The sequence below is a fragment of the Cajanus cajan genome, chromosome 7 (assembly GCF_000230855.2).
Source record: "Cajanus cajan strain Asha chromosome 7, NIPB_CcT2T_4, whole genome shotgun sequence".
Classification (NCBI taxonomy): domain Eukaryota; kingdom Viridiplantae; phylum Streptophyta; class Magnoliopsida; order Fabales; family Fabaceae; genus Cajanus; species Cajanus cajan.
This window is the reverse complement of record NC_138523.1, coordinates 28,194,761-28,266,849: the sequence shown is the minus strand read 5'-3', so window position 1 is coordinate 28,266,849 and position 72,089 is coordinate 28,194,761. Positions and strand designations below refer to the sequence as shown.

Sequence of the window (72,089 nt, the reverse complement as noted above, 5' to 3'; positions counted from 1 at the left end):
CATGCCCCCGGGTGTAGGGGGAACTATTGTGTGCAAAGGATTGTGTACAATTTTTATTTCAAACAAATGCTGAATTTAAACAGGAAAACAAATATTAAAGCCAAACAAATAAAGCAAACAAAGTAAAGGGGAAAAATATTTAAATTATTATTTTTATTTTATTAACTTCATCAATTAAATGGGTCTGACCCTCTTAAAACGTCCCTAGTGGAGTCGCCATCTGTCGCAACCCGAATTTTTCCGAACTTGCGACGTATGATTTAGACATCCTTTTAAAAGTCTCATCAATTAAGGAATGTCCAGACACCAAACTAATCCTTAATTAATGGTTTTTGAAAAATGTGTTCATGGAGTCGCCACCAATGTTTTACTCAAAAAAACATTGGAAAAAGAAAAGGATTTTAAAAATCCAATAATGGCCTTGATAACCAGAATTGGGTTCGGGGGTCGGTTACGTGTAGGGAAGGTATTAAGCACCCCTACAACGCCCTTAATTGGTACCCTATGATGAAGTTAGCATTATAAATGATAATAATATAAATATTAAATCCCCTTTTATTAATAATTATTTACATGCTTGAAATTTAAATTATACAATTAATCCTAAAATGTCTACATGATTATTTTTATTATAATAATATTTATTATAGAGAAGAAATAAATAAAAAAGGAGAAAGAGATTGACTGAAATACCTCTTGAATGAGCTCTATTGAATCTTCAAAACAGGAAGATTTTAGGTGCTTTGTGGCAACCTTTCACACTACAATGCCTCACAAAATCTCAAGAAATACAAGAGAGGGAAAAAGAGAGAAGAAGAGAGAAATTTCGTGCTCTAGGGAGTCTGGACGAAATTTTGGAGTCCCCTCAGAAATGTGCCCAAGCGGCCTATTTATAGGCTTCAGACAGGGTCCAGAACGGCCCGTTCCGAAATCGGAACGGCCCATTCTAGATCTGGCCGTTACATGTTAATTTAGTGTATTGGAACGGGCCGTTCTGAAATCGGAACGGCCCGTTCCAGAGGCGCGTTTAACACATAAATGCCATTCTGGAACGACCCGTTCCAAATTAAAAATTCAAGCCTTTTTTGTTATTTGGAACGGCCCGTTCCAATTTGGGAACGGCCCGTTCCAAATTTATGTTTTAGCCTTCTTTAAAGAGCCTGTAACGGCCTGTTCCAATTTTGGAACGGCCCGTTCCGATTTTGGAACGGCCCGTTCCAGTTTAGGGTTTTAGGCCCTTTTAGAAACTTGGAACGGCCCGTTCCAATCTTCTAAAAATCTTGTCCCGTTGTTTGCATGCCCCCCACACAAAATTGGGTGTCTACATTAATGTTAGTGATTTAAAACCTTTTGTAGGTGCTAGTGATGATGAGGAAGAGTCTTTAGATTCGAGGACGAATCCTTTTCAAGAGGGAGGGAATGATGGAAGAGCAATGACCAAGGGTCCAACCACTAGAGCAATGGCCAGAAAATTACTTGAAGACTTGACTGCTTCATAGCTTAGTGGGCCAAATGGGCTTAGTGGGCCTAGGGTGCTCCTCACTTGGGCTTTACTTGTTTGACACCACTTTTTATTGCATATTCATAAAATAGGAATTTACTTTGTTTTGGTCTTGTATTTTGGACCATAGAATAGGATTTGTAAGCTTTGGGCTTATAAGGCCTAGTTTTGGGCTTCATGGGCCTTTGGGCTTTTGGTACCCAATATTGGGCTCATTTTCATTCTTGTAATTTTTCCTATTCATTGTATATCATTGACCATTGTATTTAGGTCATTAGTATAGGTTTTTAAGGAGGAATACTTGTTTAAAAGGATTAGGCAAAAGTAGGTTTAATTTAGCTTGCATTTAAGTTGCATTTTGAGTCACATGGTTGGCGCCACCTTGGCTGAACATGTGTGACTCAAATTCAACCTTAAATGCAACTTAAATCAAACTTAGATGTACACTTAGCCCTTGGGATCCGGTGATGCACATGTGGGTTAAGATTTGAATTCAAAATTCAAATTTGAATTCAAATCTTGGCGCCACATGTGAAACCTCCACATTGGCACCAAGTGTCTCCTAATTCCGGTTTTATAAAAGGTTCCCTCCTAACACATTGTATTCACTTTTGATATATGAAATTTCTGAACATTTATTCAGCCAAATTTCTACAAGAGTCACCGAGAGAGAGTGCCTTCAAAACCCTAGGAAATTCCCTTAGTTTCCTACCTTTGAAGTGAGCATTCCTTTGAGCCTTAAAGCTAGGATACTTCCTTCTCTAGCCTAGGCTTTCTTGCTTTGTGTTCCTCAATCAATCAAGCTTCATCTATTCGGTTCAAGTCTCCAAGAAGAAGATCCTACACTTGGTGAAGTAAAGGAGGAGTTCATCCATCACTTTTCCTAGCTTCTCCATCAAAGAAAATTTGATATTTTGCTGATGATATGAATCATATGGTTGAGATATTGTGATTAAAGATCACTTGATGAATATGGAAAATTTTCTGATAAAATATTTTGGTATTAATTGATTGGAATAATGCCATGTTGCTTGTGGAATTGATTTTGAGCAAATGATTATTGTGCATAAGCTCATACATGTGTACTCTGGACATATATATATTAGTTTGTTTTTGATGATGTCCAAAGGGGGAGAAAGGTTTTTTTTTAGCTTGATTTGCAGGACTTAAAATGTGAAAATACTGGTTTGCAAAACAAAATGGCTTGTATGGTTTGTCATCATCAAAAAGGGGGAGATTTTTGAGATTCATGAAGTGGTGAATCATCTCAAACCTGGAGAATGAAGGTTTTGATGATAACAAAGTGTGGATTTTGAGAATCAAAGCTGACCAAGGACATCAACAAGTCAAAAACAAAGTCAAGAAGAAAATAGGGCTATTATGTTGTGTAATAGGAGTAGCTCATGAGTTGTATTGTTTTGTTGAGCTTATTTTGCATGTGTGTGTTTTGTGCATGGGTTAATCTTTATCTAATCTGACTAAGAGTGAGTATGATGATGAGTTAGAAACTTGAAAAGTTATTTTGAGACATAAAACAGAGTTTTTGAAAACTGACTCAAAATAATCGATTATCATTAAATATAATCGATTATTCCAGCAACAGGTAAAAAGGACGCCTTGCTGCAATAATCGATTATTTGTAAAATAATCGATTAAACTGTTCCTGGTTGATTTCCAGAAATCATGAAGAACAAAATAATCGATTATCCTTTAAAATAATCGATTATCTGGTTCTGAAAAACTTATAAATAGTTTGCACATTTTGAAACTTCAGAACAAGATAGAACAGATAATCGAAAAAAAAAACTTTATTGTGAAGTCTTTGTGACCTTCTTGGAGTGTTTTCTTTGTGAAACCAAGAAGAAAAACGTTTTTGAAATGTTTTGAGAAAAGATCATCATCATCATCACATTCTTGAAAAGAGAAAGATTAAGATTTGCTTCTGAATTCCAGGTGAATTCGTTCCTTTAATTCTTTGGGAATAATTGTAAATCTTGATTAGGTGTCTCAAGTGGTAAGGAATTCTTGTAGTAGGTTTCTACAAGGGGTGCTTTCTTGGGGTCAAGAAAGTGATTATCTTGAAAGTAGGAGTGTATGCATGTGTGGTATGCTTGTAAAACTTCTTCATTAAGATAGTGGAACAAATCTTGATCAGGTTATGATTGAGGACTGGATATAGGTCACATGTGGAGTGGCTGAACCAGGATAAAAGACTTGTGCAATCTTCTCTTACCCTTATCTTTTACTTTGTGTAATATCTTGGTTGTGTGTTAAAGAGATTATTCTTGATTAACATGTTTGTATGCACAACATTGTTTTAAACTGAATCAAAGTATTGCATATTGATTGTTCTTAACTTTGAAGTTTATCAAGGATTAATCAAGAAAGCATATAGGACTCATTTTTCATTAACAAGTCTTTAAGGAACTTCTTTGAAAATTCATATTAGAAAAGTTTGAATTGAAATAAAGATCCTAAGAACTCTGAAAATTTTTAAAGTGTCATAGAATCCAATTCACCCCCCCCCTCTTGGATTGAGCCATTCTTTTCTAACAGGAGATTGAGTTATTTGTGTGGTGATAGTATTTGGGCTAGATATAAGTGAGGAAGGTTGTTGCACATGGGTAGTAGGAAAGAAGGAAGTCAATTAAGTGGTTAGTGGAAATTTGTTTCGACAAACTGAACATGATGGGAGGTGTAGACCTTTTGTAAGGGTGGATGAAAACAGAGGTAGGCACTTTGTGTATTTTTATGTCCAATGAAGACACATGGTTCAGATTTTGGTTGAAGTTTATTTGTTGTGTATGGTGCAAGCCATGAAAAACACAAGCATCCAAAAACTCACCAACTTTGAGTAGTTTAGAGGTGCTCAAAATAAAGTTTCAAAGGGTTTTTTTCATTTTGAGGATAGGGGTCGACATATATTAAATAGGTTGAAGTTTGTAATGCATATGACCAAAAGGTAAGAGGTAGTGATGCATGATGAAGAAGGGTACGGGCAATTTCAACTAGGTGGCGATGTTTACGTTCAGACAAGCCATTATGTTGGGTAGTGTATGGAGGAGTGGTTAAGTGGAAAATGTCATATTTTTGTAGAAAAGATCTTAGTTTGATATATTCACCACCACTGTCACTATATAAGGTTTTAATCTTGCAATCAAATTGGTTTTCGACTAAGGACTTAAAAATAGGGAAGATGACTGATACATCAGATTTTAACTTAAGTGGATATAGCCATACATATTTAGAAAAGTGATCAATAAAAAGGACATACTAAAAATTTCCATTTATGGATTCAATGGAGGTGGGACCCTAAACATCAGAGAAAATTATTTCAAGAGGCCTAATACTAGATAAAGTTGACTTAAAAAATGGAATTTGATGACTTTTATTTGACAAACAATCTAAACATGTGAGAGACGCATGAGTAAATTTGAAGGGAAAAATGTGTTTGAGAACTTGAAGGTGAGGATGACTAAGAAGATTGTGCCATAATTGTATGGAAGGATGACTATGGACATGATGAAGTTTTGGAGAAGATGAAGGGAGTTGCAACCTGTACACGTCTTCTTCAGTCTTTCCTTGCAGAAGAACTGCTCTTGTTGTCAGGCTCTTTACCTCAAAGTGTCAAGGGAAAAATTCAACAGACACTGAGTTAGTCTTGCATAGTTGAGAAATAGAAATAAGATTTTGAGTGACGGATGGGACATGCAAGATATTGGAAAGACGAAGAGAGATGTTGGGTGTGACAAGATTAGTTAAGCCAGAATGTTTAATGGAAGACCCTTACCATTAGCAACATGTAGTTGATCTGAGCCAATGTAATTGCTAGAGATGGAGAGACAATTAATATCATTTGTCACATGGTGAGAGGCTCCAAAGTCAAGAAGCCATGAAGTATCATCCTGATCGCTGCAGTTGACAACATTGGCCCGATGATTAACTTGATGAAGAGGATGATCAATTGGGTAACCATGAAGACGATATCATGTTTTGGCTATGTGGCCTTTACGATCACAATACTAGAAAACAGGAATTGGACGTTTGGAGCCCTCACTATTGTCATTGAAATGATTTCGACTTGAAGAATTATCAGGATAAAAGTGGTTTTTCTTCTTTTTGCGAAAGGCATTTTGGGAGTGGGTCGTCTAATCGTGTTGTGGACACCAAAGTCTCATTGCTAAATAATGATTTAAACCCCAAAAAAACACCTTTTCATGATCCTGTGATAAATCAAACTTGGCCATGTAAGAAAAAAGCCATGTCCAATATTCATTCCTTTAAAGCTTCATGTTACTCTTCAAATGGCTATTGACTACCAATCTATCCCTCATTGAAGAAACTTAGATGCTTCCCCAACAGTTTCACGATTAACGTGTCTTTTCAAGGCTTCCACAGGTCTTGCAAGATCTTATCATTAATGAAACACTTAGGTTTCAAGCGATTGCCACCTTCAAGAACAATCTTGAACAAATATTTGGCTACCAAGTTAACTTTCTCCCATTAGTTTGTCGCGGAAGAAAATCTTTATTGTGCCTTGGTTTTCCTTACCATTAGGTGGTTTTGGAGGGATAGGGATATTGCTTCCTTTTTTTGTCATACAAATCCTCACTCATGCTCACCATTTTTAACATATATGATATTTTCCTTCGAATGGTTTACTACATAAAAGTTGATTTTTTTTTATCATATCCAAATTAAATTAAATATTTAAAAATTACTTTTTAGCTAATTTTTCCAAATAAAAATTCATTTTAATTATAAAAATAATCAATTATACACATAATTTGATTATTAAAATAATTTAATTTTCACAACTTAACCATACCCTAAATTTCATTCTTTAAATTTGAAAGGCAGAAGGAGCACTCATGTATTATATTAATATTATCTCACGTGTTGTTTTAAAAATTCTCAATTAAATTTTAGATGTGATACATAATTTGAATATAATATGTCACTTGGTATATATACTTTAGTAACTCACCAAACATTTTGTAAAATTTTATAGATGTTAATGAATGAGCATGATTAACGTGTTAAACATTCGACCGAAAATGTATTTGACAAGTTGATGGACCCAATACCATGTCCAAGATTGGGTTCTTCCCTTCTTTTTGGGCCAGCCGTTGTGCTATTCTTCCCAAGGTGCTAAATACACCTCCGTTAATTAACAGTACATCATTTTTTTTCTTTATTTATTTGTTCAATACTCTTTTTTGGAAAATACTTTCCTGAAGAAAAAAAAAAACATTTTTGAAAAGTATTTTACATAAGATAAATAAATGTACCGTTGTGAAAAGTATTTTTCATCTTTTACTTCCGAAAAATAACTTTCAAAAATATGTTTTAGCACATCCAAAATCCATGAATAAAAATTAGTTTCAAAAAATACTTTCTAAAAGACAAAAATACATATTTAAAAAGTACTTTCTGAAAGATAAATGAATTTATTCTTCTAAAAAACATACTTTTTAGAATTTTTTATTCTTCCAAAAAATATTTTTTAAAATATTTTAGCATCTCCAAAATTTATGGATAAAAAATAATTCTATAAAGTATTTTTGGGAAGAGTAAAGTACACGTCCGAAGAGTATAAACCTTCATGGTTAATGTGCAATATGCTCTTGATATATCTTCTTTGTTTTTCGCCAATAGTTAAAAAGTATACAAATTCTTTTCTAAAATTTAATGGGTACTCATACAGATGCTTCTTATTCTATTTTGTTGGCCAAAATAACTTCCTTTTCTCTTTATTCTTCTTCTGCAACAGAATATTTCAAGGCCCAATATGGCAACCTTAAGCAACCTACAATTCATGCTAATGTACAAAACATATCTGAACCCACATACATTAACCAAGCTTTTTGACTAATGTACATTCTTCTCAATTGTTTAACACTTTTTTAATTAACTCCTAACACTTTTTACTATCACCCTTTCAACTACCTAGATTCACTACCAAAATGCTCCTCAGCTACTAAACTTCTCAAAACAACTATCATGATTGATATGTATAGTTCTTGAGCTTATTGACTAGAGGCTTTATCGATTAAAGCATTAAACAGTTACTTTCTTAATTTTGGTTGATATTTATTGCATTAATAATTTCTAAGCTCATTTCAACTTAGCAATTAGTTCATTCTTCATCATCCACTTTGCTGTTGGATATTTCAACTCAACTCAATAGTAGTTTTAAGAAAGAAGTATAATAAACCTTTTTTTTTTGCATTAAGAAAAATCACGATTACTTCTCTTAATATTTAACAAAATTATATCTCACTCCTTATCTTTTACAAATCAAGAACTTCCAAAGGTATATATATATATATATATATATATATATATATATATATATATATATATATATATATATATATATATATATATATATATATATATATATATATATATATATATATATATATATATATATATATTTTGAGGGATGTTTATATAGAGTCAAGAAAAGAGAAAGAGTGTACTATGACCGGGAGCCTTAGAGACTTATAACTCATTCGCCGTCATATAAGAACTTGCTTACTTTTTCGACATCTCTCACCTACTCTTTTCAGCCTCTGTCTTATATCCGGCAAGCTTATCATAAGTCCTAAGGACCGGAAATACTGGACCAAGGTTTCATAGCGTTCTGATGTACAAGATCCTCTTAAAGAGGCGAGTACAGAGCATACTTGCTTCAAGCATAATACTGAGATCATAATACTATCATAGTATCAAGAGCTTTCGAAAGAGAGAAAGAAGAGTGATTTAGAAATTCATGAGTAAAGAAACACAAGAGGTTTTATTGAATTCCACTTATTTACAAACTGAGAGAGTGCCTCCTTATATAGACTCGGAGGAGCTCTCAAGTGACCGACATCTTTTACACATGGGCCAATTCTCATTGGCTGATTAAAAGATAAGCATCAAAAAGGACCCTCGTGGGGTGTGACTCATATAAACCGACAAGCTAGTCTGACTAAGACAATAAGAACGAATACAAAGAGAAGGACCTACATGGTCATGACTCACATAAAATACAAACTATCGTACACACTTATTATACAACATGTGGCAGACAACGGGTGGCACACAGCTCATAAAGCAGATTCCCATTATCATTTTCCTTTGATGATAGGTTCGTGACTAGGAGAGAGATTCGGATCTGAGGTGGCTAAATCAGAATAGTTGTTCATCATTAAATCAGCATAGTAGAGGTCCTCGTCGTTTTCTCCTAGATCATTAGCTGTCTGGAACTGTTCATCAGGAACGTAGTATTCAGTTCTGCTCATGAAAGCGTTGATACCTTGTTGGCTTGTCTGAGAAGGGATTAGATGACTGTGTGATGAACTGGCTTCATCTTGGCTCTTCTGGTGGATCCTTGTTTCTTTGAGATGGTTGATCAGCTGTGTCCTGTAACTTTGATCTGGAGGGTATGTCTCAAAGGTTCCCCAAAAATAAGCTTCATTTTTGGACCATAGTTGTCCAGTAAGCTTATGAAAATAAGGGCGACTGATGATGGCAATGGAGGTTAAGGACTCACATTGTTCCCTAGTCTTTCCCTTTTGGTTTCTTTGAAAATTGAGGATCTTTTTTAACTCCCGTCTCCACCATGTGAGAGGCGAAAACCATTCTAATAAAGTCCAGAATAAATAATCAGCCTTATCTGGATTTATCAAAATATCATAAGCTAACTGTGTTCTTAAGGTAATTGGGATTGGATTTTGGACTGTTTTACACCATATAGCCCAAAGAGTTGGTTCAGCTAAATCCCACCTAATTTCACAGAATAATTCAAAGATTCTGGGATGTTCTTCTGTAGGATCGAACATGGACGGAGGAACTGTTTTAAACCTTAAAGTTTCATGAAGATAATAAAAATAATGAGCTTAGGAAAATTAGATAATTTCTTCAGGACTTTTTGGTTCAAAACTAGGAGGATATAGCTTTCTGGTTTTTGCTGTATCGGGCAATGGTTTCACCATGAAAATTAATGGAAAGCTATGGGAGGATGATATGACTAAAACTAGGTTTTGAGGTCTTGAAAGGAAGTCAGGAATGAGGTTGTGTTTTCCTTTAATGTGTTTAACTGTGAAATCATACCTGGAAAACCAATCTTTCAATCTCAAGATCTGAGGTTCAGGTGGTAGCTTATTCTTGAAATCCTGAATTTTGGGAAATGAGGAATTATCCATTTGGACTTCAAAATGGTGTCCTCGCAAGTGGAAATCAAACTTCTTGATTCCATTTTTTACTGCCAGTGCTTCCTTGTAGGTGGTGTGATAATGCTTTTCTGCTTCTTTGAATTGTCCACTAGCATGTCCACAATAGAATTTATTTCCTTGCATTTCCTCAATGAAGACTGCTCCCCAATAATGATCACTTGCATCAGTCTGAAGAATCCTTTTCCCATCCCCTGGGATTTTTAGTGCAGGATGATTCTGTGCTATCTACTTTATTTCTTTAACAGCTTGAGATTGTTCTGGTCCCCATGGAGGGGAATCCTTCTTCAACATTTTTTAGAGAGGGCTGGTATATCTAGCAACTTTGGGAATGAAATCTCGGATGTAGTTTATGATTCCTAAGAATTGTTGAATCTGCTTGATAGTTAGAATTTCTTCGGGAAAGTTAAATAGCTCTTGGGCAATATGGGGTTGAGGTTGATAAGTCCCCCGAGAGAACTTCATCCCCAAGAAGTCAATTTCCTGTTGGGCTAATTGTATCTTCTTCTCTAAGAACATGATTCCATGCAGATTTGCTCTGTCCAAGAATTGGTTCAAAAGCTTCTTGTGGCTCTCCATATCTTTGGAAAACAAGAGGATATCATCGATGTAGATGATAGCATTATCTAGGAGAGGTTCAAATATCTTGGTTATTGCCCTTTGGAATAGTGAAGGTGCTACCTTCAAGACGAAGGGTAAGACAATCCACTGGTACTGTGCATTGGGTATGCCAAAAACTATCTTGTGTCTTTCACTGGGTTTAATTCCTAACTGCTAGAATCCAGATTTGAGATCAAATTTGGAGAAGATGTTGGATTCTTTTAGCAAAATAGGCAAGGAAGATGTCTTTGGAAGAGGAAACTTATCATCCCTCAAGAAATGGTTGAGGGGTTTGTAGTCAATGACTAATCTTTTTTTTCCTCTGAGTCTTTCTGATCTTTTTTCTACATAGAAAGCTTGACATGCCCAATTTGATTCTGTATGCTCGATGAGACCTTGTCTGAGCAATTCCTGGCATTCTTGCCTAGCTAGCTTAAGATTAGATGGAGACATGCCTAGATGAGTTGCCTTTGTAGGATTTACATCCTCATTTAGCTTGAATGGAAATTGTATAAAGAAATCATAATTTTTCCAGAGTGGGTTTGGATGGGTGAAATCCTCATGACTATTAGAGCATAAGGATTTTAGCTTTTTCTTGATTTCTTCTAATTCTGGTGGAGCTTCTGAGAGAGAATATAGCATGTTGGTTGGTACGAAAGGCTTGAATTCTCCTTTGAATTTGAGTCCAGTAGGATGGATGAATAATCTGTGTGCTAGACTGAAAACATCCATTCCAATCAAAATATCCTTGTTGGGTAACTTACTTCCAATGACTTTGGACCAAATAATGCATTCTTTGAAGAGTCGGATACCTACTGATGTTCTGGAAATAACCTCTGTTTTAAAGGTTTTTCCGTCAGCGACTATGAAGTACGTAGTTTCTTTTTTCCAGAAATGAGGTGGCAAGATTTCTGGATTCATCATAGTTTTCTGTGCTCCAGTGTCAAGGAAACCTATCACCTTGATAGGCTTCTCATATTTAGATGGTAGTATCTCAATCTCCACATTGGGATGTGGAGGAGCAATAGTTGTCATATGATTGACTTGATCAACAGCAAAGATTGGAACCGGTTCTTCCTCTTGGCTAGAATCATCCGTATCACTATCAGAATCTTCTGAGAAAGAGTCTTGTAGGGCAAACATAGTGTCTTCATCTGCAAAACTTTGCTCTGAGTAGAGAGATTCTACTTCATCTCGGTCATTCAAGTGTAAAGATGTGATCATCTTTATGGCTTTCTGAGCCTTGTTTGGACAGGACTTAGCAAAGTGTCCTGCTTTGCCACAAACGTAACACCTTTGACCTGGGCTTTTTCCACGAGTATCTTTCTTCTTAAAAAACCTGTAAGGCTTTTTATGCTTCCTCTTCTTGAAGTGAGATTTGAATTTTTTGCCTTTGAATTTTTTCGTTGAACAGTGTGATGGAATAGCACTAAGGCCAAGAAGTCCAAGAGGTGATGTATTGAAGGAAGCAAAAGGAATGGGTTAGTGTTGAAAAACCATAGGAGGAGTGAGGCCTCTTTTGGACCTTAGCTCCTAAGTTTTTATTAGCATAGCATTTATTTTTATTCCTATTTTGCCCTTGTCTTTGATTTTCCATTTTTACCCTTTTATTTTGGGGTATCTTAGACATAGGATCTATTTTACTTGTATTTCCAATTTTACCCTTGTATTTTGGGGTATTTTAGTCATAGGATTTATTTTCTTTTGTATTTCCCATTTTACCCTTGTATTATGGGGTGCTTTAGATCATAGGATTTTATTTTTGGGCTAAGGTATTTGATTAGGGTGGGAACAAAACCTAGACATATTTTTTGTGGCTCTTGGACCTATTTTTGGTGTTAGAAAGGCTTAGGCCCAAGTAGAGGGCAAAGGTTGTATGGTCTTATCATGTACCTAGATATAGCCTAACTAATCCCAAAGATTCCATCCTTGGCCACCAAGTTGCATCTAAGGTTCATTTGCATTTCATTTGGTGTGCATTTGGCTTATGAATTTCGTCCATGCACTCTCCAAATGCAACCCTAGATGCCTCCCACTCCTATAAATACCCTAGGCTATGCATCATGTAAATACTTTGGATTATATGAATTTGAGTGAGCATTTTTGCCTCAAATCCTCTCCTTAGTCACTAGGTCAATTCGGCCTACCTCTCTTATCTCCTCCTTAGAGTGAGTTTAGGGATACCTTGAATGGCCTTCACATCCACTTAGTGAAGAAAGCCAACTAGAACACCCAAAACACCATTCTCCCAACCTTTCTCCTATTTGCCCAAGACTCCACCTTTCACGCCCACCATCACTTAGCCTCACCCTTGAAGGAACGTCCACCCTCTAAGGTCACTATCTTGGCCTTGGCAAGGAGCTCCTCTTCACCATTGACGTTTGTTCATCCCCTTGGTGGAAGGAGTCCATCACAGTGGCATCTGTCTTTATCTTTGCATTTAATCTAAAACTTAGGTGGATTCAAAAATCAAAAGCATGTTCATATGAGACTCAACCTATAAAAATAGAAAAGCATGGCAACACCTAACAATGGAAACCTATAATATTCAAGGAAGGTTCACAAGGAACAAGAATATGAACCCAAAGCATTCGGTCATACAAAGAAACACAATAAAGGAGACAATGACCGAATGACAAGAAAATGATAAAATGTTACCCTTGATGAACCTTGGCTCTAGATACCACTTGATGGCATCCTCACTTGCATGAACTTGAGATGATCAACAAAGAATAGGACACCTTCTCCAACGATCAAGTTCTTCAAAGGTGGCACAAGGTTTTAGGGTGGATAATAATAGAATGGATGAAAATGGAGGTTGGGTAGAAGGTGTTTGAGGAAATGTTTGAGAAGGGTACTCTAGGGTTGGCTCACTTCATGATGATGAAGGTCACTTCTAAGGTTGTTTCTCTCAAGGTGGAGATGGGAGGGAGGTGGCCGAATTAGCCAAGGGTGACTAAGGAAGGATATAAAGGCACAAAAGGCTCTCTTAATACAATATCCAAAGTATTTACAAGGTGTGGTGCCTAGGGTATTTATAGGAGTGGGAGACATCTAGGGTTGCATTGGCCAAAATTTACAATGCTAAATGCACACCAAATGAAACCCAAATTAACCCTAGATGCCACTTGGTGGCCAAGGATGGAATCTTTTGGTTTAGTTAGGCTACATCTAGGTGCATGATAAGACCATGCAACCTTTGCCCTCCACTTGGGCCTAAGCCTTTCTAAGTCCAAAAATAGGTCCAAACACCACCAAAAATACGTCTAGTTCCCTAATTAAATACCTTAGCCCAAAATCAAAAACCTATGATCTAAACTATTCACTACCAAAATGCTCCTCAGCTACTAAACTTCTCAAAACAACTATCATGATTGATATGTATAGTTCTTGAGCTTATTGACTAGAGGCTTTATCGATTAAAGCATTAAACAGTTACTTTGTTAATTTTGGTTGATATTTATTGCATTAATAATTTCTAAGCTCATTTCAACTTAGCAATTTGTTCTTTCTTCATCATCCACTTTGCTGTTGGATATTTCAACTCAACTCAATAGTAGTTTTAAAAAAGAAGTATAATAAACCTTTTTTTTTTTTTTGCATTAAGACAAATCACGATTACTTCTCTTAATATTTAACAAAATTATATATCACTCCTTATCTTTTACAAATCAAGAACTTCCAAAGGTATATTATATATATATATATTGAGGGATGTTTATATAGAGTCAAGAAAAGAGAAAGAGTGTAAAATATTATTATACTAAAATATAAGAAGTGAGTATAATTTATCTTAAACATCCTGTTCATGTAACTTGTTTAAGTTTATAAAAAAATTACTTTATTTTTACATGTAAAAATAAATATATAATATAGAACTAGTTTAACATCATGGATGGATATAGTGATTAGAGATCATGTCTCATATGTTGTAAAAGACAATCTATTTAATAAAAAATTTATATTTGATCTTTGCTATGTGCGTAAATTTATTAAGCTAATTAATAGCAGTTAGTCAGTTACTGTATCTCAATCGGAATTAATCTTTAATAGTCCTATATCTTGACAAAAAAAAAAGTATAGAACTAGTTTAATTTAGCGAATGAGAAAACTCATTATTAAATAACAAATAATACTTAAGTTAAATAATAACAAATGCTTAATAAAATAAATTGTTTTTTAATGCACTATTGGAATGAAATTTGTAACACTTCGAATACTGCATTATTAATCACGTCGTCAAAAGTATGTCGCTTGAAATAGTAGTTGTAAAAATTAAAATTATCAATATATACGAAAGAGTAAATGCTCAATTTCATTTTTGCCAAGTTATTTAAAATATTTTGACATGTTAAAATATACATCAAAAGACTAAATCAATGTCTAAAATCCTTAAACGAAACAAACCTTACATCTCACACACATAAATAATATATATAGAGAGAGAGAAAGAGAGAGGAGGGTTCAAACGACACCGGTGTAACTTTTACTAAGTGTTACACCGCTCAATAACTTTATATTAAATGTGAATTTTGAAAATTCAACCGTTAGATTGAAAGTTCATTACTGTTAGATCATATATATCAAATTTTATATAAATCTAAGATGATTTGATACTTCATTCTCATAAAATAAAATTGACGTAATATATACATTTCAAAATATACTAAAATATGAACACTTTGATTACCTTCAAGTTGTTGTTCAATTTTAATAAAATTTGATATATATGATCTAAGAGTAATGAACTTTCAATCTAACGATTAGATTTTTAAAATTCACATTTAATATAAAGTTATTGAGCGGTGTAACACTTAATAAAAGTTACACCAGTGTCATTTGAACCATCCTCGTATATATATATATATATATATATATATATATATATATATATATATATATATATATATATATATATATATATATATGAGGAGGGATCCTTTTACTCTAGGAATAAGTCTACCTAGACTTACTCCGTTGAATAACTCATGTTTTACATTAAATTTCAACGATCCAACCGTTCAATTTCAAGTTTTTAATGCATAGATCAAATTTGTAAATTTTTAAAAAATTTGAAAATCATTTGATACTTCGTTGTATTAATTTGAATCAATGTATAAAATGATTTTATGATTATCCGTCAATTTGAATTAATGAAATGAAATATCAAATAATTTTCAAATTTTCTAAAAATTTACAGATTTGATCTATGCATTAAGAACTTGAAATTAAACGGTTGGATCGTTGAAATTTGATGTAGAACATGAGTTATTAAATGAAGTAAGTCTAGGTAGCTTCTAGAGTAAACGGATCCATTTACTTCAAGAGTAAGTCTATCTAGACTTACTCCATTCAATAGTTCATGCTCTACATTAAATTTTAATGATCCAACCATTAAATTTACAGTTCTTAATGCATATATCAAATTTATAAATTTTAAAAAAAAATAAGAATTATTTGATATTTCATTTCGTTAATTCAAATTAATATAAAAATTAATTTTATGATTATCCATCAATTTGAATTAATGAAACGAAATATCAAATAGTTTTCAAATTTTTTAAAAATTTGCAAGCTTAATCTGTGTATTAAGAACTTTAAATTCAATAGTTTGATCGTTTAAATTTGATGTATCACATAAATTATTAAACGGAGTTAAATCTAGGTAAACTTACTCTAGAGTAAATGGATCCTTCCTATATATATATATATAGGCTTTACTACCGGGAACACCAACAAGAGTGTATATATATATATATATATATATATATATATATATATATATATATATGTTCTTACCGGGAATCCGAGGTAGGGATGATCCGCTAGGTAAGATCGGTGAGCCTCCTTCGCTGGTACGCTTGCTGCTCCAAGATGGGGGTGGTACCTGCAAAAGAGACTCTGATGCTAAAGTTAGTGTTTGTGGGTGTATGAGTCTCGTATAAGTAATGCACGTACCTTTGTGTGTATTAGGGTTTTGTTGGGCCTTGGGCCCGAGATCAGTTTATGACCTAATTGGATAGCGAGCCGATGTCGCCTAGCGCGTGTCCGAGGTCACTCCGCGCTGTGATGTCGAGCTCGAGCTCGGCATAGCAGTACGGATAGTACACTAGCCCCCTGAGCTCTAAAGACCGTAGGTCGAGGAGTTAAGACCGAGCTCGACAAGGGGTCGTGACTTTTCGCGTACGCCTATTTGTCATGACGCCATGTGTCATAACCGTCACCTCGTTCCCATAACGCGTGGGTGGCGCGGTGACAAGATTGTATTTTTATTTGTTTGATGACGTGGCCTCTTTGGGCCGATGTGGTGTTCCGATGTCCATGTTTCATGGTCGGGCTGAGGAGCTCGACAATAATGAGCTTACTACTTGGTTAGGCTGGTAAACCTTTGACCGAGTCAGCAGATTGGTGAGGGACAAGTCAGCAACTCGGCTGGCTAGTACACTTGCCCCCCAAGCACCGAGTGATGTAAGAGCAAAGGGGCTTCTGAGGAGTTCCCAAATTTGTTGTTTGAAGGTTCAAATTCGACCTTGTTAAGTAGATGTGATCTCAAGGTTCGGACTCGACCTTGGTTAAGAAAATGTGATCTTAAGGTTCGGACTCGACCTTGGCATATCAAGGTTCGAACTCGACCTTGGTTAAGAAAATGTGATCTCAGGGTTCAGACTCGACCTTGGCATATCAAGGTTCGAACTCGACCTTGGTTAAAAAAATGTGATCTCAAGGTTCAGACTCGACCTTGGCATATCAAGGTTCGAACTCGACCTTGGTTAAGAAAATGTGATCTCTAGGTTCGAACTCGACCTTGGCATCAAGGTTCGGATTCGACCTTGGCATCAAGGTTCGGATTCGACCTTGGTTAAGAAATTGTGATCTCAAGGTTCGGACTCGACCTTGGCATATCAAGGTTCGAACTCAACCTTGGTTAAGAAAACGTGATCTCAAGGTTCGAACTTGACCTTAGCATCAAGGTTCGGATTCGACCTTGGAAACGTAATTTGTATTTGAAGGTTCGAACCCGACTTTAACATCAATGTTCGAACTCGACCCTAGCAAGTCGTCATGGTTAATGTGCCAATACCGAAAGTGTATGGGAATGGAGTTTCTTTGTTGATTTATTTCTGAGGTGTGCCTCGTTAAAACCTTCCTTGGCCAAAAACCCTTTTCTTTAGTGGGAAAAAAGGCTGAGGAGGAAAATGTAATACCCATTTTTATATTATTATTAATTATCAATGGCATTTTCGTAAATTTTATAAAGGTATAGGGGTATTCTTGTAATTTTATTACTGATGGCATTTTCGCAATTTTAAAAAAATTTAAGGGGTGTTTTGGTAACTTGGAACGGGCCGTTCCAAAAGCAAAACGGGCCGTTCCAAGCTTAAAAATTATACTAAATTTTTTTAGTGAGAACGGGCCCAGAACGGGCCGTTCCAAAAGGAGAACAGGCCGTTCTGGTTTTGGAACGAGCCGTTCTGGAGGGAGAACGGGCCGTTCCGGAGGGAGAACGGGCCGTTCTGGATGAGTATCGGAACGGGCCGTTCTGATTTTAGAACGGGCCGTTCTGCTTTTTGGGAACGGGCCGTTCCGATTTTGGAACGGGCCGTTCCAGTTTAAAAATTTGCGTACATTTGAAAGATTCGGAACGGGCCGTTCCGAATTCAATACGGGTCGTTCCGGGTGACTCTGGTTGCCTATAAATAGGGGCCAGGGGGGGTGAAAAAAAATATACTGAGGGAAGTGAAAATCTTAGAGAGAGAGAAAGAGAAGAGAGAGAGAGAGAAAGAGAAGGGAGAGAGAGAGAGAAAGAAAAGAAAAGAGGAGAGAGAAAGAGGAATCAAGTAGAGGAGGTTCTGCCCGAGTTTCAGTTCAGGTTTATCCAAGTAAGGGTAGTGCTTATGAAATTAATCTAGTGCGTATGAGCATGATAGGAATAGTATAATTTTAATATGCTATTTTATGTGGAGATTTTCATTTCATATAGTATAATTTGGATCAATTGATGGTTGTTTTGGATATTTATATTATTATTATATTGACAAATTGGCATGGTTATGGTTATGTTTAATTATGGAATATATTATGTGTATGTGGTTTGGAAAAGTAAATAGGACTTAAAGGAGTAAGGTTATGGTATGGATTAGATCTCTTGGTGAGATCAGGATATAATCTTTGGAAAAATATGAAATTTGGGAATCCCATGGTGAGGATTCCAATGTGAAACTTTTCCAAAGGTTATATAATAAACCACTTCAAATGTTAGGTGGATTCTGAAGTACTCCTTTAAGTATTCTATTTGCTACCGGTATGGGGGCAAGGCCGAGTCATACCGATGGATGAAGTGGCCATGATCACCAGGGTTACGTGACGACGCAATCTAACTGTATATTTTCCATGAGAGGTTAGGCGTGGGACATGGGTTGATGACATGTTTCACCGTATCAACACTTGGTTTGGATGGTGTTGAGGCCAACATTTGGTTTGGATGTGTTGGTTACATCATGGATTATACAGTGGTGTGACTTTGTTTTGGATATGGAATATGTATACATATGGTATGGATTGTATACATTGGTTATGGATTATTTTATTATCATAAAATATGTATACATTGGCATGGACGTGTATACATTATATTTTGGGTTGGTCTATATTTAGCTTGAAAATGACTTGTTGGTCTGGATAAATACTGTGGATAAATATTTGTTTAATGATATTTTATTATGATGTACTATGATTGGTTTTATATGTGCTAACCCTTATATTTCCATGATGTGGACTGTGATGATCTCACTATGTGGGGGAGCAGATCAGGTATGAGGCTTTGGGATAACAAGGAGTCTTTTGGATAGCTACTTTGAGAAGTGGCTAGGTTTAGAGCTTGACCAGCACCTAGGGTGTCTTATTTTGATGTTTTCATGACATTGTAATTATATTATCTTTTTGGATTACTGTATAACTTTACTAAGGATGATGACTCTGCTATAGAAGATTATATTATATATTTTGGAAACAATTTATATGTTATTGTATAATTACACTCTAGCGTAGCTGGCTTTTGCTCTATTTTCTTTATTTTATATTATTTTATTTTGGTTGGTTATTGATGTGACGGCCTAGGGTGGGTCGTTACAGAAAAAGAGTACATCACCTGAATTTACAAGTTAAGAGAAATAAAATTTGAGGTGGGTGGAACTCCAAGTTCCAAATTTTCCTTTGGAGGGGTGATGGAGGACCATCCTTGGTACTTCATGTGAGACCCATCACATGATTCATGGCTAGGAGAATGGAGAGATACCATGTATGGATCCATCGTCTAGGCCCAATTTGAGTAGTATAGAATTTTATTGCTTTATTCCAATTTTACCCTTGTATTTTGGGGTGTTTAGGACTTAGAATTTATTTTCTCTTGTATTTCCCATTTTACCCTTGTATTATGGGGTGCTTTAGATGATTAGGGTTTTAATTTTGGGCTAGGGTGTTAAATTAGAAGGGTGACGCATTTTTTGGTGCTTTTGGATCTATTTTTGGTGTTAGAAAGGCTTAGGCCCAGGTGGAGGGCAAAGGTTGCATGATCTTATCATGCACCTAGATATAGCCAATCTAAACCCAAAGATTCCATTCTTGGCCACCAAGTTGCATCTAGGGTTAATGTGCATTTCATTTGGAGTGCATTTTCCTTGTGAATTTCGGCCATGCATACTCCAAATGAAACCCTAGATGCCTCCCCTCCTATAAATACCCAATGCATCATACCTTGTAAATACTTTGGATTATATGATATTGAGTGAGCATTTTATGCCTCAAAATCCCATCCTTAGTCACTAGGTTAATTCGGCTAGCCTACTTCATTCTCCACCCTTGGAGAGTGAAATCCTAGAATGGCCTCCACCTTTCACTTGGAGTGCACCAACCTTGAGCAACCATACACCAACCACTACAAGAAAAAGTTAAATTTCCGACGGCTTTTTAAATGATGGAATTTCCGACGGAATTTCTGACGGATTTAAATCCGTCTGAAATTTTCGACGAAATTTCCCACGGATTTAAATCCGTCTGAAATTTCTGAGAGAATTTCTCACGGATTTAAATCCGTCTGAAATTTCTGAACAGAATTTCCCACGGATTTAAATCCGTCTGAAATTCCTAAACAGAATTTCCCACGGATTTAAATCCGTCTGAAATTCCTGAATAGAGTTTCCCACGGATTTAAACCCGTCTGAAATTTCTGAACAGAGTTTCCCACGGATTTAAATCCGTCTGAAATTATTAAATAAAATTTAAGGCAATTAATTTTCAAATGCAACCAATCATAATCGCATCGATACACACAACAATGCACTATATAATATTTTCATTATTATATGGGTGTTTTCAAAATATAAATAAGATAAATATAAATCAAAGTGTGTGAGGTATGACTTATATTATATTACCTATTTATAATTATATGTTTAGGTTATTATAAATTATAAACTAATTAGCATAAATGTGTTTTTTTTTACTTAAAATACCAACACATGACGTCCAAATTTAATAATACCATATCTTTTCTTTAATTATTAAAAATCACTCATCTCTTTGAAAATAACGTTATTAATTAAATAAGGGGAAAAAAAGTTAAATTATGTTCTGCAAATATCATATATATGTATCTATCATTTATTTCTAAATTACATCCAATACTATGCATGTCATTTTCATGAAAACTTTCATTGATCTTCAATTTTGAAAATAAGATTTTTTTCAATTCATTTTCAAAATTATTACATAAATTTAATATATTTTTTAAATCACAGTGTGCATGATATTTAAAATATATTTCAAAAAAGTTGAAATAATGAAATAAGAGATCAAATCTTATTTAATTAATGATATTTGTATTAATAAATTATTTTCTCTTATTAGTATATAAATAGTATTATCTTTATGTGTCACTTAAATAAATAAATAAGAAAATTAATACTCACTTAAAAATTTGAGAAGAGATATACGTATGACGTTATTGAGAAAAACTTCAAGTAGGGGTTAATGGAATTTTTTCTAGATTAAATCTTCTTTATTTAAAACTTAAAACATTAAAGTTAAAATAATTACACTAAATAATTATTTTTGTTCCTAATAACAGATTAATTTAAAAATCTCTCTTTAAGTTGTAGTAATTTCTTAAATTTACATTTTATTGATTTCTGAATTTTATATTTAATTAAATCAGTAAAATACAAAGTAACGAGTATAAATATGAGTATTTAAAACTTCAATAAATCTATATATAGAAAGTAGAGATAAAGACAGAGAAAATGAATGGAAGAAAAATAATTAAATATATAGTTGTTTGATTATCTATAGTAATAGATAAAGGGAAATATACGTCATCTTGTAACTGATTTTGTCTAAAAAATAATAGATAATCATACCCTTAACTAAATTTTATTTTATATATTCTAATTTTATTTGTAATAATATGATTATATATTTGAATAGTTTAATTTTAATAATTTTTTAAGTATATTTTTGTCTTTTCACTTAAAATATTTGAATTTCTATATTTTAATTTGAATTATTTTTTAAGTATATTTTTGTCTTTTTGTCTTAAATTTTTGAATTTCTATATTTTAATTTTAATAATTTTTTATTTCTATTATTTATTAATTCTTTTCTTTTTTAATGTTTTATAACATTATTAAAATTTTATAATTTTATTTATAATTTTATCTTACTTTTTATTTTATAAATATAATTTGGATTATTCATTTTATAATTAAATTAATTTTTTTAAAATTTTTTATGAGTTTACATTCTAAGAATGTATTAAAATCCCTCAATCTTTGATTATTAGATAGCAAAAACATGGATATTCTGATTATTAGACATTATGTTATAATTGTACTGATCGTACTATATGTTATTTTTAAATTTGAACTCCTAAACTTTATTTGTTATGTATGAGATTTTATTTTGTATGAATGAACTTGTTTTGATTTACATAATTATAATTGATTTAATATCTTTAAATAGGATAATTATTTAATATAATTTTGAATTAAAAAAAATTTTCACAGAATTTTCCACGGATTTCCACGGACAAATCCGTGGGAAATTACCGATCTTAAAAGTGCCACTTTTAAGATCGGTTCTTTTATAACCAATCTTAAAAGTGCCGCTTTTAAGATCTGTTCTCTCATAACTGATCTTAAAAGTGCTTTTAAGATCGGTTCTTTTGTAACCGATCTTAAAAGTACCACTTTTAAGATCAGTTCTTTTATAACCGATCTTAAAAGTAATTTTAAGATCGGTTAAATTTTAACCGATCTTAAAAATGTTCATGTTATTTACAAAATTGTCACCGCGTCGCTTTTAAGATCGGTTACCTTATAACCGATCTTAAAACTCCGATTTTAAATCCAATTTTTGCACTAGTAGGATAGTATCCTAACCCCCCGAGCTCCGAAGACTGTAGGTCGAGGAGTTAAGACCGAGCTCGACAAGGGGTCGTGACTTTTCGCGTACGCCTATTTGTCATGACGCCATGTGTCATAACCGTCACTTCGTTCCCATAACGCGTGGGCAGCGCGGTGACAAGATTGTATTTTTATTTGTTTGATGACGTGGCCTCTTTGGGCCATGTGGTGTTCCGATGTCCATGTTTCATGGTCGAACTGAGGAGCTCGGCAATAATGAGCTTACTGCTTGGTTAGGCTGGTAAACCTTTGACCGAGTCAGCAGATTGGTGAGGGACAAGTCGACAACTCGACTGGCCAGTACAATATATATATATATATATATATATATATATATATATATATATATATATATTTTTAATTGATAATCTAATACCTTTTCACAATGTAGAGTGTACCGCTTTGCATTAAAGTACAATAATATTTTCATGTAAATGACATATATTTTACAATAACATAATATTTATTATTAAAAGTTATTTATATATATATATTGTAATATATTGTTAAAAATGTAAATATAAATTATAATGATTTATTAAATTTTATTTAAAATTAATATTAAATTTATATATAATTATATGTAAAATAGATTTATATTTAATGAGATTTTTAATATGTTGCTGAATGTAAGATTTATCCGATAGGAATTAATTAGATGAAAAGAAAGAAAAATAACTGGTAGAGAAGCAATGGCATAGAAGGAAGTGCAATCTCACGTGTGTGTGTTTGGCTCCACACAAACAGCACCTTTTGGCTTTATTAGTCTTGTACCTTTCAGGTCTCCACTTTATTTACACTTTCTGGATAACCTTTTTCTTTACTTATTTCACCAAACATGCACCGATACCACGGGACAATCCATTGGACCCCTATTCTCCAGTATTTATAACGTTTCTAATAGAATCACACAAACCCTAAGTGAAGAATATATGAATTCATTGTTTTGTTGTACCAAAAAAGTTTAGAATATTAAAAGCCACCTTCTCTTGCAAGGTTATAAAAATTCTCTATATCAAGGGAAATTTATAATCATTTATTAACAGAAAAATTCTAATAATCAAACTTAAATTACACCTTATATCAACTATAAGGGAAAAGTAAGATAAATGTATGAAGACTTAAATTTAATTTGATTGTTATAATTGTAATCTTTTTTTATAAGGTGGGTTGTTTTTATCAATAAAAGAAAATTATACTTGAAATAATGAAAGTCAAACATAAATTCTTGTTATGTATTTTAATTGATATTATTAATGATTAAAAAAGAAAAACTAATAGTTTAGTATAAAGAAGAGGTCACCTTTTAATTTGAGAAAGTTTGTATAAATTTAAAATGCTTGATAGATGGGATTAGATTCTTCTATCCAAAGTCGTCTTTCTGGGTCTATAATGAGATAATAATTATCGATATCCTTTAGCCTTTTACGTCATAGGGGAATCAAAGAGAAATGTTGCATAATTCTGTTCTATAATATTCTTAGTACTCTCTTAGACCGATTTTGTTCCATAATTGACACCATTGTACAATTATATATCATCATCGATATTCATGATCAGGTTGAGACAGATAGAGATTGAATTGAATCTATGCATGTTTCCTCTTTGTCACCTAAAGAAAAGAAAAGGAATATAAAAAGGGATTTTTGTTTCTTTTACACAATAAGGAAAATGTCATTATGTTTTTCTAACATAAAAATGTCTTAATGTGATTCACGTATATATATATTTGTGAAAATATTTACTTGGACTTTTAATATATGATAAGTTAGCGTTATTAATTAAAATGTAATATTCTCTGCTAGCTAGTTATGCTATTAGAAAAAATATTGTATACTTTCTCATGCACGAACACCGTGATATTATTTTTATCATTCTCATCGTAACTATTATCATTAAGACCGATAACGGCTCTAGATTTTTTAAGTTATATATGGAGGCAATATTTATATATATAAATGAGCATTTTAGTTATACATTATAAGGATGATTTGTTTTAGTTAGTTGTAAAAATAATGTATACACACATATTTAAAGAAAAGAAAACCTCTTCGTCTTAGGTGGTTGTAAAATCTGTCATAAGATATAGAGGATTAATCTAATATTTTCAAGTTTAATTTTTATTTTTGGTAAAATAATATTTGATCAATGTTAACGAACATTACTTCATATTTATTGAGATATTAAGTGTGTTTTTTTCCTACTAAGTATTAAGAATTTCTATTGAAAGAATGAAAATAATGAAACTAAAATAAATTAGAATTCACGTCATGTCACATATGTCACTACTATCATTTTTATCTCCACCACTATCATCACAATCGTTATTGTCATTTCTACCATTATTATCACCATCGCTGCTGTAATGACCATCACCACCAATGTCACCACCACCACGTGTAGGTGGTGATAGCAACGATGATAGTAGTGGTGGCAACTATGTTGATGGTGACGGTAGTGATAATAACAATAGTAGCGATGATGGTGATGATAGTGGTGACAATAATGGTGACAAGGGTTCCAATGATGATAGTAACATGAACAATGATGGAGACAATATGATGGTGGCATGGTAACACACACACACATAAAATATTTAAAAATTATTTAATACCTTATTTCATTAATTTAAATCAACGTATAAAAGACTTTTATGATTATTTGTCAATTTGTATTAATGAAACAAATACACACACACTCACACTTAAAACATTTGAAAACTATTTAATACCTCATTTCATTAATTCAAATCGACGTATAAAAGACTTTTATGATTATCTGTCAATTTGCATTAATAAAATAAAATATCAAATAGTTTTCAAATTTTTTAAAAATTTGTACACTTGACCTATATATTAAGAACTTTAAATTCAATAGTTGAATTGTTGAAATTTGATGTAGATCATGAGTTATTGAGTGGATATATATACACACACAGATCCATTTACTCCAAGAATAAGTCTACTTTAACTTATTCCACTCAATAACTCGTATTTTATATAAAAATTTCAACGATCCAATAATTGAATTAAAATTTCTTAATGCATAGATCAAATTAATTTTTCTTAATGCATAGATCAATTTGGTAAATTAAAAGAATTAAAAATTATTTTATACTTTAATTCATTAATTCAAATTAACGGATAATCGTAAAAATATTTTAAATGTTAATTTGAATATATATGTATATATATATATATATATACATACACACACATGAGAAAGGATCTGTTTACTCCAAAAGTTAGTCTACCTAAATTTATTTCACTCAATATATAATTCATGTTTTACATTTTATACATTGATTTGAATCAATGAAACGATGTATCAAATATTTTTCAAATTTTTTTAAAATTTGTAAACTTAATCTAAGCATTAAGAACTTTTAAATTAACGGTTTGGATTGTTGAAATTAAATGTAGAACATGCGTTATTGAACGAAATAAGTCTATCAAGACTTACTCCTAGAGTAAGTGGATCCCGCCCCCCCCCCCCCCTCCTCTCTCTCCTCTCTCTCTCTCTCCTCTCTCTCTCTCTCTCTTCTCCTCTCTCTCTTCTCTCTCTCTCTCTCTCTCTCCTCTCTCTCTCTCATCTCTCTCTCTCTCTCATCCTCTCTCTCTCTCCTCTCTCTCTCTCTCTCTCTCTCTCTCTCTCTCTCTCTCTCACTCACGAGTCAAAATCTTTTTATTTTATTTATTTATTATTTTTATGATTCAATCGTTAGTATACAATTCTGCAAATAGAAATCCATTGCCATTTTTCTTCGATTAAAAACATTTACAGAAAAGCTCTTTAAACACCACTTTTGTTGCGCACACAAAATGGTTACCCGTTTATAGATTAACGTACATATTTCACCAATTGATATAGTTGGTAAGAATTCTCAAATCTCCCTCATTTCTTCACTTTTGTCTCAATCTTTCTTCAATTGATGAATCATTCTTTACGACTTTGTTGTATTCTTGTTTATAACTCCCCTTTCTTTCGATAACTCTTCATATTATCACATGATTTACTTATTTTTTATATTTTACATTTTGTTTCATTATATATACACGCGTGTTTCTACACTTGTATCTAAAATCCAAAACAAAAAAAAATATGATAAATATAAAATTGAAAAAAATTATAGTTAAATTTCAAGTAATATCTACACCTATTATAAAAATGATATATTTTGGTAACTTTTTTATTTTCACTTTTTCATCGATCACTATTACTCCTTGATTCACACTACACAATTATAAAGGAGATAGATTTTGATAATTACCCTTTTTATTTTCATTTTTCTGTTGTATATTGTTATTCTTAGATTTAATAATCATTTTCTTTCAAAATTTTCTCAAAACTAAATATATAGAGATACAATCAAAAGAATTGAACAATCAAAAGAAATTTTATTATATTGTGAACATAATTGTTGCAACACTTTATTAGAAGGGTGGCCTAATCTACAATGTCACAACATTGAATCATCAGTAGTAGTTACATTGGAACTTTTATGTAAAATGTTACAAGAATTGCTAGAAGAATTCAAGTCACTGGAATCCATTAAGTAGAATAAGCCATGTCTCTTTTTAGCTACTCCAATCGTCTTGAAGTTGCATTTCTGTACAATCATACAAATATATTGACAAAAAATGACTAAGCGATTGATAGTATTAAGAAGCTTTAGGAATAGAAATAAGATGCACAGCAAAATCGGGAACATATAGAGCATTTTTCAAAGTTAAATCTCCTAATTGAATGTCACCAAAAAAAGAAGTAGTAATAGTAGTATGATTAGGGAGTTTAACATTTATAGGTTTTATGGGTTTAAGAAACAAGAAAAAAGACTTTGAGGGACATATGTGATCTGTGGCACCACTATCAAGGATCCAAATAGGAGAATTGGAAATACCTGAATGATTAACCATGGAATTTTGAACATGGTTGAAAGAAGACGAATGATCTTTGGATTGTTGGAGAAGTGCTAAAATGGCTTTATATTGTGCTTTTGAAAAAAAAAATTGATCTTGACTTGAACTTTCCTCCAAGTTGGCATTTTGTGAAGCTGTGTCTAGATCTACTTTAGCTAGGCTAGCAGATGGTTTGAAATTAAAATAATTTCCGTTACCCTTGGTATTATATCTGGCAGGAAATCCATGCTTGTAGAAGCATGTTTCAACAATATGGTTAGTTTTGCCCTTGGTATTATGTGCCTTCCGTCTCTAATGGATACAAGCTAATGTACTATCCTAGGAGATGCATGATATTTATTTTCTACCTAAATTTTATCATGTTTTTTTTTTTTTTACTAAAGGTTATGATGCATGACTTTTGCTATATATATATATATATATATATATATATATATATATATATATTTTGAAACAAACTATCCTATATGATGCCTTAGAGCTAGGGTATACAGAAGAGTGTTAGTTATTTTTTTTTATTGATATCTGTTTGTTTGTCTATAATTACTTTCTATTTGAAATGAACAAAAAGAGAACACAACAAATGCAACACGCATATGCTCAAACAAATGTACACCCACAAACAATCACGTTCAAAATCCTTGGTTTATGGTTCCTGTAAGAAAAGTGCGTTGTATAGGACAGTTCTAATCTCACCGGTCTTAAGGCCCCCAAGGTGCCCCCATTATAGGGACCCAGTATCTCTATCGCCGTCACCTGGCAAACTCTAAGGTCTGTCCCAGTATTTCGGGCCAGAGTAACTGGTTATCACCTTGAGTGTAATTTATGACAAGGCTCACAGGCTCCAAGGCCAAACTTGGGCTGGTTGTACGTCAATCACTCCCTATGTTTAATACACTCATGCCCCCGGGTGTAGGGAGAACTGTTGTATGCAAAGGTTTGTGTACAATTTTTATTCAAATAGATGCAGAATTTAAACAGACAAACTGATATTAAAGCCAAACAAATAAAGCAAACAAAGTAAAGGGGAAAAATTTTAAATTATTATTTTTATTTTATTAACTTCATCAATTAAATGGGCTTGACTCTCTTTAAACGTTCCTAGTGGAGTCGCCATCTGTCGCAACCCAAAAATTTCTGATATCGCGACCTATGGTGTAGACATCCTTTTGAAAATCTCATCAATTAAGGAATGTCCGGACACCATACTAATCCTTAATTAATGGTTTTAAAAAATGAGTTCATGGAGTCGCCACCAATATTTTACTCAAAACATTGGAAAAAGAAAAGGTTTTTTAAAAGTCCAATAATGGCCTTAATAACCAGAATTGGGTTCAAGGGTCGGTTACGTATAGGGAAGGTATTAAGCACCCCTACAACGCCCTTAATCGGTAACCTATGACGAAGTTAACATTATAAACAATAATAATATAAATATTAAATCCCCTTTTATTAATGACTATTTACATGCTTGAAATTTAAATTAAACAATTGACTCTAAAATATCTACATGATTGTTTTTATTATAACAATACTTATCAAAAATAAGAAATAAAAGAGAGAAGAATATTAATTGAAATACCTCGTAGCAAGCTTTGTTAAATCTTCCGATATGGAAATTCTAGGTGCTTTGTGACAACCTTTCACACTACACAAATGCCTCACAAATCTCAAGAAATACAATAGGAGAGAGAGAGAGAGAAATTTTGAGCTCTAAGGAGTCTTGGACAAAATTTTTGAGATCCTGAGAACTCTGTCTGAGCTGTTTATTTATAGACATCAAAAGGGTGCCAGAACGGTCTGTTCCAAATCCGGAATGGCTTATTCTGGATCCGAACGTTATGTGTTAAATTCTTACCCTGGAATGGCCCGTTCTGAAATCAGAACGGCCCCTTCTGGAGTTGAGATTAACACAAAAATACCTTGCTAGAACGGCCCGTTCCAAACTAAGTTTTTAGACTTTTTTAGCAGTTTGGAACTGCCCATTCTGGTTTAGGAACGACTCGTTCTGGTTTAGGGACGACCCATTCTAGCCTAAGATTTTTAGGCTTTTTGCATGGTTTGGAACGACCCGTTCTGGTTTTGGAACGGCCCGTTCCAGACTAGGTTTTTAGGCCTTTTTCCTGGCTTGGAATGGCCCGTTCCGATTTTGGAACAGCCCGTTCCGGGCCACTAAAACCAATTTATTTGGGCTTTAGGCCTTCTGATGTCCTGTCTTGTTGTTTGCATGCTTCGAGAGCTCCTTCCCTTCATAACAGATGTCCATTTCCTTGTTTGTATGCCCCCTAAACGAAATTGGGTGTCTACATTTCTCCGGGATGTAGAAAATACGGATTCCCAGGATTGACAAGGTGATCCCATACTTGATTTTGGCTGTTTGCAGCCATGGTCGATCAAAGATAGAAGCGAGAAGAATTCTGAGTTTTGGAAGAGGAAGAGATGATAAACAAAGAATTTCATAATAGGGATGATACCATGAAAGAGTCTTGACAGAGAAGAATAAAGGAAAACAACTCAGTTTAAGAATTTCTCTTAGATCTATTAATCAACTCGAGAAACAAAAGAATACAAATTCAACTATATATAATACCTGAAACTGAGATTTAATCATAATAGAAAGCTAACAAATTAAAATCTAATTATCTAATTAAATTAGTTTCTAACAAATTCAATTATAACATAAAGCTAACAAATTAATCCTAATATACAAAGTATCTATTTCCCTACTAGTATACGATTCTTTATATTGTATAATTAACATATTTGTATTCTTAATCGTTAAAAATTTATAATTAAAAATGAAGTTTAATTATACAAGCCGGAAATTACTAGGAAATTAGTTCGATTGAAAAGAATCCAGTATTACGAGATTTTCCCGTTAAAACAAAAATCTTATTTATTTAGATCTTTGTGATTTTCTTTTTAAAATCAACAACCACGTTAAAACATTCAACCAAACATGCAGATAATAGAATTACTAAAACCACCCTTCAATGAAACAAAATATAAGTGGGCATCATGTGAGGCTGAAGTAACAAATATGCTTTTAATATATGAAAAATGCTCAAGTACAAGCAACAATCCTTATAGTTCCATACCTCTAAAATTGGTTATGTTTGTAGTATTCTGACGGTTACTAATTTATTATGATTATTTTTTTCTTGCATACAACAAAATCGAACATAAATTTATCGTTAATTAATGATCGTCCACTCAACATGTATACACGGTATCATATAATAAATGAGGTCTTATACATTACAAAATCATCAATTATATATATATATATATATATATATATATATATATATATATATATATATATATAAAGAGGGATTTGTTTACTCTAATTAGACTTATTTTATTTAATAACTCATGTTTTACATAAAATTTTAATGAATCAACTGTTGAATTTAAAATTTTTAATGTATAGATCAAATCTATAAATTATTAAAAAATTTAAAAATTATTTAATACCTCGTTTCATTAATTTAAATTAATGTATAAAATAATTTTATGATTATCTCTCAATTTGAATTAATGAAATAGAATATCAAATGATTTTCAAATTTTTTAAAAATTTATAGACTTGATATATGCATTAAGAATTTTTAATTTAACAATTGAATCGTTGAAATTTGATGTAGAACATGAGTTATTGAACGGACTAAGTATAAATAAACTTACTTTTGGAGTAAACAATCTCTTCTCGTATATATATATATATAATATAATATAATATAATATAATATAATATAATTGTTTGTGGAGTATTTCGTTCGTAGGTTCTTTTTGTTCGAACTAGCACGAGTTCACGTTTCAATTTATGCGTGTTCGTGACATGACAGAATCGAAGACTTTCAGTGAAAAAAGCAAATCGTACAAGCAACGAATAGAGTTAAATTAGGGTGTTGTTACAGCACGTCAGAAGATCTATGCTCATTGTTTCGAGCACTTCAGAAGATCTATGCTGTTTTGGCACTTCAGAAGATCTATGCTCATTATTTCAAGCACGTCAGAAGATCTATGCCAGTCTTAGCACTTCAGAAGATCTATGCTTTTTCAGCACATCAGAAGATCTATGCTAATTGTACAATCAAATTCATGCATGTAATAATTAACGTGAATCGAGTAGATGACATGTATATTGACTGCAGAAATCATATCCTTCATTAAATGGTCACAGAATTAGAATTCGTAAAGATCACGAAACATGTTCAGAATGACTACACTACACTACACTAGGCTAGAGTATGCTATGCTACGCTACTCCTAAAAAAGGAAAAGAAAAGTGGTCGAGAAATCGTACCCAAAGTTGTCTTGTATGCACAGTATGCCTTATGCGCAGGCTGCGGAGTGCGTGTGAGGTATTGTGGGAATTATATTTCGGACCCTTTGCTACGAGCATGGCTCGTTTAATTTATAGACAAAGATTTGAGAAAGGTAACTGTTTCTGACGCATCCCGAAAGTGCATAACCGTTCTAAACTTCCACGTAGTGGCCTGCTCCCGGGCCTGTCTCTGGATAATTCTTGGAACTGCTCGTTAACTTCCCCAAACCGTTCTGCAGCCTTTGACACTTATCCCATGTTACTTCAACCACTCCTAATTCGTGTTTCCTTTAAGTTCTCCATTCTGAGAGGTTATGAAGTGTATTCGTATATGTCTGGATTCTTGGGATTTCGAGTAACCAACAAAAAATATACTTGAGTGTTTCCTGATTTTCTTGTACTTTGAGAGGCTGCGAGACTGTGAGCCTTTCTCCTGAGCAGCATCCTTCCCGATTTGAGGATTTCGAGAATTTCACGAAAACTGTCTTCGCGTATCTCCTGATTCTCTTCAAGCTTCGTAGACCTTCTTTAGAAACTTCTTTCGATCATCTAGGATTTTCGAGCACCCTTGTGTTTCGAGTGTCTCCGAATTCATTTTCTGGTACTAACAAATGCCCCCTGGAAAACATTTGTTTGAGGGTGATTGAGAAAGAATGTTTTCCAATAACTCAATCATCTTTTCTGATAAGAGCCACGTGTACATGTTCTTCACGAGAATTAAATGCCTCTGACATTATTAATTCCAAATTTCTCCTTTTCGTACCTGCTGTAGTAAATTTGGCGGCACTGATTCCGCTTCCCCGGGATATGCTGACGCAATTTCAAATTTGTCCGTTAGCGAAAATATTTTCGGTTACCCAAAAATTTGAATTCCCCCTTTTTTGAATTTCACAGCGGGCTTTTACTACGCCTTGGCCCATTTTTCTTTTCCATATTATCTTTTCACCTTGCCCTTCTGAGTACGTTTTACTGTACCTTTGCACTCACCTCATTTTTACCTTCGACTTCTTCATCATCTTCCTATCGTTCCCATGGCAACTTCCGCTGCATCCGCATCTACGCTACACCTGCAACTTCGACAGTCTCCCCTACTCCCTTCGTTCCTTTGCTGACAGAGAACGCAACTATTTCTCACTTAAGTGAAGGGGCTGACCCATTCGTTCCTATCCCTGGCATGGAGGAAGCCAGTCTCAAAATCTTCCAATCACAGGTACTTCTCCCTTTTTCGCTTTCTAACGGATCAACGCATGCTTTTCTAGGCCCCTTTTCGAATCCGAGCAAGAAGAAACCTCATAATGATTTGCTTCCGGAAGATGATTCTACTCTCCCTTTCGTCTATTCTCCAACCATCGATTTGTCCCTTTTTTCGGATACCGCGAGGATGTTTCGGGCTTTTCCTCCTCCTAAGGACAAACACATTCAATGGTTGGAACGTGTTGAGCCCTCGAAGCAATCTATTTGGAAGGAAGCTGGAATTTTTGATTTCGTTCAATTATCGAAATACGATCTGAACGTTTTTGATCCTCAGATGTTATTATCTGTTGTTTTCTTTTGGAATAGGGAAACTCGTTCTTTCGAATTTCCTTGTGGTTTTGTCTGTCCCACTCTCTTGGACATCGCTGCCATCACGGGATTGAAACCCTTAGGGGACCGCTATCTTCCTGACATTCTCGAAGAAGAGATTCCGATGACTAAAACCTCGATCGTCTGGGACAAAAAGACTTATTATGCCTTTGTCAGTGAACATCATGGCGAAGAAGGTACTCCTGTTATTGATTCTGAGCATATTGCCTTCTTACTCTATTGGCTATCTGCTTGTGTCTTTTGTATCCCTTCTCTACAAGTTCCCAAGTACTACTACACACTCGCCCAAGCTTTGCATCTGAAGAAGAAGATTTGCTTGAGCAAGTTGCTACTCGCCTCTTTCTATAACTGTCTCGATGAAGTCTCGAAAAGTTTATTTCGAGAAACTGGCCCTCGAAACCTCACAGGGCCACTTTGGCTTTTGCAATTATGGCTTAATGCCATTTTCGAGAAAAAACTAAAACTTCTTCCTCTCCAAGCCTCCATTCGGTATTCTCTCGAGGGCGCTCGCTTGACTGCTTTGACTCCCAAGAAGAAATTTTTTGATTGTTTTTCCCGTTATGTACATGCAATTCTTGAATTCGAGGAGTTCTCGAGTGATTTAGCTCCTTTTATCCGTTCTGATTTGGCAGGGCCTTCCTGGTTAATTGGTAACAATCAGGTAGGGCAGATTTCCCCGGAGATGGTCGAGGTCTGGATGGGGTTTCTATCTTGGGATCTCGTCTTTACTGGCATGAAACAAAGGGATGTGAGAGTTTATCCCTATCAACCTCAAATCTTTGCCCGTCAATTCGGGCTTTGTCAGCTTAGACCAACACCTCTTTTTCCCAAGGACAGAATTTACTCTAATGTTTGTGTAGAGGATGTCGATTATGAGGTATTTCTGAAGTTCATCCTGACGCCTTATACTCAATTGAACCTTACCCCTTGTTCTTTCCTTCCTGCGTTCTTGGTGTCCAAATGCTACCTTCGATGGTGGTGTGATTATTACACCGACAGGATATTTTCCTTTGATGACTTTTGTCGGAGACTTACGAATTCTCCCTTTTCTCTGTAGGGCCCGAAGATTTCAGGTATTTACGATAATTGCAACATTATTTCTCAGTTCGAACTATATTACAGAGTTTGTTACCGCCCCGAAAATATGTTTCGAACTATTTTCGATGCTACTTTATCCCTGACTAGAATGGTACAACGGAACATCCGTCAAAATAAAGTCATTGATCCTCAGGGTCAAACTACTTTTGCAAAGTTTTGTCCTAAGAACATACCTCCTCTTCCTAATGCCCTTTTCGGCCTTGCGAAACGTCTTGATTATCCTCCTTGGGTGAAAACCCTTGATCCCTCGTATGAGGATAATAAGAATATTCCTGTTAAGGATCGAGTGACAAGTACGAGATGTTCTGTGTATGATTTTCCCAGGGATAAACAATGGCCTTTATGCTGGGTTGACAATACTGTTGTCTATCCTGGTAATTCAACTTTGCCTTTTCTTTATATGTTGGCTTCTAATTTTGCACCTCTACTCACTTTTCCCTTTTCTTCTCGTATAGCTGCTGTTGCCCAAAAAGTTCCTCAGCATCTCGAGGATACTCAACAACGGGAGATAGCTTCAGAGGATAACGAAGATGATACTTTGTTGAGGTCTCGGAAACGAAAGACCCTTTCTGACCGACTTCGGTCTCGTTCGAAGGTAATATGTTCCTTCTTCCAGAATTGCACTGAATTTATAGCCTCTCATGACTTTGCATTTTGTTCTTATAGGAGGTTGAAGTTCCTAAGAAAAAACTTCGTTCAGACTCTCAAAGTGGGCAATCTGTAAGTTATCTTTCTGAGCGCACTCGAAATTTCTACTCAAATGCCATACTGATTTCTTTGCTCTTTTAACATTTTTCAGGTTTCCACTACTCGACGATCCTCTCGAGACAAAGGGAAACAAAAGGCAATTTCGACTAGGTCTATCCCCAGACCTAAAGTTCCCACTGAGAAGCTAATGAAGGATGCAATGAAATCCCCTGTCCAGGTAATATGCTAAGTTTCTGGACTTTCCTTACTCTTCTCTTTGATTTGATTTTATCCTCTGTAATGTTTTCTCCTTTTTCCAGAAAAAGGTTGATTTAAAGGCGTCTGAGTCTTCCTCTGAGAGCCCTCGAAGTGCCCCCACTTCTCCTACTGCTGCTTCACCTTCTCGAGATGTTATCGAGATTCATGAATCAGTTTCTCCTACTGAACGTCCAGAGGTATGTTCTGTTGACTCTCGATTTCACTTTTCTGGCCGTTCTCAAACTCGTGCATTGTTACAATGTTTTTTACCATAGGTGGTTTCTTCCAATGTTCTTACGGCCACTATTCCTATCACCAAGCCAAATACAGAATCTTCCCCTCCTGGTCCTGTGCAAGGTGGTGCACCATCCTTCAATTTTGACACAGGGGTGTCCTCTGGACAAGGTAATTAACTACTTCTTGGTCATCACAGTATTCCACCAAAGAATATTTTGTCTTACTAAAATATCCTTTTCGTGCAGGTCTAGAGGTAACTTCTGAGGATAAATAAACTCCTCCTTCTGGTCAATCTACGAGTTCAACTGATGCTGTCCCCTCCAACACTCTGCTGACTTCTATTCCTCCTGATGACATAGACCTTATAAGCTTCTTTGATAACGAAGCTGCTCATGATGACATTTTTGAAGTTTTGGAGAATTGGACTAGCGAAACTTCGGCTTCGGGGAAGACCCAAGAAACCGTTGCGAGCTTTCAACCGCTATTGTCTTCCTTCCGTTCGAAAGCCTATGTGGATCATCTCGATCAGGCTCTCATGGACCCTCAATTTAAACTGGAGGTTGAGCGGATGGTTGATGAGCTAAATGCACATCCTAATCTTCCTTCGGAGGTAACCGCAGAACTAAATGAATATGCTCATACTTTTGCTGCAGCCTCCGAATTGCACATGAAGTGGTCCACTGCGAATCAAGAGATAGCTCAGATTGAGGCTGATTCTGAAGAGGATCAAAGCAAATTGGAAAAGCTCAAGACAGAATTGCTTTCGATCAAAGACATCACTTCTCAGATCGTTCCAGAATTGATGAAGCTCAAGCAATCTGAGGAAGATATGGAGCGCACCCTTGCTGTCCTGTAGCGAGAGCTTGATTCGATCATGTCAAAACATGCTGCTTTGAAGCTCCAGAGTCAAGAGATCATGTTGAAGCAAAAGGGTTTGCAGGATGAAGGAAAAGACATATCTCTTCGAATTTCAAAGTCGTTGGATCAAAAGAGAAGATTGAAGGTATTATGTGCTTCGCGGAAGCAAAGTCTCGACCAAGCCTACCAGGCATATGAAGCACTCAAATCCAAATTCTGCAAGTGATCGAAAACCTGATGCCTATTTATAATTTAATGTTTATCCGCTTGTACCTTTATTGCTTATCTCTTTGAACACTCATCTCAGTACATGCTACTTTCATGGAATTTCTTCAATTATTTTTCGTTGATCACTTTACTTGCATTTCTCGAATTTAACTCTTTGATCAAGTATGCATTGTTCGAGTAGATTCTTTCGATAATGAATGGTCCTTCCCAATTATAGGTCTACTTACCCCGATCTCGAGATTTTTGGTCCATTGGGAGGATAACTTTTAGGAGTAAGTCTCCACTCGAAAATTGTTTGCTCTTAACCTTTTTGTTATCAACTCGAGCTATCTTTTCTTTCTGATGAATGACATTTTGCATGGCTGTCATTCTTTCATATCCAGTCGAATTAGTTCATCATACATTAAATTCTAATAATCCTCAACTGGTAACTCATTTTGCATTTGCACGTGAATGGATTGCAAATTGATATCAATAGGCAAAATTGCTTCGTGACCATACACCAACTTGTATGGCGTAGTTTGAGTGGCATTCCTGGGTGAATTTCTGTAAGCCCACAATATTTGCAGCAATGTTTCATGCCAATTTCGAGGTTTTCCTGAAATATGTTTTTTGATCAAAGCTATGATCACTTTGTTAGCAGCCTCGACTTGGCCGTTAGCTTGTGCATAGTAGGGTGTCGAAGTAATCATTCTGATTCCTCTCGACTGGGCATACTGGACCACTTTTCGACCTGTGAACACCGTTCCTTGATCTGTAGTTATTGTCTGGGGTATTATGAGTCGAAATATAATATGGTCTTCAATGAAATTTATCACCTCTTTCTGGTCAACTTCTTTTACGGGAATTGCTTCCACCCATTTCGTAAAATAATCGATGGCCACGATGATGTACTTATGGTTTTTTGTTGATGGGGGATGAATCTGGCCAATTACGTCAATTGCCCAACCTCGAAAAGGCCACGGTTTAACAATCGCATGTAACTCGGTTGCTGGTACTCTATGTATTGGGCCATGTTTCTGGCATTCTTCGCAACCCTTTGCAAATTCGATACAATCTTTGAACATGCTTGGCCAAAAGTATCCTTTTATGGACAAAGTCCATTTCATTTTCTGCTCCGCTTGATGGGCACCACAAATCCCTTCATGTACCTCTGCTATGGCTATGTAGCTCTCATGATTTCCAAGGCACTTAAACAGAACTCCATCAAAGCCTTTCTTGTATAACTCATTGTTCAATATCACATAATTGAGAGCTCGATATTTAACCTTTCTGTCAACTTGTGAATCTGGACTTTGCAGATATTCGATTAGCTCTTTCCTCCAATCCTAAATGGTTGAGGTGTCAATAACGAGGCATTCGTGTTCGTCACTCAACTCATTCCTTATACAAACAAGAGATTCGAGACATTCCCTGCTTATCTTGTACCCAGATGCAATCTGAGCTAGTTCATTCGCAATTTCATTCTCGTTACGAGAAACATGTTCTAATTGGACCTCATCGAATGAATTTAACAAAGTTGTAGCTCGAGAATTGCATTCGAGTAACTTTTCATTCATGCATTTATATTCTCGAGTTAACTGTTTAATCACGAGTTGCGAGTCACCTCGAATGATTATGTTCCTTGCCCCCAAGTCCTTAAGCAATTTTAGCCCAGTAATCAATGCTTCGTATTCAGTTTCATTATTTGACCATTCGGATTTCATTCTCAATAAGAATTTGGTGGGAACCCCACCCGGTGAAATAATCAGTAATCCGATTCCTGCTCCTAACTTGTGTTTCGATCTATCGAAAAACAATTCCCATGATTTCGTGGTTATATAATTAACCTGTTCATTTGAATTCGAGTGATCCACGAGAAAATCCACGATTACTTGTCCTTTTGTGGCTTTGAGGGGAACAAACGTTAACGAATACTCGGTCAATGCAAGAGCCCATTTCCCAACTCGAGAGTGCAGGATAGGTTTAGATAACATATATTTAATCACATTATTTCGACAGAACACGAATACATCATAAGGTTTAATATAATGCTTCAGCTTTGTACAAGCATAATACAAACTCAGACATAACTTCTCCAAAGGAGTGTATCTGATTTTTGCCTTGACTAACATCCTACTGATGTAATAAGTGGCTCTCTCGATTCCATTTTCGTCATCTTGCGACAGCATGCCCGCAATAGTCGAATCATTGGCCAAGACATACAATTTTAGCTTTCCTCCTTCAGAGGGTGGCACCATCACTGGAGGGTTGATCAAATAATTCTTGATCTCCTCGAATGCCTTTTGATGATTTTCGTCCCATCGAAATTCTTCCTTCTTTTTCAATTGTAACAAAGGGGAAAACACCTTAGTCTTTCCTGATAAATTCGAAATAAATCTTTGAAGAAAATTTATCTTACCTAACAAAGACTGCAACTCCTTCTTATTTGAAGGAGGCTTAGTTTCCATGATGACTCGAGTCTTGTTTTTAACTATTTCAATGCCTTTCTGGTGTACGACGAACCCTAGGAAATCCCCTGCTGAAACACCGAAAGCACATTTCAATGGATTCATTTTCAGCCCATGTTTCCTCATTCTTTCGAAAGACAATTTCAGGTGTTGTATGTGATCTACTTTTCGTTTCGATCCAATCACTATGTCATCAATATAAACCTGCATGAATTTTTCGATCAAGTCATGAAAAATTAAGTTCAATGGTCTTTAATATGTTGCACCAGCATTTTTCAAGCCAAAAGGCATTACTACCCATTCGTAAGTTCCCAAGGCACCTGGGCACCTAAAGGCAGTTTTTGACACATCATTTTTAGCAATATAAATCTGGTTGTACCCAGAATATCCATCTAATAAACTTAAAATTTCATTACCTGCGACGGCATCGATCATTATTTCTGCAATAGGCATGGGATATGCATCCTTAGGCCTGGCTGCATTCAAATCTCGAAAATCGATACATACCCTCATTTTTCCATTCTTTTTTATAACAGGCACAATGTTTGATACCCAATCAGCGTACCTCGAAGTACGAATGAATTTGGCCTTTTGTAGCCTCTCGATCTCTTCTTTGATTTTTTCGATCACCTGCGGAGCAAACCTTCGTGGGTTTTGTTTCACTGGTTTCTTCCCCAAAATCATAGGCAACCTATGTTCTACCAAATTTCAATCCAAACCAGGCATTTCTTCATAGTCCCAAGCGAAGCAATCTTTATATTCGTGCAGGACCTGCACAATTTTCTCTTTAACACTCTTCTCCGCCAGTTTGCTAACATAGGTGATTCTCCTCTTTTCGATTGTACCCAGATTGACATCCTTGAAAGGATCCTGAGATTCCACCTTAAGTCCATCATTTTCCATTTTCTCGAATCCTAGAGGAGCATCGTCAAAGACCCAATCAAGTCTTTCTTCGATTCCTTCCGAATCCCTTTTCTGCTCATCCTCGAGTCTCACTCTAGGTGACTCTTTCGCAGCTGTTTCAATTACCTCTTTTTGGTTTTTTGCTTTTTTGTCGGCCCGTAGAGCCTTTATAGTTTCGATATTCATCGAATGTGTGCCCCCTTGGGCTCTTTCGACTTCACTACCTTCCTCGGCCTCATTGGCCGTTCTCTCGGCCATGTAGGCCGAAATTTGAGCTAAGAAGCTCGAACAAGGATCTTGTCTCATCATTCTCGCACTTGAGCCGATTCAATTTCGGCTCTGTGGATAACAAATCCTCTTCGAACATCCCAAAAGAAAGTCTTCTTAACACCCTCTTCAGCCTCCAAGACATCTGGGTCTGTGGCATCGAAAGGCTTAGTTCTCGCGAATGCAGTAATTTGTTGATCCGCGAAATACATTCCCGTCTCATACTCTTTCTGATCTGCATCCAACACTTCCAATTGTTCGTCATCATTCCAAAAAAATATTTTCTGGTGCACTGTCGAAGGTACTGCTCCCATTCCGTGGAACCATTCTCTTCCTAATAATACATTAAAGTTAGCTTTCGAGGGAGTGACAATAAACATGGTGGTCCTTCTCACACTACCAATTTGCACATTCAACAATATCATCCCTTCTGGTTGAGAAGATTTTCCAGCATAATCATAAATAAGGATATTGTGAGGTTTCAGAATTGCAAAAGTCTTCCCAAAATGTTTCAGCAATGTCTGTGGGAGTATGTTTATAGCAGCACCTCCATCCACTAGGACTTTGTTGACTTCAATTCCTTCAATCATAAGGGTCAACAATAAAGGTTTCAGATGGTACTTCATTTCTGGGGTAGGTGAATCGAACACCGCTGAATTGAACTTTGGAATGACTCGAGATATTTGATTCACCCATACTATTTTTGACTCATAGTTGGGGTCACCGAAAAAGTCTTCACGGTGTATGTCTTCCTGTTCATTCACAGATTCCATTGCTTCAGTATATTCGGAAGGTAAGATTGATACCACTCCGCAAATATCTTCGAGAGAGTCCTCGAAACCACTTTTAAAACAATTCGTGATCAAATCTTCCTCATCCTCTGCGAATTTCTTAGATACGCCACTCTCGTAAGGTATAGGAATCGAAAATTGATCACCTTTGTGTCCCTCGAAAGTTACCTTTCTCATTCTCTATTGCCTTCTCCATTGAGTCTTGGTAAGGCCATTAAAAGGATATTTAATTCCTCTTCCAGAACCTCCTTGCATGTTTGACCCAAATCGGGGTCCTCCAGAAAATGGGTTTTTCGAGTAGTTCACAATTTGCTTTCCTCGACCCATTCCAACATTGGGCCTTTGTGGAAAAGTCCACTTCCCAATGGGAACATGCGCATTTGGTAGGTATGTATTACCAACTCGGGAGGAGTTGTACATCTCCATCTTTTCGATGGGAGCCATAGGAGCATTGCCTTGTGGCATGTGAACTTGACGCATCACTATGCCAGTGTTCACTTTCGACTTTCCTCGAGCCTTCTTAGCTTTATAATTTTTCATAATTTCAGATTCCTCGAAAGCCTTAGCTGCTGATCTATCGAACACAGCGCTACATCTCAGGCAAAGCATAACTTCCCGATCATCATCTTTCTTCTTCGAAAGGAAATCAAGCAAATTGTCCCCCTCTTTCGGATAAATGGGCTCCTGTTCTTTCGCAAACTCCTCTAAGAGCTCCTCCAGCTTTTCATCCGTAATAGGTTCGAAAACTTCCTCTTCGTTCACAACCAGGTCAACCATATTAATTTCAAGCACATTGATCCCCATAGGGAGAGGTTCCACATATCCTGCTTGTGCAACGAATGGATCAGTATCAACTTTCATTTCTTTCTCCTCGAAAGCCAAGCGACCATCAGTAATCGCCTTCTCGATCATGTCCCTGAAATGTACACAATTGTTAGTCCAGTGACCATACATGTTGTGATACATACGAAATGTTTTCCCTTTCCTTTTTTCAAAAGGGGGGATTTTGTGATTTTCCGGAAGTATAATTTGCTTATCTTTCAGTAAAATATCGAATATTCTATCAGCTTTCGTTATATCGAAACTATATTTTCTATTCGATTCGGCCTCTATATTATTTTCCCCAGGTTTTAATAACTGGCATTGATAGGTTGGCCCGGGTTGCAATTCAGCTAAGTTCACTTCCATTTCTTCATTTAGACATTCGAAATGATCATCGTTAACGTCCATATTGTCTAAATATGCCACTTTTTCTTTTCGAACGAACTTGTCAAATTTTCTCAACTTTTCTTTCTCTGCTCGAATTTGTTCAATTCGTCTCACTTTCTCTGCTAGTTGAGCCATATCTCTCAATTGTTCATTTACAAGTTTCTTTCGAATCGAAAAATCTAACCCAGTGGCTGCAATTTTTACCAACTCATGCTCTGGAATATTCGTGTAACATCGAGACTTTAATTGTCTAAATCTATTCAAATATTCGTCCAACGTCTCATGATGTTGCCTCTTTATATTCATCAAATCAACTATGCTCACCTTGGTTTCCTCTCGAAAAAAAGTTTTCGTGGAAACTCCTTTCTAGTAGTGCCCAAGTAATAATCGAATTAGGTGGCAAAGTCATAAACCACGTAAAAGCATGTTTGGTTAGTGAACTTGGAAAATATTTCATTTTCAGATATTCATTACCCACTAGGTCTCCACACTCGACTAGATATCTCGCTATGTGCTCTACAGTGGATTCACCTAACTCTCCTGAAAATTTCGAGAATTTTGGGACTTTCATCCCCCTGGGTAGCTCGGATTGAGTAATATAGTCAGGAAAGGCAGATACAAAGTATGGGTGCTTATTTCGCCCCGTTTCAAATCTGTGCCTATTCAGTACCCTCTCGACTATATGATCCAAATTTTCCTCGACATTTCTCAGAGGTCCCCCTTGATTGAGATTGATACGATTTCTAATCTCTCGAATATTCGTCTCATTAACGGTTGGATTTTCGAGGCCGTTCAGATTTACACTCGTATCCCTCGAGAGCCGATTATCATTGATTTTATCTCCTATTTTGCTCATCAGCTCGTATAGGGGTGTGAGTATGTTGTGCATTTGTGTAGACAACAAATTTACCATATCATGGTTACTATGATCCATTTGTTGCCGAAGGGCTATCATGGCATCATTGCTTATACCCGTGGGTATATAATTACTTTGTCGAACCAACGACCCTTCTTGGGTTGTGCCAACATGCTGGTGAGGATCGTGCATGATAAAGCCCATCCCATTTGGGGATGCATTATACCCATATGATGATATTTGCTATTGAGGATTGTGCCCAGAATATGGTATTGGCATTTCTACGTTCATGGGCTAGGTACTTCTCCAATTCGGAGGCATCCCCCATGGGTATTCGCGGGTAGCGTTCACCATTTAATTTCTTGTGACGCATTCATAAATCCCGCGGAGTTCGGAATATTTACAGGAGGTGGAGACATTGCCCCCTGGTCTCATTTGGCACATTTTCTTGATTTGTATTCCGATTTTCTCCATTACCCTGTTCTTCATTAAGCGTATCTCTTCTGCTGGATGTAGACATAATTCTCCCACTTCTAAGTCTCATAAAAATTAAACACACACAAAACTAGTTCACTTTGTTCGATTAAGCTCACCAAACGATTCCCACCGGGCGTGCCAATTTGTTTGTGGAGGATTTCATTCGTAGGTTCTTTTTGTTCGAACTAGCACGAGTTCACGTTTCAATTTATGCGTGTTCGTGACATGACAGAATCGAAGACTTTTCGTGAAAGAATAAATTGTACAAGCAACGAATAGAGTTAAATTAGGGTGTTGTTACAGCACGTCAGAAGATCTATGCTCATTGTTTCGAGCACTTTAGAAGATCTATGCTGTTTTGGCACTTCAGAAGATCTGTGCTCATTATTTCGAGCACGTCAGAAGATCTATGCCAGTCTTAGCACTTCAGAAGATCTATGCTTTTTCAGCACATCAGAAGATCTATGCTAATTGTACAATAAAATTCATACATGTAATAATTAACGTGAATCGAGCAGATGACATGTATATTGACTGTAGAAATCATATTCTTCATTAAATGGTAACAGAATTACAATTTGTAAGGATCACGAAACATGTTCAGAATGACTACACTACACTACACTAGGCTAGATTATGCTATGCTACGCTACTCCTAAAAAAGGAAAAGAAAAGTGGTTGAGAAATCGTACCCAAAGCTGTCTCGTATGCACAATATGCCTTATGCGCAGGCTGCGGAGTGCGTGTGAGGTATTGTGGGAATTAGATTTCGGACCCTTTTCTACGAGCATGGCTCGTTTAATTTATAGACAAAGATTTGGGAAAGGTAACTGTTTCTGACGCATCCCGGAAGTGCATAACCGTTCTAAACTTCCTCGTAGTGGCCTGCTCCCGGGCCCGTCTCTCGATAATTCTTGGAACTGCTCGTTAACTTCCCCAAACCGTTCTGCAGCCTTTGACACTTATCCCATGTTACTTCAACCGCTCCTAATTCGTGTTTCCTTTAAGTTCTCCATTATGAGAGGTTATGAAGTGTATTCGTATATGTCCGGATTCTTGGGATTTCGAGTAACCAACGAAAAATATACTTGAGTGTTTCCTGATTTTCTTGTACTTTGAGAGGCTGTGAGACTGTGAGCCTTTCTCCTGAGCAGCATCCTTCCCGGTTCGAGGATTTTGAGAATTTCACGAAAACTGTCTTCGCGTATCTCCTGATTCTCTTCAAGCTTCGTAGACCTTCTTTAGAAACTTCTTTCGATCATCTAGGATTTTCGAGCACCCTTGTGTTTCGAGTGTCTCCGAATTCATTTTCTAGTACTAACAATAATATAATATAATATAATATAATATAATATAATATAATATAATATAATATAATATAATATAATATAATATAATATAATATAATATAATATAATATAATATAATATAATATAATATAATATAATATAATATAATATACGTATTCGAAAAGCAAAAGCTATTTCAATGTGTACCATTTGATTCGAATTTTTCTTCATTTTTACCAGCATGGCGGTGAAGTTGCAACTTTGGTTGCTTAGGGATTTGTTAAAGTTAGACAAAAAAAATATTAAAATAGCACTATGAGCATAAAAATGCAAAGGAAAAAAAATGGGAACACATATTTTATTTAAAGTTTTTCTAGATCATATTAATTGTTCCGGGTGAAGAACACTTGTCTCCTTACTCCTTTCTTAGCTGTCTTCGAGTCTTTCCGAGTCTTCCGTGCCGACCGAATTACTAACTCCGAATGGTGGGGAGGGTACCTGCAAAGGCACTCCGACGATCAAGTCAGTGTTCGGTTTAGAGCAATAAATGTGCTAGTGGGAATAGTAACGTACCTCATTTATGTCATATCACCTGTATATTTATAGTGACATGTTTGGGCTTGGTGGGCCTTCATTCTTGGGATGTGGGTAATACGTGAATTAACCTTAATCCTGTCTTAATCTGGCCTGGTGATTAGTATCTTAGTAGGTATTTGGTTTGCCACGTGTTCACCATGGGTTTTTCACCATGTTTTCGGCTAAGCATAAGGCCGAAGGGGTGTTCGGCCAAGCTTGGGGCCGAAAGGACGTTGTTGAGTAACCACTTCTCTTTAGGTCTTTCCCAAGGGACTAAAAGAGTGTTCGGCCTAGTCTGAGGCCGAGGGGGTGTTCGGCTAGGTATGGTGCCGAGGGGGGGTGCTGTGGTTCATCGGTTCGGGCCCCCCTCTCGGCCTATCGTCTGACCGACGGGGTGCCACGTGGTATGACTCTTCGGTTCGGGCCCCCCTCTCGGCCTATTGTCTGACCGAGGGGGTGCCACATGGTATGACTCTTCGGTTCGGGCCCCCCTCTCGGCCTATTGTTTGACCGAGGGGGTGCCACATGGTATGACTCTTCGGTTCGGGCCCCCCTCTCGGCCTATTGTCTGACCGAGGGGGTGCCACATGGTATGACTCTTCGGTTCGGGCCCCCCTCTCGGCCTATTGTCTGACCGAGGGGGTGCCACATGGTATGGCCCTTCGGTTCGGGTACCCCTCTCGGCCTATTGCGTGACCGAAGGGGTATCCACCGGTACACTACCCCCCCAAGCCCGAGGATGAAAGACGAAGGGGTTTTATGCGAAAGAGGCTCGAGGATATTTAGGGTTTAAAATATGGGGGGACGTGCATTTTCGGGAGTCGTGTCGAGTAGATAGTGACAGTTGCATGCTACCGCCGCCTTAGGGTTTCGTGCCTTGGGGTTGTGTCGTTTGGCGTGCAGGTGCATTTATTATGAGCCTCTTGGGTTGCCGTGAGTGACTTATATATAAGGTGTTGAGGTGGGGCTCTTTTCCTCGTACTTTCTCTGCATCGCCTCTAGCTTTTCTTCTCTGAGCCGAATACTCCTAAAAGGTTGGTTTTATTTTTGATCTTAGTGATAATGGCCACCGAAGGTGTTACATTGTCGTCAGGGTCCTCGGCCAGCGAGGGGGGATCGACCCAAAATCCGGATGCCGAGATGTTGGCGTTTAACGCCGAAGTAGAGACGATTGGGGGTCTTAGTGAGTCGGGCCCCGAGCGTAGTGGGGAATCGGGGAGTTCCTCTGGGTCGGAATTGCCCGATGCCGAAATGAGTCCCGGGGATTATAGGCAAAAATTTCCCCCCTGTGAGGTCCCCGGGTACGACTGGGTTGATGGTGAAGTGGCGACCTACTTCTCCCGTTTTCATGAGAGGGCCGCCGTGATACGCCTTCTTAGCCTTTGCACGATGGGCCGATGGGAAGGTTGGGACCCTTATCCGATCATGCTTTGACGATGCCGAGCCGAAGGCCCTGGGGAGCTCGATCTGGTTTTCCTTGCGAAGCGGGAAGATCAAGGGGATTTCTTTTACATGTACGAGTGTTTCTTTCGGGAGTTAGGGATGTCACTTCCTTTTGATGCTTTTCAGATGGGGGTCCTCTGTGTATTAAACGTAGCTCCGACCCAGTTGCACCCGAACGCGTGGGCTTATATGCAAGCGTTTCGGGTGTTATGTAAATACCATTACGTAGAGCCGACTGTAGGTTTGTTTTTGCATTTCTTCTGTACACGTCCGTCTAATAAGACGATGAAGTGGTTGTCGCTGATTCGGAACCCCGACCGACTGCTATTGACACCCTTTACATCGTCCTTTAAGGGCTTCAAGTCAGGGTTTGTGAAGGTGATCATAGACCCTGTAGCCGGCAGAAATTATTTTTACGATGCCGATGGGAAGCCCCTTTTTCCTTTTTATTGGACTCGTCAGCCTCGGAAGTACGATGACTTCCCCGAGGATATGATGACCGATGCCGAATTGTCGGCCTTAAGCGTTCTTAAGGGATTGCCGAGGTGCATCCCGTCTCGGTTTCTGGTGCTGCTTCCCAAATCGCCTCAGCCTCGTTTTGAGCTAGAGGGTATGTGTTGTTTTATTTCCCTTTGCTCGTGCTTGTTAGGTTGATTTGTGACTTGGTGTGTTTTTGCAGGTTGGATGGCGCAACAAGGTTTGGGCTTGTCATATCGGCAGTTAATGAGGAGCAGGGCTCTGGCTGGGTCCTCTGCTGAAGATCATCGCAGTGTCGCGATTGATCCCCAGCCTCAAGTGATGGAAGCTCCCCAACCGGCGCCCCCTGTTATTGCTCTTCCCGACCCAAAGAGCAGGAAGAGGAAAGACAAAGGGAAGAGAAGAACTGACGCAACCGGTCCGGAGGTGCCGTGGCCGAAGCAGCGGAGGGTTGAAGGGTCTTCGTCGGATTTGGCGGTCCCTTCGGCCATTGTGGCCAAAGACTTTCTGTCTGAAGAGATCCGGCCGTCGAGGATGATGTCTTCGGATTTGCTGTCGGCTCAGGGTCACACGATGCTTGACTCGGCCTCTCCCTCGGCACGATGGGCTATGGCCTGTGAGTTACATGTTCGGGCAACGACCATTTTTAGGAAGATGGCCTTGGAGCCGATGGGTGATCTTCATAACCTCCAGAAGAGTTTGGAGGATACTAAGGCGGCCCTTCAACAATCCCTGTCGGCACAAGAGGCGCTTTCCAACGACCAGGCCGCGTCCGATGCTGAGATTGCCCGATTAAAGGGGGCGTTCGCGGAGATGGAGGCTCGGGCCTTGGCAGCTGAGGAGGCAAGAGTCCGAGAGGCGAAAGAGGCCGCTGCTCGGGAGGAGGAAATGAAAGCCGAGGCCGATACTGTTATGGCCGCTTTTCGGGCCGAATGTGAGGATAAAATTGTGAAGGAGCACGAGGAGGGGTTTTGGCACGCCGTTCGGCAGGCAACCCACTTCGGCGCTTTTCCCTCCGACTTTTCTTTTGAGTTGAGCAAGGACTTTTTCCAGGGAGAGTTCCTGGATTTTGCCGAGGCGCCGGATGACCTTGAGCCGGATAATGCGGCCCCGCCTCGATCGGCCACCGCCGAAGACCCTGGGACGACTTTGAACAGCGAGGACGACGAGACCGAGCAGACAACCAATGCCGATTAGGTGGCCTTTGCTCTCGTCTTTTTGATACATCTGTTTTGTTGATGATGTATAGGGATAAGGTATACTTTTTTTTGTTCTTTTTTGATTCCTTAGGCCGAAAGAGCCAAATTTGATTGTACCCCCCCCCGGCCGTTAGTGCCGTTCTTAACTTGAATGAAATTTTAGTTCCTGTTCGGGCTTTCCTTCTACTCTTGCTTATTTACATAGATATTGTACCTTCATATGGACCTGTTTCCATTTTAACAATAACATAGAATTTTCTTAAGCCGAGTGAGGTGTACCTTGGAGTGAGATTGCTTGAAAGCCAGTTAAGATTTCAACCTTGGCCGGACAAGGTTGCTTGGGAGGGAATTGGTGTTCAACCTTTGCCGAGCGAGTGGCTCGGGAGGGCATTTGAGTTTTCATCCTTGGCCGAGCGAATAGCTCGGGAGGGAATTGAATTTTCAACCTTGGCCGAGCGAATAGCTCAGGAGGGAATTGAATTTTCTTGGCCGAGCGAATGGCTCGGGAGGGAATTGGATTTTCAACCTTGGCCGAGCGAATGGCTCGGGAGGGAATTGGATTTTCAACCTTGGCCGAGCGAATGGCTCGGGAGGGAATTGGATTTCAACCTTGGCTGAGCAAGTGGCTCGGGAGGGGATTTGAATTTTCTTTGCCAACCTGGTTCTACAGGCCTCCATGTTCACCAATGCTTGCTCTCGAGCTTCGTCTACCAAGTCCATCTCAATATTGAGAGTTTCCCGGTTGCTATCCTCGTCAAATTGTGTTCGCTTGAGAGAAGGCTCTCCCACCTCAACTGGTATCATTGCATCTGTGCCGTAGGTTAGCCGAAAGGGGGTCTCCTTGGTTGAACTCTGGGGCGTGCATCGGTATGCCTGTCGCCACCGGCCCGAACGGGCTTTCGGCATTCGCGAAGGATGGTTGGACTCGTCTATTTGTTTAAAAATGTGGATTGCTAGAATGACTTATTCTCAAACTGAGACCTCGTCAAACGAGCAATTTTATTAAAAGGCTCACCAATCCATATTAATCCCAAGCGGGACCCTCCATGGATTAGTGGTTTTCGCAAAAGGAGGGTTCGTGGAGTCGCCACCAATGTTTTACTCAAAACATTGGAAAAAGGGATAAGGCAATTGATTTTAAAAATCAACTTTGGCCATTACAACCAGAGTTGGGTAAGGGAGTCGGTTACGCGTGGGGAAGGTGTTAGCACCCCACAGCGCCCCTTTCGGGTTCCCTATGACAGATTATTTTCTAAAATAACAGCGTAAAATTACTAAATTACCCCTATTTATTCTAAGCAATTATAAATTAACTATCTACATGATGACAGTTTAAATATGCACACAGAAAGCAGTAAAAGGAAGGATTTAAGAAGAAACCTCTTGAAGCGTGCTTTATATATTGAGTAAAACTGGGAAGCTTTTTGGCGTTCCCTCGCTCTACAAGCTCGCTCGCTCCTTCCTAAAAACTTTTAACTATGGAAATCCGGAGGATTTCCCTTCGACTAGGTTCGATCCTCAAGCAAAATGGCTCGGGGCTCAAGAACTTCGTCGGATCAACTCTCCGAGTGATTTCTAGGGCAGAACACTGCTCAAAAACCCCAGAATACTCAAGGAGAGGGTTAAAACTATCTCAAAAAGTGTGGAATGACGTCCAATTGACATCATATTTATAGGGAATAGGCGCAATACGGCCTACAGGAGCAATACGGCCGTATTGAAATTTTTGAACTTCAATACGGTCGTATTGAGTTCAATACGGCCGTATTGAAATTCAGAAATTTCAATACGCCCGTATTGGTTTCAGTACGGCCGTATTGAAGTTTCAGAAACTTCAATACGCCGTATTGAGTTCACTGCGGCCGTATTGAAGCTTCAATACGGCCGTATTAAGTTCAGTACGCCCGTATTGGGCTTCATTCCCTCCACTTCCTTATTTTGAGCTTTTCTAAGACCTCTAGACCTACAGAGAACCCTCCTAGGGCCTTCCGGGAGTCCTTCTGGCTGATCTTCCTTCAGTCTTCGAGAGTCTTCAAGCTTTATTTCCGACCCGGACAATTTTAGGGGTCTACAGCTGCCCCCCCCTTTACTTTAGTCGGACGGCCTTTTGGTGTACCGGCTGACAAGTAAAGGAGTTGACCCAATTGTCCGGGTGATGCGCCGACCTTCTGACTTGTAGCGTCTTCCGGTGGAAAATTGTCGAGTAGCCTCTCCAGGTTTTGCTTTGCTTGCTGCCCAAGCTGGAAGCTGTGAGTACCGCCTCTCCAGGCTTAGCTTCACTCTTTGTTCGAGCCGGAAGCTAAGTATCCTTGTGACAACGGTAGTAGTGTGAGTTTCGCCTCTCCAGGCCTTGCTTTGCTTGTTGCCCAAGCTGGAAGCTGTAAGTACCCGCCTCTCCAGGCTTAGCTTCACTCTTTGTTCGAGCCGGAAGCTAAGTACCTTTGTGACAACGGTAGGCGGTGAGTACCCTCTTTCCAGAGATGGCTTCGCTCATTGCTCGAGCCGGAAGCTGCATACCTCCGTGTTTGTGACGACGGGGTAGCGTGAATATCTCCTTTTCAGGGATGTGTGATGATTTTGTCTCCACAGTCCACGATGCTGCTTCGACGGTTGTTTTTTGATTTTGTGCCACTGAGGGCTGGATAACGCAGGGATCCGTCTAGGGGATGTGCAGTCATTCACAGGTTCCTGTGCCCCAACTTGCATTGCATTGTTGGTACCCTTGGGGAATTTCTGACTCCTTGGGGTATAGACACAAAGATGCTCTTTCTGATGTGAGCGGTGCCTTATGATTGGCTGACGTCCTTTCGACGTTGGTGGAGTATCCCGGTTATCCTTGTTCGGGTAACTCTTTTTGATTTTCTGATTTTTTGCTGCCTCTGTGTAGGCTGTTATCCGCTGGGGATTCTGGATGTTGATTTTGTCTCCACAGTCCACGATGCTGCTTCGACGATTGTTTTTGATTTTTGTGCCACTGAGGGCTGGATAACGCAGGGATCCGTCTAGGGGATGTGCAGTCATTCACAGGTTCCTGTGCCCCAACTTGCATTGCATTGTTGGTACCCTTGGGGAATTTCTGACTCCTTGGGGTATAGACACAGATGCTCTTTCTCTCTGAGTTGAGCAATGCCTTATGTTTGGCTGACGTCCTTTTGACGTAGGTGGAGTATCCCGGTTATCCTTATTCGGGTATCTCTTTTGGGTTTTCTGATTTTTGTCGCCTCTGTGTAGGCTATTGTCCGCTGGGGGATTTTGTCATTCATTTTGATTAGCCTCTTCTGTTAGGCGTATCATCTTGACGCTTGATGTTTGGCTAAGAGCCAGATTCCACTTGGGGAATTATTATTGATCTTTTCGATTTTCTCTTTTTGAAGAAGTGCCTCTAAGTAGGCGAATTATCTTGATGTTCAGTGTTTGGCTGAGTGCCGCATTCCGCTTGGGGAATATTTATTGAAATTTTTGATCTTTTGCTTTTTGTAGGAATGCCTCTTGAGTAGGCGACTGGGGATTTGGGGATCTTACGTACCCCAGAGTATTTTTAGGAAGCCTATACAGGCTTAGCCTCGCTCAGCGCTTTGAGTCGGAGAGCTATCTTCCACTGAGGAAGTGTTAAGTCCTTTGACTTGTATATACTGTTTGGATGATCGCACTTCCATTGGGGATTGCGTCGATTTTGCTTTGATAGCTCTCGCTGGGGATTTTTCCGTGAGCATGAGCTGAGGTTCCCTCTGGGGAGTATTATTTCTGCGAGCCTCTCCAGGCTCAGTTATTCTGCATACTGTGGAGGATGTGGAGTATTATTTTGGTAAGCCTCTCCAGGCTTAGTTATTCGGTACAAATTGTTTGTTGGATTTTCTATATCCTTGCCTCTTTTATTTTCGGCTTTTTCTGTATTTTGCCTTTTCTTCTGATTTGGCTTTTTCTGTATTTTGCCTTTTTTATGTTTTTGGCTTTTGCTGTACAGAAATTAAAAGTGCTAAAGAAATTAAATTCAGTTATTATGAGAGAGTATTATTTCGGCGAGCCTCTCCAGGCTCAGTTATTTTGTAGGAGTATTATTTCGGCAAGCCTCTCCAGGCTCAATTATTCTGAAGGAGTATTATTTCGACAAGCCTCTCCAGGCTCAATTATTTTGTATGACGAGGGAGTATTATTTCGGCGAGCCTCTCCAGGCTCAGTTATTCTGAGAGTATTCTTTCGGCAAGCCTCTCCAGGCTCAGTTATTCTGAAAGAGTATTATTTCGACAAGCCTCTCCAGGCTCAGTTATTCTGTGGGAGTATTGTTTCGGCAAGCCTCTCCAGGCTCAGTTATTCTGAGAGTATTCTTTCGGCAAGCCTCTCCAGGCTCAGTTATTCTGAGAGTATTTTTTTCGGCAAGCCTCTCCAGGCTCAGTTATTCTGTATGACGCTGTTGATTTTCTGAATCTTTGCATTTTGTTTGCTGCTGTCATACACAAGCAATTTTTCTATTTTTTCTATTTTATGCAATTGCCTCATGATGAGGTCTTTGAATGTGCAATTAATTGTGCGCGATGCACAAAATGCAAGTTTAATTTATTTTTATTTTTTGGAAAAAATGAATGGCTTCCCCTATCCTCTTCTTCTTGGAGGAATTTTGTCATTGGTGTGAGGGAGGATTTCTGTTATTGCCAATACGGCCGTTATTCATTTCAGTATGCCCGTATTGAATTGAAAATTTGTTCATAACCCTAATTTTGGTACGGGCATACTGAACACGATACGGGCGTATTGTTTTTCTGAAGTTTATATATTTTTTGTTTTTTCAATAAACAGAGAATAAGTGATCTTCCAGTACACCTGTCATCTGTATGCATGTATGCAGTATGATGCACCTAATTCTATTTGATTCTTTTTTCAAAAGAATTAACCGATGCGTTTTTGTGTTTGGATTTTGCCATTCCTCCAGACGGACTGTGCTCTGCCGATTTCTGTTACCGAGGAATGATGCATATTTGATTTTGGTGTCATCAACCAAATGATTCTTCCCTTTCTTTAGAAGATGTGTCAACCCTCCTATTGACCACTATATCTCCATGTTTCCACTAGATTATTCAAAAATCGTTGGGACAAGAGAGAAAAGAAGGAAAGGATATATATTTTCAAAAGTTTGTGTTTTAGAGGGGATTATTTTATTTTTGAAAAATGGATTTTGTAAGAATGGCTGGCCATTGGTAGGCTTATTGTGTTTAGGCTTGTTTGATTAAACACTTATGAAGTTAAGCACATCTTAATGATTGTGCTTTGACAACTTGGATAGCTTTTCTTGAGCCCCTTGTTGAATTCATTTGATGGTACCATCATGGATTTATTTTGTTTTTCTGTTTGTCCTTATTTTTGCCTAAAACCCCCTTTTGTGGCGTTTTAGCGGACCTTTGTTTTTTGTTCATTTTTGTAACCCTAATTTTTGCCTAGGTCACCCTTTTGTGGGATTCCTAGCGGGTCTTTTGCTCTTATTTTTGCGCAGTCCCCTTTTTGGGTTTCCTGCCGAGCTTATTATCTTTAGGATTTCTTTTATCCATGATGGCACTTATTGATGCCAAGAAAAGGTGCTCCAAGCTGTCATGCACACTTCCACATAAAAATGATGCGGGTTTATTGATTATTAAGACGATTTTAACCTCACTTATGTTCATTCAAACAGGGTTAAATAATGTGGTTTAGAATTTTATTGCAAGCAAGAAAAGAAGCAATAAGAAATTAATGAAGAATGATTTTATTATAATCGCAGCGGAAACATGTGCCCTATCGAGGCTCGGGGGTCGGGCTGTCCCCGAGGAGTGATCTCTAATAGTCACTGAGTCTATACATCCCTATTAGAAGGAAAAGGACACTTGATGACGACAGCTGGCCTTGACGTTTGTGAACCAGCCTTCCTAAAGATCTGGCTTAAAGAACGTCGAGAAGGATCTTGATTCCTCTTCGTTCTTTGATCTTTAACAGGGTTGTATCCTAACCCTTGTTTCCCCGGATTGTCCTTGATAATGGGTAGCTCCGGGATTCCTTGGGAGTTCTTGCCTAATCCTTGTCCTGGCAAGTATCCGTTCTTTGTGAGCATATGGGCTACCTTCTTCATTTCTCGGGGAAACGTTTCAACATTGGCGACTTCCAATGCTTGGAAGGCGGTTTCCAAAGCTTCTTCTGCTGCATCCACATAAGGTATGTTGGATGGCTTACTGATGAGTATGTCATCTTCAGCTTGCACGGTCACCAGTTTGTCACCCACGATGAACTTGATTTTCTGGTGGAGCGTAGAGGGTACAGCTTTCGCATCATGAATCCAAGGTCGGCCGAGGAGACAGCTGTATGCAGGAGTAATGTCCATTATTTGAAATTCGACGTTAAAGATAGTGGGTCCGATTTGGATTGGAAGACTGACTTCTCCCACCACTTCTCTTTTAGAGCCGTCGAAAGCTCGAACGATCATGTTGCTTGGGCGCATTTGGACTCCCTTGATTGCCATCTGATCGAACGTTCTTTTTGGCATCACGTTCAAGGAAGATCCATTATCCACCAAGACTTTCGCGATGTGATACTCCTTGCACTTTACAGAGATGTGCAAGGGCTTGTTATGGTGCGATCCCTCGGTGGGGATCTCTTCATCTGTGAAGGTGAGGTGATCATTAGCCGTGATGTGACTAACAATTCCCTCAAATTTGTCTTGGGATATGGTGTGTGATACATACGCCTCGTTCAAGACTTTCAACAGAGCTTGCCGATGCGGTTCGGAGCTTAGGATCAACGACAACAAAGTGATCTTTGCTGGTGTCTTGTGAAGTTGATCCACAATGGAGTACTCGCTTTGTTTGATGATTTTTAACAGCTCATCAGTCTCCTCCTCGGATTCTCTATCTTCCTCGGTTTTCTCCTTTTCTTTTCCTTTACTCTTGGGAGCTTTATCGTGCAGATCTTCGGGAGAGTAGATCCTGCCACTCCTAGTCATGCCCCCAAGTCCAGCGATATTGGAGATATCATTGTCGGAAGAAGTATGGATGTCGTATATCCATGGCACAGCCTTATTCGATTCGTAAGGGAAAGGTCTTGGAGCGACAATCCTTAACGGCGTGGGACCCTCCCCTTTTTCTGTCTTGATTACCAACAACGGCGTCGTCGTGTGTTCACTTTGCGCAGTTGTTGGTTTGCATTTTATCACAAATGGCGTGCGATCCATTCTGAACATACGCATCGATTAATTCTTTCTTTTTATTAATCTTATTTATTAATTACTAGGAGAGATAAATGCAAAATGAATGACTAATGAGATGCAAAGGCAATAAATCTCAAAAATACTGTTTTATTCATTAAAGAAAGTGTACAACTTATCATACGATGCTTTGAAGCAATTTTTTACAATATAAGAAAAGCCGATAAAAACCCACAGGCGAGTTCATTTTTCTTCTCCATTCGTCTTCGGCTTCCTCCACATGGCGTGCTATTGCTTCAACTTGCATATGGACGGCTTGACTCATATCATCACTACTTTTCTGAGCGTCCTTCGCCTTTTGAGTGTGATAGTTGATCATGGCCTGCAACTCGTTAAGCTCGTCTTCGGCTCGATCCTTCTCTTCTCGGAGTCTAGCCATTTGTGCTAGTCCCTCCCTTTCCTTTTTGCGGAAATCGGAAAGGTTTGCGGTTTGTTGTTGAGCAACTTCCCGCCATTGTTGTGCGTCGGATCGAGTCAAGAGCAGATCGTCTTGCATGTTCTTGATCAACTGTGCCTGCCTTGCATGTTCGGCTTCAAGGTATGCTATCTTTGCGTTGACTTCTTGGAGTTGACTACTCGGTTCAACCTTTGGCATTTTGAATGCCCAAGTAGTCTCCTCATTGAGGTTAGCACACTCATCCTTGAGCCGCTCTATCTCGTGGTCTTTCTTCTTGCATTGCCTTTGAAGACCATCAATAGTAAAACTGGATTCTTCATTTTTCTCTTCAAGAACTCTCATTTGAGCTCCCATAATTTCCAGCTTTTTGGTCAAGGCGTCGACTTGTTCTTGCAATGCCTTCCTTGTTGCTGTGGTTGCACAAGAAGTGGATGGTTGAGGCACCCCCCTCTTGCTCCTCCATTCCTCATAATCAATGGAGACGGATACCCGAGGCTTTCCAAGCTCGAGATCTCCCTCATAGGTTGGTCTCTCCCACGCTCTCATGACGGCGTGCATGTCCTTCTGATGCTCATAATCGAAAGAGAAACACAACCCTCCAAGCTCCTCTATAGTAGGAATGATCTGAGTCCTCATCAGTTGCCTCATAACCAATCTTGGTGAGTAGGCTATGCAACCTCTGAGGCCCATCAATGGTATGCTTGGATAACTGCCGCATCTCATCAATACATTGCTTGGGCGGAACCAAGGGCAAACCCACGTGAAGTGTTCAATACTCCACTGTTCCATCTCCTCCTTCCACTCGGAAGCATATCGGCGGCGTACGGGGATCTTCGAAAAACTTCTCAACGGATCGGGCAAAGTCCCCATATGACTAAAGGCATAAAAGTGTGTGATGCCCCACACATACAACAAGGAGGTGCAGCATCGGATGATTTTTCCTTGCTTCTGTTGAGACAAATGAACAGAGAACAAGGTGTCGGCAAGAATGGCAGGCACGGGACTCTTCATGTGTACGTCCCAAGCGAAGAAAGCGTCCATCGCAGCATGGTCCACTGTGTTAGCGTAAAAGGGGAAAAGGATCATCCCAAATACAGCTAACGCTAGAGTTTTGTTGAAAGCTAACCAATCTCCCTCACCAGCCAAGGAAGAAAGGTGGTCTTCAATCATAGCAAGCTTCCAACCTTTAATACTGCCGTTCCCCACTAAGGCAGCTGATCGTGATGGTAATTTGACCTGAGTGGCAACTCTCTCCACGGCCACATGGTTATCATGAAAGATATAGACCCCAGCTGATTTGGGCCATCGTAGCATGAGCTCGTACTCCTCGAGAGTAGGAACTAGGTCAAACTGGGGGAACTCGAAACAATGTAGATCGAGACTCCAAAAGTGGACCAATGCTCTCAGAAAAGATGGATCCACACAAATCTTCATCAAGTCGAGAACTCGTCCATAGGATTTTTCGAACTCCAAACGAGCCTCTCGTGGCATCAAGGTACAGAGGTGATCCAACCTCTCGGCACGGTACAATAAGAAGTCCACTTTCTTTAATTGCCCTTGCACTCCCCTAGATCCCTCCATGATCTACAATAAAATGCATGATATGAGATGATGGAGATGAATATGCATGCATAGTGTTTATTTAACTAAGCATTATCATGTTTTTGGGATTTTCCTAACATGATGCATGATATTGCTTGGTTTGGGTAAATATCATTATTATTTTTTGATATTTTGTATCTTTTTGTATTTTTTGGGTGAAAAGGGAAACTACCTATATGAATGTAATGAAGGTAGATGTTAACACCGTATAATGGAAGGTTCTTATTCCTATTTATTCTTATTTTTTAAAAGAATAGGAATGTTGTATGTTTAAAGAAATGCAATGTATGCTCAAACAATTTCACATAAACAATGCACAAACAATTCATTCATCCACGAACAGTCACGAGCGAATCACGAGGTAGGGGTCTCCTGCAGAAAAGTGCATATTCAAGGAGGATCTAACTGTTCTCACTTGGTCAAAGGCCCCCAAGGTGCCCCCATTATAGGGACCCAATTCCTCTCGTCGTAGGTCGATGGAAAGCTCCAACGCACCGTCGGACTCAAGTTCATGGTTATCACCTTGAGTGATGTTTTCCGACAACGGTCTCGTAGGCTCCTATAGACCCATTCAACCGGCCGTACTAACATCCACTCCCTATGGATTACCACTCATGCCCCCGGGTATAGGGAACTGTTGTGTGCAAAGGTTTGTGTGCAATTTTTATTTCAAACAATTGCGGAAATTTAAACAAACAACAGTTATTTAAAGCCAAATATATAAAGCATGTTATCATACAAGCAAGGGGTAATGAAGTAATTTTTAACTATTATTTGTTAAAAACAATCTGTCACTAAATGGGACTGACTCTCAAAGCTTCCCCAGTGGAGTCGCCATCTGTCGCCACCCGGCCCGAACGGGCTTTCGGCATTCGCGAAGGATGGTTGGACTCGTCTATTTGTTTAAAAATGTGGATTGCTAGAATGACTTATTCTCAAACTGAGACCTCGTCAAACGAGCAATTTTATTAAAAGGCTCACCAATCCATATTAATCCCAAGCGGGACCCTCCATGGATTAGTGGTTTTCGCAAAAGGAGGGTTCGTGGAGTCGCCACCAATGTTTTACTCAAAACATTGGAAAAAGGGATAAGGCAATTGATTTTAAAAATCAACTTTGGCCATTACAACCAGAGTTGGGTAAGGGAGTCGGTTACGCGTGGGGAAGGTGTTAGCACCCCACAGCGCCCCTTTCGGGTTCCCTATGACAGATTATTTTCTAAAATAACAGCGTAAAATTACTAAATTACCCCTATTTATTCTAAGCAATTATAAATTAACTATCTACATGATGACAGTTTAAATATGCACACAGAAAGCAGTAAAAGGAAGGATTTAAGAAGAAACCTCTTGAAGCGTGCTTTATATATTGAGTAAAACTGGGAAGCTTTTTGGCGTTCCCTCGCTCTACAAGCTCGCTCGCTCCTTCCTAAAAACTTTTAACTATGGAAATCCGGAGGATTTCCCTTCGACTAGGTTCGATCCTCAAGCAAAATGGCTCGGGGCTCAAGAACTTCGTCGGATCAACTCTCCGAGTGATTTCTAGGGCAGAACACTGCTCAAAAACCCCAGAATACTCAAGGAGAGGGTTAAAACTATCTCAAAAAGTGTGGAATGACGTCCAATTGACATCATATTTATAGGGAATAGGCGCAATACGGCCTACAGGAGCAATACGGCCGTATTGAAATTTTTGAACTTCAATACGGTCGTATTGAGTTCAATACGGCCGTATTGAAATTCAGAAATTTCAATACGCCCGTATTGGTTTCAGTACGGCCGTATTGAAGTTTCAGAAACTTCAATACGCCGTATTGAGTTCACTGCGGCCGTATTGAAGCTTCAATACGGCCGTATTAAGTTCAGTACGGCCGTATTGGGCTTCATTCCCTCCACTTCCTTATTTTGAGCTTTTCTAAGACCTCTAGACCTATAGAGAACCCTCCTAGGGCCTTCCGGGAGTCCTTCTGGCTGATCTTCCTTCAGTCTTCGAGAGTCTTCAAGCTTTATTTCCGACCCGGACAATTTTAGGGGTCTACAATGCCCACAAGATTTTCGGTAGCTGGTCCGGCCATGTTCCTTTAGCCTGTCCGAGACGTCGTTTCAACTCTTTAAGGATAACCTTATTCGCTGCCTCGGCCTGACCATTAGACTGGGGGTGCTCCACCGAGGTCATTCTGTGCTTGATTCCTAATCCGTTCAAAAATTCATTGAAACGTCGATCGGTGAATTGCAGTCCGTTGTCCGTGATCAAGGCGTATGGGATCCCAAACCGGGTAATAATGCTTTTCCAAAAGAATTTTTGTATGTTGCTGGCTGTGATGGTGGCCAATGCTTCCGCTTCGATCCATTTTGTGAAGTGGTCGACGGCTACAACGAGGAACTTGACTTGGCCTTTTGCAGGTGGAAATGGTCCCAGAATGTCCATACCCCAGATGGAGAACGGCCAAGGAGTGGAGATGGAGTGTAACCCCTCGGGGGGTTGGTGATTTAAGGGTCCGTGCTGTTGACAGGGCTTGCATTGTTGAATGAAATTCGAACAGTCCGCAACCAGGGTTGGCCAATAGTACCCTGCTCGGAGAACCTTGGCTGCTAGGGTTCGGCCTCCCGAATGAGTTCCACATATGCCTTCATGGATTTCTCGCAGCACATAGTGCGCCTGGTCCGGTGTTAAACATTTCAACAGGGGGGTCGAGAACCCTCTTTTGTATAAGTCCCCCGCGATCAGGGTATATCGCGCCGCCGTAATCCTCATCTTTTTTGCCTCCAATGGGTCATCAGGTAATGTTCCGGCTGTCAGGTACCCCTTTATTCCTGTCATCCAGTCGGGGCTTTCAGGCTGGACCTGTAAACACTCTGGTTTGGTGATGCTGGGCTTCGGCAAATCCTGTTGTATCACACTTCGTAAGTGGCTGACTTTTTTGCTGCTGGCTAGCCTGGCCAATTGATCAGCTCTTACGTTGAGTTCCTGAGGCGTATGTTTGACTTGGACATCTTCGAAGTCGGCCTTTAGCTTATTGAACGCATGAAAGTATAACAGCAGGGTCGGCTCTTTGATTTGGAAGGTGCCGCTGACCTGCCCTATTACTACTTGTGAGTCGCTCCAACATTGTAATTTTGAGATGCCCAAGTCTTTTGCCAGTCGTAGACCTGCCAAAAGGGCTTCATACTCAGCCTGGTTATTGGACACTTTGAAACCGAAACGAAGTGACTGCTCGACAACTACGTGGCCCGGTCCTTCCAAGATGATACCCGCTCCACTGCCTTGTTGGTTCGACGATCCATCTACATGTAAGGTCCAAAGGTGTGCGTCGGGGGTCGCCGTCAACGTGAATTCGTTCAAGAAATCAGCCAAGCTTTGCGCTTTTATGGGCCCTCGTGGTTCGAATCGGATGTCGAACTGTGACAATTCGACGGACCAGGAGACCATTCGTCCTGCCAATTCGGGTTTTCGCAGAACCTTGGTTATGGGAGTGTCAGTTCGGACGAGCATACGGTGACTATGAAAGTAGTGTCTGAGGCGTCGAGAGGTGTGGACGAGGGCGAGGACCGTTTTCTCAAGGTGTTGGTATCTGGCTTCGGCATCTTGCAGTACTCGGCTGATGAAATAAATCGGCATCTGTTCCGATTTTTCTTGCACCAAGACGGTGCTGATGGCCTTGTCGGACACTGATATGTACATGATCATGTCCAGCTGGGGGTCGGGCTTAACCAACAACGGCGGGGGTAGCGAGTATCGCCTTGAAGCTGTTGAAGGCTGATTCGCACTCGTCGGTCCACTTGAACTTGGTGGCTTTCTTTAGAAGGGACATAATGGGTCATGATTTGTCTGCCATGCAAGGCAGGAACCGAGCCAATGAAGTTATTCGTCCTGCCAAGCACTGTACTTCTTTGACATTAATCAGACTTCTCATGCTGATGATAGCCTGACACTTGTCAGGGTTCGCCTCTATCCCCCTTTGCGACAACATAAAGCCTAAAAACTTTCCCCCCGCTACTCCGAATGTGCACTTAGTCGGATTCAGTCGCATGTGATGGCGTCGTACTTCGTCAAAGATGGAGCGTAGGTCTCTGATATGGTCGGGTCCAGAGGCAGATTTGATCACCATATCGTCTACGTACACTTCCAGACTTGTCCCAATCTGGTTACGGAAAATCTTGTCCATGAGCCTTTGATAGGTTGCCCCCGCGTTTTTTAAGCCGAATGGCATTACCTTGTAACAATAGTTCGCCGAATCAGTGATGAACGCGGTTTTGGCTTCGTCCGGGGGGTACATGGGTATCTGATTATACCCGGAATAAGCGTCCAGGAAGCTTAGTCTAAAGTGGCCGGCCGCGCCATCGACTAGTGCGTCGATGTGAGGGAGAGGGAACGCGTCCTTAGGGCATGCCTTATTGAGGTCAGTATAGTCAGTGCACATCCGCCACTTGCCGTTCGACTTCTTAACCATTACTACGTTGGCCAGCCAGGTGGAGTACCTGACCTCCCGAATGAAACCTGCTTGTAACAACTTGGTTGTCTCCTCTTTGACTGCTTGGGCTCTTTCTCCACCCACTTTCCTCTTCTTCTGGGCAACGGGCTTGGCGTCCTTACACACAGAGAGCCGATGGCAATGGAAACTGGGATCAATTCCCGGCATATCGGCGGCAGTCCAAGCGAACAAATCAACGTACTGTACCAGGACTTGTTTGATCTTACACGCATCCGTTTCGGATAGTTGGGAGCTCAGGAATGTGACCTGCCCCTCTTTCGTCCCGAGTTGAAAAGGAATTGTTGTTTCAATCGGCTCGACCCTGCCCTCGTCTGCCACTCTCGGGTCCAACTCCAAGTCATCGACTGGGTCTCGTTGACTGGTGTCTCCGATGACATTAACATCTCGGGAAGGCCTCGGCGTCGGTGGAACTCTTAAACTTGCAAAGTAACACTCTCGAGCCGTTTTCTGGTCCGCGTGGAGGGTGATGATCGCTCCCTCTTTCGAGGGAAATTTCATGGCTAAGTGAGGTGTGGAAACGATGGCCCGGAGTTTGTTTAAGGATGGCCGGCCTAACAAAATATTGTATGAAGTGTTGGCGTGCACAACCACATATCGGACTTTGATTCTCCGCCTATGGTGGTCGTCCCCAAAGTAGGTGTACAGGTCGATTGTTCCCCTGGTATCCACTCGTTCACCAGAAAATCCGACTAAGGGCTCACCATAAGGTATTAGCTCTTATTCGGGGATGCCGAGCTGTTCGAATGTTTTCCAATATAGGATGTCTGCCGAGCTTCCTTGATCAACCAACGTCTTCTTAACCACGCAATTGTTGATTTCGACACTGATGACCATTGGGTCATCCTGTATTGGGTCTACTCCTTTGAAGTCTCGGTCGGTAAATGTGATAGGAGGCATGTGAATGGTTGCTCTTCCCACGGCATTTACCGACTTGATTGCTCTCAAGTGCCTTCTTCGGGCGGAGGATGTGCTTCCTCCTCCCGCGAATCCTCCGGCAATTGTATTTATCACCCTCCTGGGTTGACTTCGTTCAGGCTGCCGGTCACTTCTTTCGGGGGTCCTGCTTCTTTCCCTAGATCGATGCCTTGGGGGTGCTCTGTCACTGTTTCCTCTCCTTTCCCGAGAGTTGTCATATCTCCTCCTTCCCGACGGCTGGGTGAAGTTCTGGAGATGGCCAGACTTGACAAGGTCCTCAATGCGGTCTCGGAGAGCCGTGCATTCCTCGGTGGTGTGTCCCCTGTTCCTGTGGAAATGGCATGTCTTGGTTTTATCCGCGTGGGGCGGAGTCATGGCTCGACGTGGGACTGCTAGGATTTCTGTTGCCAGCGCCTGCTCTAACACCCTAGCTCTGGTGGCGTTGAGCGGTGTGTACTGCGTATACCGGGGCCCCCTGTGGGCTCTTTCCCTGTCGGGGACGTCCTTCGGGCGTGGTTTTGGGTTGTGCTCCTTCTCAGCTTCCTTCCTTCCTAGAAAGGAGTCGGACCGGTTCTGGTTTCGGAACTCGGCCAACTCTTCCATCTGCATGTATTTCGTGGCTCTTTGTCGAAGCTCATCCAAGTCTCTAGGTGGTTTTTTGCATAAGCTGTTCACGAACGGGCCTGGTCGCAGTGCTGTGGTGAGGTGGTGCAAGGCCACTGCGGGATCTAGATTTCGAATGGACAAAGTCATCTTTCCGAACCTTTCCATGAAGGCTCTGAGGGGCTCCTTCTTTTTTTGGCGGATATTGATCAACGCAATGGACGTGAGTTGATGAGGTCGGCTTGTAGCGAACTGTATCACAAAGCGGGAAGATAAGGATGTGAAAGAGTCCACCGTCCCGGGTGGAAGCTGAGTGAACCAATTGAGTGCGGGTCCTTTCAAAGAAGTAGGAAAGACTTTGCACATGATTGCGTCGTCATCGGTGTACAATCCGACCTGTGTGACGAATGCATCGAGGTGTTCTTCAGGGTCGGCGGTTCCATCATACTTCTCTAGGGTTAAGTTTTTCCAATTGTCGGGTAATCGAGACCCGGCAATGTCCGGTGTGAATGGTGTTCTTCCCTGCCTTCTTTGTTGATCTTGCGTTGAGGTGGTCGGCACTCCCGACGGCCGAGGAATATTAACTTCCTTGTACCATCCCGAGGATTCGCCATGTTCCCGGGTTGACTGATTTTGTGCATCGTGCGTGGGCTGCCACGTCCGGTTATCGCTCCTAAGCTCGGCGTTCTCTCTTCTTAAAGCTGATAACTCGTGAGCGTCCTTTTCTCGGAGCCTCCTGAGTTCCATCATTTCAGCTCTTAACTGTTCGAGGGCCGAGGAGGGATTAGGCTGCTGGGATCGGTCCACGTATGATTCTTCCATTCCGTCATTCTGATCGGTTCGCCGTATGGGTGTACCTCGGGGCATCCCGTAAGGGTGCTCGGTGGCTACGTTCTCTTGCTGACTTCTCGTAAGTACCATCTTGCTCCGGGGTCGAAGACCGTTCTAACTTCGGGGTCGAAAACCGTTCTAGCTTCGGCCCCACGGTGGGCGCCAAAATGTTCCGGGTGAAGAACACTTGTCTCCTTACTCCTTTCTTAGCTGTCTTCGAGTCTTTCCGAGTCTTCCGTGCCGACCGAATTACTAACTCCGAATGGTGGGGAGGGTACCTGCAAAGGCACTCCGACGATCAAGTCAGTGTTCGGTTTAGAGCAATAAATGTGCTAGTGGGTGTAGACCCCTAAAATTGTCCGGGTCGGAAATAAAGCTTGAAGACTCTTGAAGACTGAAGGAAAGTCAGCCAGAAGGACTCATGGAAGGCCCTAGGAGGATTCTCTGTAGGTCTAGAGGTCTTATAATAGCTCAAAATAAGAAAGTGGAGGGAATGAAGCCCAATACGGCCTCCCAAAAGTTCAGTACGGCCGTATTGAACATTTTAAACTACAATACGGCCGCACTGAACTCAATACGGCCGTATTGAAGTTTCTGAACTTCAATACGGCTACACTGAACTCAATACGGCTGCACTGAACTTCAATACGGCTGCACTGAACTCAATACGGCCGTATTGAGGTTTTTTGAACTTCAATACGGCCGTACTGAATTCAATACGGCCGTATTGTAGTTCAAAACTTCAATACGGACCGTATTGACCCCCAGAGGCCGTATTGCGCCTCATCCCTATAAATATGACGTCAATTGGACGTCATTCTACACTTTTACACTGAGTTTTAACCCTCTTCTTGAGTATTCTGGGTTTTTTTGAGCAGTGCTCTGCCTAGAAATCACTCGGAGAGTTGATCCGACAAAGTTCTCGAGTTCTGAGCTTTTTGCTTGAGTCTCGAACTGAGTCAAAGGGAAATCCTCCGGATTTCCATAGTTAAAATTTTCTAGGAGGGAGCGAGCGGGCTTGTAGAGCGAGGGAACGCCAAAAAGCTTCCCAGTTTTACTTGAATATAAAAGCACGCTTCAAAGGTTTCTTCTTAAGACCTTCCTTTTACTGCTTTCTGTATGTATATTTAACTGTCATCATGTAGATAGTTAAGTTATAATTGTTTAGAATAAATAGGGGTAATTTAGTAATTTCGCACTATTATTTTTAGAAATAATCTGTCATAGGGAACCCGAAAGGGGCGCTGTGGGGTGCTAACACCTTCCCCACGCGTAACCGACTCCCTTACCCGACTCTGGTTGTCATGGCCGAAGTCGATTTTTGAATCGATTGCCTTAAACTTCTTTTTCCAATGTTTTGAGTAAAACATTGGTGGCGACTCCATGAACCCTTCCTTTTTATGAAAACCGCTAATCCATGGAGGGTCCCGCTTGGGATTAACATGGATTGGTGAGCCTTTTAATAAAATTGCTCGTTTGACAAGGTCTCAGTTTGAGAATAAGTCATTCTAGCAATCCATATTTTTAAACAAATAAAAGAGTCCAACCATCCTTCGCGAATGCCGAAAGCCCGTTTCGGGCCGGTGGCGACAGATGGCGACTCTGCTGGGGATTCCTCGAGAGTCAGTCCCATTTAGTGACAGATTATTTTTAACAAATAATAGTTAAAATTACTTCATTACCCCTCACTTGTATGATAACATGCTTTATTTATTTGGCTTTAATAACTGTTGTATGTTTAAATTTTCGCAATTGTTTGAAATACAAACTGCACACAAACCTTTGCACACAACAGTTCCCTCTATACCCGGGGGCATGAGTGGTAAGCTATAGGGAGTGGATGTTAGTACGGCCGGTTGTCGAATGGGTCTATAGGTGCCCGTAGACCGTTGTCGGAAAGCATCACTCAAGGTGATAACCATGAACTCAAGTCCGACAGTGCGTTGGAGCTTTCCATCGACTTACGACGAGAGGAATTGGGTCCCTATAATGGGGGCACCTTGGGGGCCTCAGACCGGTGAGAACAGTTAGAACCACCTTGAATATGCACTTTTCTGCAGGATACCCCTACCTCGTGATTCGCTCGTGACTGTTCGTGGATGAGTGAATTGTTTGTGTAAATGCTTATGTGCAATTGTTTGTGCATTAATAAATAACCTCGTGATAAGGTCTAAGAATAAATCCCCATGCATGAAAATGCCATGACATGAGAGAAAAGACCATGTGTGAAAATATAATAAAAGTGAGGAGCATGTGCATCATTACCAATAAGATATCATGCATCCTCATAAACCATGCATTCTAGGTTCACCAATACCTCTTGACATGAGTAAAAGAGACCCATAATTATCGAGATTCTCCGTTGGGGAGGGATCATAAGTCAAGGAGGGTGGTAACACTCCGTTTTAAAAAGGCAGCGCCTTAAAAATGGAGGGTTATCAAGCTCATGTCAAGAGCGTATTCATTCCATAAATTAAACTAATTAGATTAAACATTCATTTTTAGAAAGTGGCTGGTCATCTCTCTGTCCTCACGCGCGCACAGAAAATCAAGAAGATGGACGCGTTGGAGGAACAAAACAAGAAGCTTACAGCCGAACTCTCACAGCTCAAGGAGCAGATGGCGCAAATGATGGAACTCATGCGTCATCAAAACATGAACGGGGCTCACCACAGTGACCATGAGTCCCATCATGAGGAGGATCATGAGGACGAAGAAGAACCTCCATGAGCTGTACCCCTTGGGGCGGGGATCATGATTAAAGAGCCCGAGGTTTCAAAGGAACAATTCCATGCTCTTGAGGATCGGCTAAGGGCTATGGAGGGGCATGATTTTGACATCAAAGATGCCGCCGACATGTGTTTAGTGAGGGACATCCAATTCCCTCCTAAATTTAAAGTGCCGGATTTCCCAAAGTACGTGGGATCGACTTGCCCTAAGAGTCATCTCACCATGTACTGTCGCAAAATGGCTGCATATGCCACAAATGAAAAGCTCTTGATCCATTGCTTCCAAGAGAGCTTAGCCGATACTGCGCTCAATTGGTATATGCAGCTAGATGGAAATCTAGTACATACATGGAGGCAGTTGGCCGACGCCTTTCTCAAGCGCTATAAATATAACATCGACCTAACACCCGATAGGTCAGATCTTCAAGCCTTGAGTAAGAAAAATGATGAATCTTTCAAGGCGTACGCCCAACGATGGAGGGAGTTGGCGGCACAGATAGAGCCCCCGCTGTCAGATAAGGAGACGGTGTCCTTATTCATCAACTCGTTGACTGGTCCCTATTATGATAAAATGATAGGGAACACAACGACACTCTTCTCGGACATCATCACCATTGGCAAAAGAGTGGAACAAGGGCTGAAAAGTGGGAAGCTAGCTGGGCTTTCCCAATCATTTGAAGCCAAGAAGACCTACGGGAAGAAGAAGGAGAGAGGAGTCAATGCCGTAAATATTTCTTCATCTTCTTCCACTTCGAAGTCAAGAAAGTCGCAATACAACCCTGTGAGGAAGTTTGATAAACTTCCGACCACATATAGCGACCTCCTACCGAAGCTAGTGGAAGCACGTCTTCTAGCTTATGTTCCACCAAAGAAAATGGATCCACCCTACCCCGATTGGTACAATCCACAAGATAAATGTCTATACCATTCGGGGGCACCGGGGCACTCAACGGAGAACTGCAGAGTTCTCAAATATAAGGTCCAAAGCCTTATTGATGCTGGGTGGGTCACTTTCGATTCGACAGCGCCCGACGTGAGCAAGAACCCTCTGCCAAAGCAGGAGTAGAGAGAAGGGCAAGCCACGATAGGGCCCCTCCTTAATTTTCTTTTTCTTTTTGGGACTCATGATCAGTACCCGAGATCATGAGGACCTTTCATATAAATAAGGGTTTTGTACATTTTACATATATCAATAAAGAGGCATTTTTCACATATTACTCTCTCTTTTGTTCTTTTCTCTCTTTCCCCATTAACATTAATAATTCTAAACCTAAACAGAACCAATAAAATAATTATGTCTGTAATTGTTCGCTCTGACCGGGATCCGAAAGTTGAGGATAAATGGGTTGAGTTGGACAGTGATGAGGAGACCATTTCTCCGGATCAGCAAAGATTGCTAGATCAAGAAGCTCGTCAAGAGAAATTGGAGACTGTGAATTTGGGGCATGGCCGAGAGATATAAGAGGTCAACATTGGGACCCATATCAGTGATGAAATAAGGACACATGTTTCCGCTATGATTATAATAAAATCATTCTTCATTGCTTCTTTTCTTGCTTATAATAAAATTCTAAACCACATTATTTTTAACCCTGTTTGAATAAACATGAATGAGGTTAAAATCATCTTAATAATAATAAACCCACATCATTTTTATGTGGAGGTGTGTGTGACAACTTGGAGCACCTTCCCTTGGCCTTGACAAGTGCCATCATGGGTAAAAAGAAATCTTTCAAAATAAAAGAAGCTCGGCAGGAAACTCAAAAAGGGGACTGCGCAAAAATAAGAGCAAAAGACCCGCTAGGAATCCCACGAAAGGGTGACCTAGGCAAAAGTTAGGGTTACAAAAATAAACAAAAACAAAGGTCCGCTAAAACGCCACAAAAGGGTGTTTTAGGCAAAAATAAGGACAATCAAAAAACAAAAATAAATCCATGATGGTACCATGAACCGAATTCAAAAAGAAAGGTTCAAGGGAAGTTATCTAAGTTGTCAAATCACAACGTCAATAAACAAAGATTTTCTTAACTTCATAAGTGTTTAATCAAACAAAGCCTAAACACATAAGCCTACCTTGGCCATCCATTCTTATAAAAACCATTTTTGAAAAATAAATCCCCTCTAAAACACAAACTTCAGAATAAAAGTATCTTTCCCTTTTTTTCTCTCTTGTCCCAAATGATTTTAGAATAATCTAGTGGAAGCATGGAGAAATAAATCATCACTGATAATGGATCTAATCTGAACAACAAAATGGTGGAAGAACTGTGCCAAGAGTTCAAAATCCAACACCACAACTCTTCCCCCTATCGACCAAAGATGAATGGGGCAGTCGAGGCAGCCAATAAAAATATCAAGAAGATAGTGCAAAAGATGGTTGTCTCATTCAAAGACTGGCATGAGATGCTACCCTTCGCTCTCCATGGATACAGGACTTCAGTGCGCACATCCACAGGAGCTACTCCATTCTCCCTCGTTTATGGGATGGAGGCGGTCTTGCCTGTTGAAGTCGAGATACCTTCTCTAAGGGTAATCATGGAAGCGAAACTTTCCGAGGCAGAATGGGTTCAAAGCCGATACGACCAATTGAACCTCATTGAAGAGAAACGGCTGAACGCCATATGCCATGGTCAAGCCTATCAAAGGAAGATCAAAAAGGCTTTTGACAAGAGAGTCCACCCTCGAGTCTACCATGAGGGAGAGCTGGTAATGAAGAAATTACTACCAGCCCAAAAGGACAAAATCGGAAAGTGGGCCCCGAATTACGAAGGACCATACGTGGTGAAGCGAGCCTTCTCCGGAGGAGCATTGATCCTCACAGACATAGATGGAGAAGAACTTCGATACCCAGTCAACGCCGACGTGGTAAAGAAGTATTATGCTTGAAGACGTTGCTTGCATAAGCCCGCTAGGATGAAAACCCGAAAAAGGGCATCCTAGGCAAAAGTTAGGGCAAAACAAAAAGCCCGCCAGTACAAGGGTACTAGGCAAAACAAAGGCAAAATTATCCCCTCTAGGATACGTCCTAGGCAAAAGTTAGGGGCAAAAGAATAAGATGTAAAAGCAAAGCAAGCAACGGTCACTTGAATCGAAAACCGAAAGGCGGTTCAAGTGATTATCTTCTAGAAGCAAGCGTCTTGCAGCATCTACACTCCTGGCTCAGGCATCTCACCCGAAGCGATTAGGGGAACGGGAAGAGCGACAATTACAGATATAATTGTTTAAGCCAAAAATGTATAGCCTACCTTGGCCAGCCATTCTTCAGAAAATCCCTTTGTAAATCTTTCTGTAAAAAAAAAAAAACATTTGAATATCAATAAAATATCCATTTGTTTCTTTTCTCTCTTGACCATGTGATTATGCCTTTAAATTGATGATTCAAAAATTGTACGAAACTCTGTTAATAATCGGTCAAATAAAGAAAATTGGAGGGGTTCCTATAAAAATCAGTAATCTCCTGCATTAAAAGGCTCACGAAAATACTCCCTCGCGTTAATAACAGAAGTCCCTCTAAAAGAAGAAGAGGATAGGGAGAGCCATTCACTTTTCTAAATAAAAGAACAAAAATAAAAACTTGCATCGCGTGCATCACACACATTAGTTGCACATTTAAAGACCTTACCACGAGGCAATTGCATAAAATAGAAAAAATAGAAAATTGCTTGTGTATGACAGCAGTCAACAAAAGCCGAAAACGAAAAAAGGCAAGGATACAAACAATACTCCTCAGTTTGTACAGAATAACTGAGCCTGGAGAGGCTTGCCGAAATAATACTCTCAGAATAACTGAGCCTGGAGAGGCTTGCCGAAATAATACTCCCACAGAATAATTGAGCCTGGAGAGGCTCGCCGAAATAATACTCTCTCAGAATAACTGAGCCTGAAGAGGCTTGCCAAAATAATACTCCTCAAAGACATTTCTGTACAGAAAAAGCCAAAACCAACAAAAAAGGCAAAAATACAGAAAAAGCCAAAATCAACAAAAAATACAGAAAAAGCCGAAATCAACAAAAAAGGCAAAAACACAGAAAAAGCCAAAATCAACAAAAAAGGCAAAAACACAGAAAAAGCCAAAATCAACAAAAAGGCAAAATACAGAAAATCCAACAAATTATACAGAATAACTGAGCCTGGAGAGGCTTGCCAAAATAATACTCTCCAAAAGACATCTCAGCTTGCATTCTCGGGCTGAACAAAAAACCAATCCATCATACAGAATAACTGAGCCTGGAGAGGCTTGCCAAAATAATACTCTCTCAGAATAACTGAGCCTGGAGAGGCTTGCCGAAATAATACTCCCACAGAATAATTGAGCCTGGAGAGGCTTGCCGAAATAATACTCTCGCAGAATAACCGAGCCTGGAGAGGCTTGCCGAAATAA

At 39.2% G+C, this 72,089-nt stretch overlaps 2 protein-coding genes across 2 annotated transcripts; both read right to left on the bottom strand.

Annotated features, from left to right (window-relative positions):
• Positions 1 to 60,172: 60,172 nt before the first annotated feature.
• Positions 60,173 to 61,825, bottom strand: LOC145949925 (uncharacterized). Its single transcript, XM_083060832.1, has one exon. The coding sequence runs from the start codon at positions 61,823 to 61,825 to the stop codon at positions 60,173 to 60,175; it is 1,653 nt and encodes a 550-aa protein (XP_082916958.1).
• Positions 61,826 to 63,347: 1,522 nt separating this feature from the next.
• Positions 63,348 to 64,970, bottom strand: LOC145949924 (uncharacterized). The gene has a single exon (XM_083060831.1). The coding sequence runs from the start codon at positions 64,968 to 64,970 to the stop codon at positions 63,348 to 63,350; it is 1,623 nt and encodes a 540-aa protein (XP_082916957.1).
• Positions 64,971 to 72,089: the final 7,119 nt, after the last annotated feature.

Excerpts from the sequence above, each read along its gene's own strand:
- LOC145949925 (XM_083060832.1), bottom strand. The coding sequence starts at position 61,825 with ATGATCATGTACATATCAGTGTCCGACAAGGCCATCAGCACCGTCTTG.
- LOC145949924 (XM_083060831.1), bottom strand. The coding sequence starts at position 64,970 with ATGGAAGAATCATACGTGGACCGATCCCAGCAGCCTAATCCCTCCTCG.